We start from the raw sequence: 68,859 nt of genomic DNA, 5'->3' as shown, positions 1-68,859 counted from the left end.
TTATATATCGACAGCGTCTTTTCATTACGTGTGTATGTTTGACATGAAGCCAAAGAGAAGATCCATTATTCGTAGAAAGAATAAGAATAATAATAATAATAATAATAATAATAATAATAATAATAATAATAATAATATGAAATATTACTAGCTAACTCGTGTGTGTATTTACAATATAATTTTATATTATTATGTGGAAATAAGTAAGGCTGGCTGGCGCCCGTCCCCCTAATTTTTTCGATGCGCCTTATGGGTCCACGGTGTCCAACGTTGGTCCCATCTCACTATCACCTCCTGTTCTCTCGATATAAGTTATCGACATTTTGCCTAAAGAGGGCTCTGCCGTGGCTCCATGACTACCCATGACAATGACTCTTCGTTCATTTTTAATTGAAATCGCTTATTTTTCTGAGTACTATGAGTGCATACTGTCCAACGTTGCTCCCATCACTCAACAGTTTCCCGTTCTTTCGATATAAATTGCTAATATTTTGTTTGTAAGGGAGATATGGCGTTACAATCATTACGTTTGAAGAAGAATTGAGGAAGATATTGCCTTGCCACAAACAACACCTATTATTATTATTATTATTATTATTATTATTATTATTATTATTATTATTATTATTATTATTATTATTATTGTTTTACTTACCACTAATGTTGCCTACCTTTATTTGCAATGCAATGTGTTACTAAAAAGCAAATCAAATAACACTCCTCGCCATTCACGCTCTCTCTGTGTTAGAGGAAAGTACATTTATTATATTATTCTTTCAAATAACACGTTTCACAAGTTACTTCACTTTCAATGTGTAATTTCATATCATCACTAGCAATCATCTTATCATCACTACGAAAATAACCCCCTCCTGCAAAAAAAAAAAAAAAAAAAAAAAAAAAAAAACCTGACCGTAGCGAAAAGGGCGTGAACATTCTTTATGCGATTAATCGGGTCCAATAAGTCTCTGCACACAAATATTTCAGTAAAAGAGGAAAAGTTATTCAAAATTTCTGAATACCCATTTATGGGCGAAATTTGGTTCCCTTGGAAGTTTTTAAGAGTTTAAAGGGCCGCCATTTTGAACATTTTCGTCTGATTATTCTGGTTAACGAACTGAAGATATTTCAACAATTAATGTTTGTGCCAAATTTCTTCTCAATCCGCTGAAAATTAGGGTGGTTACGGCATTCACAAATAGCGTTATATATATATATACAGATAGATAGATAAATAGACACACAGAGGGAGAGAGAAAAAGTGTTTTGCTCCCTTCTCGCACCTGTGGTGCGTCAGAGCTAAACCGGGCCCCTTTGCAAAACGTATTGACCAGTCTAACGTAAACACAAACCTCTTACTTGCTAACGTAGAAACGTGGTCGGGAGGTGTAAGGCATGTAGAAATTGTATTTTTAATAACCATGAGTATGGTTTACTTCCATGTTTTTCTTTTTACTTTTATCAAGACAAAAAGACAAAAACAAAAACAAAAAGTATTATCAGTACTAAACCTTACCAATAATAATTGCTACGAAAGACTAAATACGATCTCTTTTACCATCTCTCATGAGCTGCATATATTATAAACAAAAATTTTTAAAAATGTCCTCACCGAAGATTCGAACTGGCGATCTTTGCATTTGTAAGCCAGCACCTTAACCACTACACCAAGATCATGGCATGGTGAATGTTTAGTTTTCGGCGTATTTGTTGTATTTGTGTTTTATGTTCCCACTTCAACAATTTTTACTCTTTTTTCTAAGTTCAGCAGCTGTGTCTGGCTTTCTCTTTCGGTGTCGTCCTTTATTTACATTATGCACTATTCGTATTCACAGCTTGTGTCCCTCTGCAATGTCTTATTCAGATTAAACTTTTCTTTTTGCCCCTCAGTAAACATTTGATTGATTTAATTCTCATACTCTCCACGGATGGAGAGCAGGAATGCCAGACTCGAAAAACAGGTGTACATTTACTTTCCTGACAGATAATACATCCACAGAGAACAGTGGATCAAATTTGATGTTAACTCTGAGTGGCAACTCTGTAAATCTGGCCTATTCGAGGTCTTCTAAATTTTTCTGAAGAATTACCTTACGTACTTCCCCCCCCCTTCTTTTGCAAAACCTCTAGGGAAAAACACAACTACTTCATCTGAAAATTCTGGAACAGAATCATTCTGGAAAATAACACACTCAGTCCACCCATTTCCAGCAAGTAATGAACATGGAAAATATGGAAGTATCAGGGCTGTGGTTTCTTTGTGAGCACAGATTCAGATTCAGAAGAATTTTCTTCGGGGTAGAGATGAACTAATTCGCAATATCGTATTTGTTACTAATGGACTCTCAAATCCTATGATGGGAATTTGACAAACATGTTAGATCCTTTAACTATAGGAACATAGAGTTTAGTTACTTTACTTCACAAGTCATATATGGAGTGCCCAGTCCGTAACCATCAAGACACTTTTACGAACTTAACTTTGCATTGTATTAGCATTAGTGGTCTCCAATTCATACGAGGATCGATTGTATAGTTCACGGCCTGATTAGGAAAGAAGCAATTATTTTATGTGTGTATGCATTAGCTGTGTAGCTATATCGATTGGTAGTAGCTGTGTAAAATTTTATTTCTCTATTGTTTCAATGAGTTTATAAGACGCTAAGTTGGCGGAAGTGACGGAAATATGTGACATGGTGAAAATTGATCAGGACAATGCTTGCGCTCACACGTCCCTTAGCTCCACGGCAAAAATTCATTCCTGTTGGTTCGAACTGTTGCCACACCCGCCCTATACCTCTGATCTGTCCCCTCGGAGTTTCAGTTGTTTAGAAACCTGAAAAAGTGTTTGAGGGGAGGGGTCAGCAGTTTTCTTCGGATGCGGAGTGAAAAGTGCCGTATTGGATATTTTGCAGGGCTCGGGGAATATTTTTTTAAATGTGATATGAAAGCATTAGCGGAGAAGTGGTGTAAATGTATCTCGGTCAATGGGGATTACGTGCAAAAATAAAACATATTTTATCCATATATTTTCTAATTTTGTAGGTCTGGCAACGAACTTTCCAATTCACCCTCGTATATCTTGCACAACATAGGATTCTTTTCCTCGCCTGTTTGGGTGGGAAGACAGCGAAACACTCAAAACATATATGTTTAATTTGTCTGTGGTTTCATCTAGTATGACTCCCACATCGGTGTTCAACATTTTTCGCATAATTCTTTGTTGAGTTTTGCGGTATAATACAGTGTTTTCTTAAAGTACTCTCATCGGTATTGACATTCGTGTGAATTTTTCGAGAAATTATCTGAAAGTTAGGTGGCTCACCTTATTCAGTGGATACAGAAATCAACATTACATTCTTGTAAATTTCATCTTCAAAAAACTAGCTATTTAAGGACATAATAGAGGTTTTCGGTTTTTTTTTTCCTCTTGAAGATTTTAGAATGTAGCAGCAGAAAGGGGAGAAAACAGGATTAAGGCAGATAAAGGAGAAAATAGTCCAAAGATAGGAAAAAAGGGGATAAAGGGTTCAAAAACGGGAAGAAAATATTGGAAAAATAACGCTATCCCCATCCTGAGTTAACATTTGGTACACTGAGCACTTTATGAGAACCCTTTCTTGCTCTAAAACAAAACAATGCACACCTAAAAATCCCAACTCTACTAATAACAAAGGTTTTAAGATGAAGTAGTACTTGATTTCATGATCTTTCACATAGTGGAAAAGCTTAAGTGCCCGGGAATTGCCACAAACTCAGTACTACATATCTACAGAAAAAGACCTTAGAATAAGAATAATATTTTGTTGAAAAAATATGGTTTATTTTCTATTTTTTTTTATATTCTTCGTTGCATTTCCATTTTGTATTTATTGCATGTATAAAAAAATCATTATTATTTTTTTTAAATAGAAGATATAGGCCACTACATTAAAACTTTCTGCATCGAATTCCTTACACAAAATCATGTTATGCTTATGATGTAATTATAAATGAAACATTTTATATGGAATACGAACACAATTATAAGGCGTTTCCGGAAAATTTCTCCCGAAGAAAACTCATCCCCTCAAAAAGTAAACTACACCTTGTACAATTTTTTATAAGAAAGACTTATGCTACATATTAAGATTATTAATAAAATATAAATAACATGTTCATCTTTTACTAACCGTAACACACATACTATATCTCAAAACAAAGCATTGTTATACTTTCGCTGTTAGGCACGCTATACACTATGAGATAAATCCTGGGAAATATCTTACGATTTATCTTAAGACAAATGTTGCAACATATCTCGTAGGAAATCCTACCCTTTTGTGCTATACACGTGAAGATTTTTCCTGTCTGCCCACATGACGTTCCACATCCTAAACCTTCTGTAGGAATGCGCACGAGACGAGTCGAGACAGGATTTTCCTGACAAAATTCGAGTCGAGACACGGCTCTTTCAATAGAGAAATATACATTTTTCGAGTCGAGACATCAGTTTTACAGCACATTTTCGAGACGAGACAGCCGCAAATCTTGTCTCGTGCGCATCCCTAACCTTCTGTTTCACATCCTTTGAAGAGATGCCAGATCTCACAACGCATACTCGGCCAGCAATGTTTTCCAAAATTTGTTTTCACTTTTTCTCCCTTGATGACGCTGAAATGGAAGTCTTACGAATTTTCTTTCCGAAATAGAGCGTGCTCTAATCAAGAAAACTCTCAGAATCGTTCTGAACATAGAAAATGACGCGATCTGATGACATACACGTTGAGATTTTGACTCTAGGAAAAATGGTAAGATATTTCCTAGGATTTACCTCATAGTGTATAGCAGGCCTTACTCTCGGCATAGCTCGACTCACTAATTTACCCTCGCTGACCTGGAAGCACGTGGAGTTAATGCCGTGTTGCAGTTTAGAGCTCATCTCTGAACTTTTACAAACAGTTACGACTGTATGCTTTTCGCTTATTTGCGTGATGTGGCAACAGCGAGTGCTTTCCAAAGACATTAAATCATCAGCAGCCAACGACAAGCGCGCTGTCTTCTGTTTTAGATGGCAGTGCTACGTGATTGGAGAACGGTTCATGCAGCAACACAAGTATGGCTACTTAAATCGTTGCTCAGAATGAATAAAAGAAAGTCAAAATTAAACGAGATAACCAGGCATGGAGAACCAAAAGCATCTGGACCTAGAATATATCAAGAAAGGATACGCATATCTTATTAAACAACTAAAATATTATATCATATTAAGGTGGATCACTAGGTGTTCTCGGTACTATGCTAAACGCTGCTTGAATAGTGCGGCATTGCCAGATAGTGTTGAGTGTTTACTGATACCAGATAATAAAGGGAGTAATAATGGAATTCTGTTTAGATACTTACTGGAGAAATTATTTGTTGACCCTTACCGCGATTCCTCTTCTCGAACTGTAACGCTAGAATCCAGGAATTTTCTTATTTTGACTACTACAGTAAACGTACAAATTTGGCAACAACGCATTGTGGCGTTCTGCGCAAGTTTCATCTCAAAATATATTTCCTTAAATGTAAATTAATATTTAAATAAAATATGAAACATAACACGAAAAACGGCTAAACAATAAATCTATTTCGTGATGAGATTGTTACTTTAAAATACTTTACACATACAAATAAACATTTCATAAAATTGATCACTTCTAGTAAGATCTAACAGCAATGGCCATCTTGTGTGCTCATTGTAAAACGAATCAAATATTTTATTTTATTTGTTACATTTTTCGATATCAGGAGACACAACAAAATGAATCGGTGTCTTGTGTTGTAGCTGAAACAATACTCTATCTTATAGTGCAATATTTATAATATATAACGTTTCATTGAGCAGTAGTTAAGGAAATGAGCTAACATATGTATTGAGTTCCGGGTGGTGATCCTCCTTAAACATGCCTCTCTCTAACCAAATGGCTAACGAGTATGGTTTATATATAAATGGTCCAGAACTTGATACCCGATTTTGGCCCCGCCTAGCGTAGACGCTAACGCTCTCGCCTTCGGTGCGAGCGGTCCCAGGTTCGATTCCCGGTGGGGGCACTCGGTCGGAAAGGTTTTGCTGGGTTTTCCTCATTCACACCAGGCAAATGCCGGGGTGGTACCTAACTTATAGGTCCCAGGCTGCTTCCTTCCTTCCCCAATCCTTTCTTCCTTCCCTTTCCCCGGATAGTGTGCTCGCCGAGGGACGTCATCCCTCAAAAAGTGACGGGCTAAATGGCTTTAAATTCCGAGAGCCCAGAAATCTAAAATCTTAATCCTAATCCTTGATGCCCGATGGTGAACTTACCTCTGATACGAACTAGAGATATAAAATTCCTATTAATCAATCAGTGAACTAGCGATTAAAAAAATAATTCATATGGTGAATCCTCCATATTACGCAGTAACGTTTAATTAAGACGAGAAATACAACGATACGGATTTTTGTAGAAATATCAATCACTATAGGCTAGTTCAAAGTAATTAATTGCTCGCAATAACCGATTGGTGAAATTTCCGCATAACAATTTTGGAAATCACACAAACAAGAGAAGAGAATACATTGCCATGCTTCAGTGGATAAGAAATCAACAATGAAACAGTAAGTATTGTGATCGCGTGGAAGTAAATGACAGTAATAATTTGTTTTTGATTATTTAATTTATTGTTTCTGCATCACGTTTCAGAGCCTCCCTCATGTTATTTATCATTGTAGATTGAATTTCAAGGTCTGATGGGTTTATGTCGAGCCAAAAATAGTTAATATAAAGTAGTTGGAAGGGAAACATATATTCTGGGAATTGGAAGAAAATTTATTCTCTCTGGTTCGTGGTATCCTGGTCGTGACGACCTCCCAACATCATAATTCGCCTCGGTTGTCTCTTTTCCTCTCTATCCACTTCTTTCTTTTATTTCCTTCTTATTTTTATGTTCCTTGTTTTTCTTTCTATTAAAAGGCAGAGATGAAAGAATTAGTGTCACTCGAAAATTCTGGACTCTCCATTCCATGGATTCTGAATAGGATGCTTTCAAATGAGGTGTCCCAAAATTCACGCAAGAAGTAATTTTGATAGAAAATACAGATTTATAACTAAACATTGTTAAATTTTTGTTGATTCATAAAGTATATAGTACAGGATTATATGGAATAGCATATCGGGTAAATGACCTCCAAGGCTTTTCTGGCACATATGCACTATTTTGTTTAAATTTCGCATGACCATTGTTCACAAATGTGGCTGAATTTCGTTGATACAGCGTTCAATTTCTTCCTTGCAGGCGTAGATGGTCTTAACCTTGTTGGGATAAACCTTAAACTTAAAAAAAAAAAAAAGTTTAAGATTACAAATTGGTCCAGTCTTCCTATTTTTTAAAAAATTAATCTCTTCACAGTTGATAAAGTTAAATCACTATTTTGTATATACAAAAATTGTGAACTGTAACTGCCAAAACTTCATTTTTCTTAAAACATTGCTCAACAATGAAACTGCATTGTTCTTTTGTGTAGCGCTTCATTTTTAATAACCCTGAACAGTCAGATGTCACAGTTGGCACAGTGGCGTATTTACGATTTTGTTTCGGGAGGGGCTTTGCTAACTTTCGGGGGGGGGGGCTTTGCCTGTAAATGTGAAAATTCTGCAATATATTTCATTTACTTTACTATACTAAGTAAGATTTCGGGGGGGGGGTTAAGCCCGGAAGCCACTCCCCTAAATACGCCACTGCGTTGGCAACACCTTACCGCAAAAATGGTGCGCAAAATTCAAATCTTGCGTGAATTTTGGGACACCCATTAATTCTAATATTATTATTTAACTTAAGCGTCAATGGATTATTTTTTTCAGATTATGATACGAGGGTAGATTAGTAATGGTCCTGGGCTCGAATTTGGTAGTCAGGTATTCTGACTGAAAATTTTTCACTGATTTTCTTGACCGTTTCTCGAGCTAATGCGGCCATAGAATTTTAAGCACAGGCCCTGAATGACTTTCTTCCTCTTCCTTTGTCCGTATTGTTGATTGTTGATGATTTCAGTGTAGATTGTCCTTGCAAAATGCAATCTCTATATATAAACTCTGCTAAAGACAGTAAAGAGGATCACGCGAACCAACCTTAAAGTCACCGTTATCCGTTAATATGTTAACGGATTGACTTCATTAACGAATTAGACCGAGGCAATTGCTCTAGTTCTCTAATGCAAGATACAGAATTCAAAAATATCGATTTTGTCGAAGGATTATCGTGTGAAGTAAAGGACATACGGAAGTTAGTATAAACATTACAACCTTATATAGACCACGAGTATGATCGTAATAAAATAAAAAAAATCTGACTGACTAACACCCAGGAAAAATTATTTACTCTTTTCAGGGCACCAAGTGATTTCAAGAAAACCTAGACCTTCACGTTGGCGGCCCTATAGTATCACCGGTAATTGTCAGAGGGGCATGAACTATATCTCGTTAGAAAGCTTATGAGACACAGATTCCGATGAGGTAACTTTTGTACTCCCTAACTTTTGTCGTGCCTAACCAGTAACAGAAGAAGAAGAAGAAAGTCAAAAAATTGAAAAAAAAAATCTTTGACCTTTGTGGGACTTTGGCAGCACTGTTATTTTCGCAGACTTTGGCAGGAAAAAAATAATCTCACGTAGAGGGATTAAATTAAAATTTGCACACTACATGGAATTTGTGACATAAAATCAGGGGCGTCATTTCTGACTTCGCTTGAGGGGGACAAGAGCACCACCGACATAAGACTTTCACGTTTTGTACTAGTATATTAGTAGACAATCGATTAAGTATATGTATTCCTCAAACGCTTGGGGAGCAATTGCCCTCTCCTACCCCCTAAATGACACTCCTGCATGAGATACTACAAAGTAAGGGTTTTTGGAAATTTAATGGTGAGAAAGAATTCCAATTAAGATGTCAATATCTCTGAAGAAAAGCTTGTATAGTGAGTTTATTGAAATAATTTTAAATTTTAAATAATTTATAAATTATAATAGGCCTTAATGCCTTTATAGTGTATCAACGAAAATAAAGATATAATTTTAATAATCGGTGTGTTACACACCATTTGTATGCGAGTCATAACAAATGTATGATCAACTTGGCAAGCTGGTGTTATTGGTTTTCTTTGGAATGTTTACCATTCTCGTTCAGTTGACTGTCTATCATTTTGTTTTCCATTAGTTTGTTTTGTTTATTATTTCCGTTTTTCGTTTATCTATTTTCCATTTTCCTTATTTTTAATGGTTTTTCATCAATGTATTATACATATGCGAGTCATAACAAGATATTCTTTCTTTTAGTATTATAATAAACGTATATTTCGTAAAAAGATTGTCTTTCTCTTCACAAATTCATTCCTTGGCCCGCATAGGGTTAACTATGCATATTAGTGCTGTCGAATCGGTTTTTGAAAAGACCGAAAACCAGTTTTTGAAAAAAGTGAAATTTCATAAAACCGAAATGTCGGTTTTGAAACCCGCATTTGCGGTTTCGGTTTTGAAAACCGCTTTTGCAAACCGCTTTTGTGGGTTCGGTTTTGAAAACCGCTTTTGCGGTTTCGATTTCCAAAACCACATTTGCGGTTTTCGGTTTTCAGAAAACCGGTTTTCTGAAAAACCGAAAATGTCACAAAAATTCGATAGCACTAATGCATATTGTCGTTAATAACGCGATGAACGAAAATAGATGAATTCCTCACGAACAATTGCTCCGGGAGTCTTACTCAAACGCACATACGCAAAAGTATTATGTCAATATTTGACATAAACACCTACAGCCTCGGTAGCGCAGTAGGTAGCGCGTGAGTCTCATAATCTCAAGGTCGTGAGTTCGATCCTCACCCGGGGCATCTTTTTTTCTTCTAGTAAAAAATATATTTTTAGTAGGTGCAAAAATTGTGAATTTGTGAATTTACTGCTCTATGAACAAGTAACTGAGTCATAAACTAGAATTGGTTAACTATTGGAGCAAGACAGATGGAAGGAGTTACAGATACTGGACAAGTAGTAAGAAATCAACCTCCTTCGAGTAATCACTTTAGGTCGATTTAATTGAAATAGGCGAGTATCTGAAACAGTGATGAACACCCAAATTCATGCTCTCATGAGAGCCGAGCTAGCCCCCATTTCGGAGTATGGTAGTGATGACATCAGTATTATTTGATATCGTGGAGGAGTGTGAGTGTGAGGGTTGAGACATAAATACAATTTGAAGGTGAATGGGAATACAAGAGTATCAATGTTATCATATTTGGAGGTGAGGGCGAGTGAGTGCGTGTGAGGAAATTGAGTGAATGAAAATTAGGAAGAATACCGATTTCTAACCTAACGAAAACGCACGAAAACGTTCAGGATTTTATGTAAAGTTGTGAGATAATTCGTTCGAATTATTATTATTTCCTTCATCTGCAGTACAATCAGCATTTCTACCGCATATTCTATAATTTCCTTTTCTATCAGAAACTCTCAACCAAACTATTTCATAATGCATTTTACCTACAGGTATCCCCATTATTGAAAATTTACCAGAAAAATCGGTAGAAAAATCTTCGGTTAACAACCATGATTCTTTCTCTCATTTTTCTAGCCTTTCGTTTCCCGTAGTTCCTTCAACCCGACCTTCTTTCTATTATATAATTCTCCTTGAAAAACTTCTCCAGTCTTTCTCCCCTCCTTTTCGGAAAACAAACGGTTCCATCATGCTCGGAGCCTTTATAAGTTCCTTTGTACACTTTGATTACCGATTAATCTAGAAGAATTTTCACATCTAGAAGAAATGAAAGAATGTAAAGATGAGAATTTTAAGGAAGTCCTACATTTTTCGTTGACATATAAGAACGTTTATACCTATCAATGTCGAAACTAACTGCAAATAATCAATCACATAACAAAAACTGTTGCCAAGGGGGCACCCGGGTTTGAACCGGGGACCTCTCGATCTGCAGTCGAATGCTCTACCACTGAGCTATACCCCCTTTACACGTATGTTCTTCTAAATTAGGATAATAAAGTTCTCCTATAGCATCAATTGTTTAGCTTTACAAAAGATTTTCTCGGTTTTCTTGAGAACAACTAATAAGGCTTAACACTCATCCAGTAGCGTCATTTCATATTTGGCTTGGGGGGAGGCAAGACTCCTTGATATAAGTAAAATTTCGCGTTTTTTAGTGACTTACTACTATTCTATTGATAAAATCTATATAAATCTCAAACTCAGGGGGGGGGGCAAATGCCCCTCCCTGCACCCCTAAATGACGCCCCTGCACTCATCAGTATCATCTTGTACTGTTCAAAGACATTTATTGGGTGGTGTATAGCTCATATTAGGATTATTTTCATTATGCGATTATAATATTATGATCAGTTGTACAGAGTTCACTTCTGGTGCAATGAGTCGTTGGTTTGATCTCCAACCACGGATTCATGGTGAACAACATCGTGGATAAGTTTGTTTATTTGTGGAACTCCATTGTTTCTCCTTAGCACTGAAGTTATGTGAAATATTGACCCACAGTAAGGTGGATCACTAGGTGTTCTTAATGCTATACTAAACGTTGCTTGAATAGTGCAGCGCTGCCAGATAGTGTCGAGTGTTATCTGATGCCAGATAATAAAGGAAGCAATGATGGAACTTTGCTTGGATAATTACTGAGGAAATTAGTTTTCGACCTTTGCCGCAATTCACAGCTAAGTTCCGCTTCTCAAACTGCAACGCTATAATCCAGGAATTTTCTTATTGTGACTACCACAGTAAACATTCAAATTTGGCAACAACGCATTATGGCGCTCTGCGCAATTTTCTTCTTAAAATCTATTTCCTTACATGTAAATGAATATTTCAATAAAATGTGAAACATAACAATAGAAACGGTCGAACAATATATCTATTTCGTAATAAGATCATTACTTTAAAATACTTTTAACATATAAATAAACATTTCATAAAACTGAGCACTTCTAGTAAGATCTAGCAGCAACTGCCATCTTGTGTGCTCATTGTAAAACCAATAAAATATTTTCTTTTATTTGTTATCTTTTTTCGATATTAGAAGACACAACCAAACGAATCAGTGCCTTGTGCTGTAGCTGAAACATAACTTTATGTTATAGTACAAAATTTATAGTATGTAACGTTTCATTGCGCAGTAATTAAGGTAATGAGCTAAAATATGTATTGACTTCCGGGTGGTGATCCACCTTAAGACACTGTTTCATTATAATCTCCTTTCAATACTTTCCTACTAAGATCTAACCCGGTATGTGCAACAAAGAAACGCGGCTATTTAGTAAACTAGATTAGAAGCCAGCGACTTTTCAATCATTTATTATTTTCGCTCCTCTTATGAGGCTTATCAAGGCATATACTACAGTTTGTATCGCCTATGTCAATAGTTCTCCACTTTTCGAGCCTAGCGCCCCTTTGGATGAATAGGATTGTTGTGAGCTCCTCTTGTAATCTTAATTCAAGCCCCAATGATGATTTCAAAGATGTATAATGGTTTTCGTCCAATAATAAGAAAAAAAGTCTAACAGGTTAGGCAGGGCCGTCGCGTGGGTTGTAAGCGCCCGTGGCGAGAATTACCAGACACCTCCCCCCCCCGCCGCACTGTGTTATGAAAAACAACCATTTATTCTGTACTCCTGTATTTAATAATAGCATAGAATATACAAATAACGATACAAATATTAAAGCCCAATGTGTAAGTGATAACAAAACTTTGTAGTTTTCTGACTTTCCCTAAAATCCAACAAAATAAACTTTTTTTTTTCCTTGCGATTAACACAATTTTTTCAGTAAACTTATCATAGCGTTGGATAACTAAAGTAACTTTTTCAGGTAACGTTTGTAAATTTGTGAATATTTGCTTCAATTCAATACTACATTTATAATTTATGTTCAAATTCAAAATGTGTGATTTGTTAATGTTTGTTCTGCAAGACGATGTTAACGATACATTGTTCCAAAACATGTAGCATAAAGATTATACAGGGTGTGCAATATACAATACAACCCGGAGTTTGGGATAGTATAACTTGCCTTGTTCATGAATATAGTTTTAAACTTGGAAGCAACGAGTGAAGTACACTAGGAACCAAACAGTGTTGTCACATGTAACCGAAGATGTTATTATTATTATTTTTTTTGCAAAACATGTAAATTGACTCATAACGCATACGTATGGATGTTCTGTCGTTAATTTTCAGTTTGTTTAGTTGGAGTAGCTTGGAAACTATGGAGCAGAAAAAATATTTTTTTTCATTTCCACCAATAACTAATCGGATGAGGCCTATGTAAGGGGGAACTAGGGAAATCGAAGTTTTCATAAATTAACACTCTGAATTGGCAACCCTGAGTGCATCAAAAGGTGTGTTAAGAATCTGTCTACATTATTCAATTCCTGAAAACAATGAAAAACAAACTTTGAAATTATCATGACAAAATTTTTACTTACATGCACCCATAAACAGTGCTGTTCATTTCAATGGGGCTATTTAAAGCAAGAGGTATACAAGAACAATTCTCGAACTATTCAAGACCTGGAAACGAACATTCGCAGTGCTATTGAGAACATTATAGTGCGCCACAGATGACAAGATCAACGGAAAATATGTGAACTAAAAACAGTGTTGCAAATTTATTAACTCTAGTAGTTACTGTTGTTATAAGAACTATAATTGTGCTATTAATGGAGAAAGAAAAAATGTTTCATTTTCTTGTGTTCATGTTATTCCCTTCCCCTTCATTGTCGAGATGTACTCGAGAAATATATCATTTTCTTTGTCGGCTGAACAATGAGGTCTATATATAATGAATATTATGATATGATTTTTCTTATTTGAGTTCAACTTTCGTTTCAGCAGCAAGAGTATGTGGGACGTGGACCTACAGCTTAGCTTAACTTGGTATCCAAACCACATGAGCTCCTGCCGGGATTCGAACCAGGTCTCCCGTGCCAAAAGAGCGTACTCTATCCACATAGACACGAGGGTATTCAACAGTGAGTTATGAATAAAACTGATTCCTAAACTTTTTAAACTCTCTTAACCCATTACTGCCCCTTGGCAACTTAAGTTGCCATGGCAATTTTTCGTCATAGCGCAAAAACTCATGGATTGGCATTGCTAGTTGTAACCGTAAAGTAACTTTGGGGTCTGTTTCGTTATAGAATTGTTGCATTTTCTTTGTATAATATATTGATGCGGGATTAGCACTGTTTTTTGGGTACAATGTGTTTAGAAGAGAAAGACGCAACTGGATTGATTTGAAAGACTCCAGAAGAAAGGATTGAGGGTCTGTAAAGGAAAGATTGATTTGATTTTGATAGTTATGATTTTCCAGTGTATTTTCTCCTTGAAAATTGTAACTTTTCAAAATGTTCCCTTTTTTTGAATATGTTGCCTGTTGGGAACTTAAGTTGCCGGGCTTAAAAAAAAAAAAAACAAGAAAAATACATAAATATTTTTCAAAAATATTCTAATATATATTTTAGAGTACTAGTAAGACCAAATAGGCGAAAAAACTTTTCAAAATACCAGTGGGAAATTCTGGGCACTAATGGGTTAATCTATAGGTAACTTTTTATTTTCTCTTCATATGCTTCAACAATATTTGTTTTCTAGCCAGAAAAGGAACTGAGCGAGCGTTATAACAAGGGAAGATAAGCGAGTATTATGATGCAGCTTACTCCCACAGGAAGTCAACCCGTTAAGTGGAAAAAGAACTTCAGTCACTTTTGGATATTGATATTTGTAATTGTAATAATACCAATAGGACTTACTACTTGGCTTTCGAGACACATACCACCTGTGCGTTTTTAGAGGAGCTAACTACTGCAAAATTATACAAGGCCTATATATTTTTGAATCACCTGTAATGTATGAATTATTATTTGCATGATTGTCACGGCCAAATTGGAAAGTCAAATGAAATGACTTTTGGTCTATAGTTAGGCCCCAATCCCAACTGCTATATCAGCGTTTCCCAACTGGTGTGCCGCGAGTGGGTCGCTGGTGTGCCGCGAGGAATTGAAACAAAATTATTAATTCTATAGCAATCAAATTGCAAGACATAGGGAAAATGTATATTTGTATTTCACATTACTATGAACCTCTACGATGAATCTACAATTTTAAGTTTCATACTGACTTACTTTTCTGTACATGTTTAATGTTGAAAAAAGTATTTATCATTGTTATGACCATTATTGCTTCTTTTGTTACAGACAATTTCGTAATTTGAAATTTTAAAATATCATTCAATCCTTTCGACAAAGCAAACGTGCATACAAATTACCTACATTTGTGTTCTAAAGGTAAGAGATTTGTTTGTTCGTTCATTATTTAGTGATCTTCCTTCTTTGTGAAAGGTTGGATACAGTTTTCGAAAAAGAAATTGTATTTTTAGAAACCTGAGTCCTATATTTCATTGCAATTGTTTTCTATTTTTAAATTAGAATGAAAAATAACATAATGATTTACCACGGGGGAAAACCAGTGATCGAGCTTTCTTCTCTGAGAGATCAGTAATCACATAGAAAAAATACCACTATATTTTATATTTACAAATAATAATAATAATAATAATAATAATAATAATAATAATCTATATGAGTGTGCCGCAAGAATTCAAGTTACACCTGTAGTGTGCCGCAAGTTGAAAAAGGTTGGGAAACGCTGTGTTATATTTTCATATCGTTTTCATTGTAATACATATGCTAAGGGGGGTCCGAATTTTTTTGCGAAAAATTCAGTATCTCACGAGCTGTTCAACTTAGGAAGCTGAAATTCAATATATTAATTCTTTATTAAAAATAAACAGAATGTGCCCTAGTATTTTTAAAATTCTTTTTTTCTTTTTTTTTTATGGAGGAGGCATTTTCTACATATGGGAAATTGGTAGTAGGTTGATTTGAAAAACTAATCGAAAACGATCAATATTAGTTGAGAAATAAATTGGGAAACACTTATTCATTCAGGAACAAAAACTACAGTCCTTCGCATTTTATATCCATTGCTTTCTATTATAATAATTGCTAAAGCTTCTGTTTATTGAATGAGGAGCGTTCAGAGCACAAGACAATCAACCCATAAAGTTGTGAGAAAACTAGACATAAAATTTGTACTGTAAGCTAAATTAGTGGAAATTTTAAGTTTGCTTAATTATATGGAAAATTTTGTGATGTTTTTTTTCTTTCTTTACGTTGGCCTACTTTAATTTGATTTGAGACTTTCAAATTTCATTCTATGTTTCACTGAAAAAGTCTGTAATTCAACAAAGAAATAATTATATATGATAATTAAATTGAAATTCATTGTAATTTGATTCATGACAATCACTTTACCATTTGATATCGTAAAGATCAGGTCCTTCGGTATTGTAAGAGAGCGGTAATTTGAGCGATTGTCCGTAGAAATTCAAACTCCGAATACTGATAATTTTACAGCCTTGTTTTATTACAGGTCGTCGACAGCGTCACAAACTATCGTACACTGAGAAAAAAAAATTGTAGGTGGCGTACTTAAAAAGATAGGTTACATGCGTAATTCCTGTAGTTTTTGGACTTAACGTACAACAGACGTATAACTGAAACCGCATGTTTTATAATACTTTCCGTATAAGTGTTCCATCTATATGTACTTTCCATATGAAACAATATAGGCGGTCAGGATCTCTCATACAAATGGACGTATATAAGATATAGCTGACGAAGGTAACATAAGTATAAGCATGTGATATACGGAAAACTGTTAGATGCCGTACATCCTGCAACGGCATGATATAACATCTAAGGGCAGTGCCTATATAGCATAGGGATAACGTATGCTCCGTACTGATTTCTATAGTAAGCAAGAGGATACCGTATGTTTGTACAATATACCGCTGTCCGGAGAACGGATTTTTCTCTGTGTATCTCAGTTTTCTAAACTTTTCAGGAGAGCGATGTTTAGGTTTTCACACAACTTTGAACAGCCATAACTCAAAATCTATTTTACCGAAAGGAGAGAAAATTTACCAAGTTCTAACTTAAATCATAAGAAATCAGTGTAGAAAGTTTTATGAAATTTTCCTGTAAAAGCTTGTGGAAAATTTGGCGGGAAAAAGATACGACGGTTTGTGACGATGGTAATCCTCTCTTGTATGAAAGATACGACGCATATTTTTTATACTGAGAACTACATTAATAGATGTACAATCGGAATATATTGCACTTTTATTGAAAAACTTCATGTTTATTACACAAAATAATTTAACAAATGCTTCCTGAGATTCTTGAGGGTTAAACGAAATTCCTGAGAACACACAAGAAACACAATATTAAGAGCATACTAACCATAATATAAAATAATGCTACCAAGTTGTCATTGCCAGAATATAAAATTTTGCAAAGTAATTTGCAAATTGCATGCTTTGATATTGCACTTGAGAAGGGTGGCTAATGCGGTAAGTTTCTGTAAAATTGAACATGTTCGGGGTTTCGAATGATTGGAGTTGGGCCCGGACACAATGATAATGAGTCCTCGTAGGCGTGGGAGACCCGGGTTCGATTCCCGGCGGGAGCTCATGTGGTTCGGATTCCACGATAATCAGTAGGTCCACGTCTCATATAGCCTCGCTGCTGAAAGGGACGTTCGAAATCAATCAATCAAAACGAGCCCTCGTACTTCTCTGGAGCAATAATTTTTGACAAGTCTGCAAAGCAGGAACTTCTATCTGGTGGATTCAATCTGCGTTCTTTTAGTTATGTAGTGTTATACATAACTAAATAGTTATGTAAGGGAAATAGTTATGTAAGTGTCCTCAAAATGACTTGTCTTAAACTGAATGCAGTTTGGATAGTCTTTGTTCACTTTCACTTCGCGCATTTCCGTCCAATTGATTGGATCTCCATTTTCGTCACGTCTAACTGACAGAATACGAAGACATTGGGACAGAGATCTAGTCTCATACATCGCTTCTGTCAACACGATGAACGGTATATGAGTTCTTTTTCCTTGCCAGTTTAACAAAGGTTCAAGTTGTGAGGGTAGCACTGTGTACTGAATCTCCCTCATTTTGTCCATGCCTAGATTCAAAGAATCGGAGAGAAATTTCTCTGATGTTCTTACGTGTTTGCATCGCAATCCCCCTTCATAGCAACAAACCTGAACTCCTACTAGGTCCATCCTGTATTTCTCTAACTCATTCATTACGGATTTTAACGCGCCTCCCTATAAAGAATTCTAATATTCCATGTTCCAAATCTCATGTCTATTTTCTTTTGCTGATGTCGTGCCAAGTTATTAGTCTTGGTCCGAGGCTTCTGTGATTGTTTCTGAAAAAGTGTCTTTTTTTTCTATTACAGGATGAGTTTGTTAGGCTCACCCAAACCCCCAAACTGGAGGGCCACTCCTTGTCTGCCCGCGACTGCTTATTCAGTATCTTCGCAGCTAACCTCTATATCAGCGTTTCCCAACCTTTTTCAACTTGCGGCACACTTCAGGGTAACTTGAATTTCGCGGCACACATATTATTATTATTATTATTATTATTATTTCAAAATATAAAATACTGTAGTATTTTTTTTCTGATTACTGACATCCTTCTCACAGAGAAGAAAGCTAGACCACTGTTTTTTCCCCGTGGTAAATCATTATGCTTATTTTTCATTTTAATTTAAAAATATAAAACAATTACAATCAGATATAGGGCTCAAGTTTTTAAAAATACACTTTTTTTTTTCGAAAACTGTATCCATCCTTTCATTAAGAAGGAGGATCACTAAATAACGAACAAACAAACGAATCTCTTTTACTTTTAAAACACAAATATAGGTAATTCGTATTCATGTTTACTTTGCCGGAAGGATTGAATAATATTTTAAAATTTCAAGTTACGAAATAGTCTGCAACAATAAAGAAGCAATAATGGTCATAACAATGATAACAAATACTTTTTTTTTTCAAAATTAGAAATGTACAGAAAAATGTTCTATAGAAAAGTAACACAGTATGAAACTTTAAATTTTATATTCATAGTAGTAATTTGAAATACAAATATACCTTTTTCTGTATGTCTTGCAATTGCTATAGAATTAATAATTTTGTTCCGATTTCCTCGCGGCACACCAGCGACCCATTCGCGGCACACCACTGTGCCGCGGCACACCGGTTGGGAAACGCTGCTCTATATCTAAAGGCCTTCTCCTCGATCCGCAACCTGGGGCCGCGGTGACTCAGTGGTAGAGCGTTCACCTCTGGTTCATGAGGTCGCGGGTTCCAATCCTGCTCCCGCCAAGTGAACTTTGTGGTAGACAAACAGCGTGGGTTTCCTCGGGGTTCTCCCGTTTCCTCCCACTTTCTTCATTCTATCATTTCATTCATTTCTCATAATCACCGTCTCCTTTAGCCTAAACGGCATAACCGTGGGACGTAAAACTCAAAAATGCCATGTCATGTCGATCCGCAACCTAAGGACGCCCCATGCCGTGTAAATATATATGTATACAGCCCCGCATTGATCAAGTATAACATTCTAGCTTATAAGTTTATTTGCTTCGGCTGTTCCGAGCTTAAGATATAAGTAAAAATACATTAGGAACAAATGATAAAGAAACTAAGTCTACCTGATAGATAACAATAAGAAATTATGTAAAAAAGCAATGAGTTTATCAGTACGGGCCACTTTTGGGCCACGGGCCTACTTTTGGCCACTTTGTATATATAAACAAATTTCTTTGAATATAGGCGTATCTGTCCAGTTGCGAAAGATCTGTTGCTCACAAACTGTTGTAACTCAAGATACGACTGTTTGTGAAAATGGTTTATATGCTTCATCTTAAGATACGACACAGTGACGTCATCACCACCGTCAAAACAACGCACATTACAGATGTGTCGTTTTGGGAAATTGTAGAAGTCAGTGTAAGCAACTACATAGTAAAATATCTCAATTTTCGATTTTTTTGAGATACGACACTTTGTGACGCTGTCGACGAGGTGTAAAGTCAGTGGAGGAGAGGGAGTGGATTATAGGTCAGAGTTGACGGCAATGCGTTTTGGTGGGTCAGAGTGGGTGGTGGGTCATAGAGGGTCACGGTGGATCATGGGTAACGATGGCTGGTGGGTCAAATTTTCATTGACCCACGCCAACGCCAATTCTGACCACAAGTTCATGATGGACAACATCGTGGTTAAATTTGTTTATTTGCCGAACTTTAGTGTTTCTCCTCAGCACTGAGGTTGTGAAATACTGACCCACGGTTTAAGACAATGTTTTTGTAACCTTCTTTCAATATCTTTCTACCAGGATCGAACCAGGCCCGTATCCACGGGGGGTCAAGGGGTTCGCCCCACCTAAATTTTTACTGCCCCCAAAAAAAATTTCACTATAGGCTTGCAAATGAACTATAATATGGTTGGTTTCGGCCCCTCTGACTTCTACCGCCCCCCTGCATTTTTGGCTACCGTACTGGATCGAACGCGGTATCTGGAACACAGTAGCGCGCGCTAATCGCAAAACTAGAACAGAAGGCAGTGACTTTTCAATCATTTATTGTTTTCGCTTCTCGTATGAGGCTTATCAATGCACATATGTCAGTATCGTCTATGTCAATAGTTCTCCACTTTACGAACGCCTAGCGCCCCTTTGGGTGAATGGGATTGTTGTGAGCGCCTCTTGTAATCTTAATCCAAGCCAAAATGATAATTTCAAAGATGTATAGGGGTCTATTGGCTTTCGTCCAATAATAGGAAAAAGTTTTAACAGGCTATGAAATCTCAAACGGTCCCTAAATAGTCTATTGCTCTCGATTGCACCTTTTTCATCCAGAGCTCCCTTTGGAAACGAGGACGCTCCTGGGAGGAGTTAACGCCTAAGTTGTGAACCATTGGCCTGTGTAATGATAAATTTGTTTTATAATCTATCATTCTATTTAGACAACTAGTGAATGAAGCAAATTAAATGTGGTGAAACAACCAGTACAACATTGAACTTTGGTAGAAATGAAATTACGAAAATAATCTTTCATTACAAACAAACGACAATCACCTTATTTCACAACCATCTCTACTTATAATAATCCATTTAGTAGAATTATTCCAATGTATCAGTAATACCACAGTAAATAATTATTCAAAGCAATTCGACATTTTGTTCGTGTAAATAAAATATATAATTACGTAAAAACAATTTATTACTTTAATTTTCAAGAATTAAAATATAACATTTTAATGCAAATGGCATTGGATTATATTGAGAGTCATTAGCATATAATGATACTAATATAAGTTGATTAAAGTTAAAGATCAATTTAAGTTTGTGGACAACTAAAAGAAAGTTCATTTCCGCTGCCATATTTTACAAACAGTATAATTACATGAATTCCTCAATATTGAGGCGAGATAAAGATATTTTGCAGGTAATAACTAATATGGATTTTATGTCCGTGACACCACATTAAATTCTTTTCAAGTACCGGTATATAAGAAAAAGACAATATGGTTGGCGTACAGATAGAACTTTACGCGTAATTACGAGTATTATTGTATTCGTTAATAAAAATAATGAAAGTAGATAATAGTGATGAGCAAATGCAAGACCAAGAGCAAGACCCGGGTGGTCTTGGTCTTGGTCTTGCACATGCGGTCTTGGTCTTGGTCTTGCACTGGAACCCTCGGTCTTGGTCTTGGTCTTGTTCTTGTTCTTGCACACCTAGTCTTGGTCTTGGTCTTGGTCTTGCACACCCAGTCTTGGTCTTGCTTGCAAGAGTCTCGCAAGTTTTGCTTTTAAGAAATCTATGATTTTCATAAGTAAATTTTACTCTGGATATAAGGGATAATAAATCCTACATTGCGTCAATAGTGAGGGAAATACAATGTATGTTTCTAAATGTAATATATTTTACCTTCGTGTAAGTGTGATGATACTGTACAACATGGGCGATGACCTTTACTTTTTTTCAATGGGTGATCACGCTTCACTACTTATAAGATAAATCACAACATTTCGTAATATTTTTATATGTTTTAACAGATCCAATACTCCACTGGTTCCCAAACTGGGGAGGCTACCCCTGACAGTGAGACGCATGAAAGAAAATCAAGACGGCACAGATTACTGAAATACCATAAATTGCAAAATTATTTTTACACTCTAAAGGGGTCAGATTTTTTTCTTTCCAACCACGATTAGCTCATCTTTGTATTGAACAAACTCCCAATTAAATATTGAAATTTTGTTTCACTGATTCTAATATGTACTGTATGGGGCAGAAACAAGGACATTACGCAAAAACGATGAAACAATTAGACTTTCGAAATGTGGACATGGAGAAAAAAGGAGACAATCAGCTGGGTTGAACGGAAAACGAATGCGAAGGTTTTAGAAATATTAGCAGTAGGGGAGAAAAGAAGAATTTTAGATGTAGTTAAGAGGAGGACATCGGCTGAGGAGGAACTGTATTATGAGGGACGTGCTAGAGGGAAGGGGCGAAGGAGATTGTAGTTGAAGAAATATATTAAGACAGAAAATTGCTACGTTAAAACGAAGGAACTTGCTGAGGACCACAGTCATCGAAGCTTCTCAGCTGCAGCAAGTGACCTGCCAATAATGGCAGAATAGCTATTATTATGACGATGATGATATGTTTTGCAATATTGACCAAAAAAGAGAGAAAAAATTAAAATAATAATAATTAAACCTCTTAATATTTTAGAATATGAAATAAAATTAAATTTGTGAGTTTTACGTCCCACGATTATGCCGGCTTGGCTAAAGGAGACGATGATGATGAAAATGAATGAAAATGATGGAAAGAAGAAAGTGGGAGGAAACGGGAGAATCCCGAGGAAACCCGCGCACACGGTGTTTGTCCACCACAAAGTTCACTTGGCGGGGGCTGGGATCGAACGCGGGACCCCAAACACCAGAGCTGAACGCTCTACCACTGAGCCACCGCGGCCCCAATATTTTAGAATAATTTGAGTGAAAACTGAAAACGACTCAATTGTCTATGTTTTTTGTGTAAACTCAATTTATATAAATACTTTTGACCTACATTAGAAATACATAATAACGACATCAAACTTCAAGTTATTTGAAATAAGTACGAAATCACTCTCAGTTGTGAATATCACGGGCGGCTCCAGGACCGACTTCTGGGTGAAGCGGTGGGTTGTCATACTGCTACTTTTAAGGGCTCCAAACTTTGGGATGAGTTTTATTTATATATATAAAATAAGAAAGTTTCCTCTTCTGGATCCACCCCTGGTGAATATAGATTATTTATTGTTGTATAATGTTATATCGTTGAATCCTAGATATGCCGTATACCTAAGGGGGCTATAAGTTATATTGATAAACAATTATTCAACGTATAAGCATCCACCTATGAAATCAAACTTGCGATCACATGCGCTAAGTTTTTGTCAATGTCATGAAAATGTCATTCATAAAATTCCTTGAATCTCAGAGCCAAGGCCATACCCATGTAGTCGGCACCTATGGTGTACGGAATTGCCGATGTTCAATACTACATTTCTTTAGTTTTGGAAGAAGAACACATCTACTTTAATGTCCCACGATTATTACACTGAGGCTAAGGGAAACAGTGATGATGAGAAATGGAGGAATGAAGAAAGTACGAGGAAACGGGAAAACCCACGCACAGGGTGTTTGTACACCAAAGAAACTCACATAGCGCAAGCTGCGATCGAACCAGGGCCCCATGTACCAGAGGTGAACGCTCTGCCACTGAGCTAACGAGTCCATAACATGCTCTAGTTTATTTTTGCTTATCCACTTCTTATGGACACAACTATTCTTCGTATGATTTCTCAAAATCCAATCATGAACCGTCGTGAATGATCAAATGATGACAAAAGTAAATCAGACACTGAAGTTATTATAGCTTGTAACAATTCATAGAATTATGCTGTCGGTCGTCTCGTGAACAACCGATTCAAAAAACGACATACTGTAGCTAAATGTTACAGGAGCAGATCGACTCACATGGATTGCATAAACTACTGGGAGCACATTCACTCCGGCGGTATTTTTACTGGAGTCAAGAAGTTCACGTGAAAGATGTAATGATTTTTCCCCTTCCTTTTTACATTCTATAAAAAATCAAGTAGTACCGTACTTGTGCAAGACTCTTGCGCAAGAGTCTTGGTCTTGGTCTTGCTCTTGCAGGTATGGTCTTGGTCTTGGTCTTGGTCTTGCACCTTGGTCTTGGTCTTGGTCTTGCATCGGGATTCCTGGTCTTGGTCTTGGTCTTGGTCTTGGTCTTGCATGCAAGACTCTTGCAAAAACTGCAAGACCAAGACTCTTGCGCTCATCACTAGTAGATAAAGTAGGTCTCGAAGTGAAGAATTATTGAAGACAAACTGTTTAAGTATTCATAATAAATCTGAATCACATCAATGGGGGAATTTCTAAACTTTCATCAGAAAAATTGCCAATGTTTTGTTGAGAGAGAGGGCAGTCTTTATTTGAATCAAAAATTGTTACAATTCCGCTAATTTCTGTTAATATTACATTAGGTTAGGTTCTAAATATTTCTCTACCTTCATCTAAACAAAAACCGAAGAAAGTTCAAAATGTATAGAAATGTTTGTATGCACGTGGAATACAATCTGGCATGAATCATTTCTTTATATGTGTTTTTGTCTATTGAAATAAGAATTACAAACACAACTTAAAACTGCAATAGGCATGTTACGAAAATGTTCACACCTTTTATTATTGCGTACCGAAATGAAGAAAAAATAAATTTGGATAAACATAGACGAAGGATATCCCCGAGAACATTTTCTGCGCTCTTATGTACTCAAAAAAAGTAAATAACATGAAGAACAAACCTAGATGAATGGTGATTCCTCGCGAATATTTTTTACTCGGAGATGTATGTATAAGATGATTACATCACTATTTGCAATCAGCACCCGTAGCCTCGGTAGCGCAGTAGGTAGCGCGTGAGTCTCATAATCTCAAGGTCGTGAGTTCGATCATCACCCGGGGCACTAACTCTTTTTACGCATTAAAAATTGCAGTCTCTAGTAGGTGCAGAAACTTAGAAAAAATTACCGCCTGTAGGAACGAGTGACTGTATCATAAATTGGTTGTTTGAATTTTAAAGCAAGAAAGATGGAAGAAGTGCATATACTGCACAAGTAGTATGAAACCGGCCACCTTCGACCAATCACTTTAGGTCAATTCTAACTTCAATAGGAAATAGACGAGTACCTGAAACAGTGACAAGAACCCAAACTCATTTTACCTTTATGAGGGCCACTCTAACCTCATTTCCGCACTTGATGGTGAAGGCATCAGCACTATTTGAGATCGTTGAGAAGTGTGAGTGTGACGGTTGAGACATAAATACAATTTGAAGGTGAGGTTGAATAGGAGAGTATGAATGTTATCATATTTAGAGGTAAGGGAGAGTGAATGTGCGTGAGGGAGTTGAGTGAATGAGAATGACAGTTCTGAAGGATACCATTCTCTAAGCTGAAGAAAACACAGGAAAATATTTGGGATTTTATGGAAGATAGTAAAACAATCCTTTCAAATTATTATTATTATTATTCCCTTCAACTGCAGCACTGTTAGTATTTCTATTGCTGATTCTAAGTTCATTCTACCACTGGTACCTCTTAAGTTCATTTCTTTTTCTATCAGAAACTCTCAGACAAACAATTCAAAATGCATTCCTATTATTGAGAATTTACCGGAAAAATCGGTACAAAAATCTTCAGTTAATAGCTGTGTTTGTTTCTCTCATTTCATTAGCCTTTCTTTTCTCGTTTCTCATTGTTCCTTCAACCTGACATTCCTTCTGTTTCACAATTCTCATTGAAAAACTTCTCCAGTCTTTTTTCCTCCTTTTTTCAGTAGGAAAACGGTTCCATCGGCCTCGGAGCTTTTGTAAGTTCCGTTGTACACTTTGATTGCTGATCAAAAGGAAATTTTCACATCTAGAAGAAATGAACGAATATAAAGATGAGAGTTTTAAGAAAGACCAAAAGTTTTCCATGACATGAGAACATTTCGTCGCATCAGAAGCAGAGAAACGTAACTCCAAAAATGCTGTTTTCGTTTTCTTCATGTTTAGACATAAGTTTGAAAGCCCCACTTGGTGTAAATGGAACGCAACTCCATCTGTTCTCCTTGTCGATCATCTGTTGTAATGTAGCTCAATTACCATCTTATTAAAAACACATCTTTCTAAGAAAATAATCTTTTTGGCCTCTCGCCTGTAAACCTACGAAAATGGAGTTACGTTCCTCTGGTTCTCATGCGACAATTTATACCTTTCAAGTGGAGACTAACTTTAAATAATCAATAAGTATAAAAATTGCTTTCAAGGGGGCACCCGGGTTTGAACCGGGGACCTCTCGATCTGCAGTCGAATGCTCTACCACTGAGCTATACCCCCTACGCACGAACGGTCTTCTAAATTACGATAATAAAGTCCTCCTATAGCATCTAGCTTTACAAAATATTTTCTCGGTTTATTTGAGAACAACTAATAAGGCTTAATTAACACTCATCAGTTTCATCTTGTACTGTTCAAAGACATTTATTGGGTGTTAGAGATGCAAGGGCTCGAAAAGAAAGTTAAAAAAAAAAATAAACAACTGGGTTTTTTCTGCTTCGCTTTTTTGCTTGGGAAATTTTGGGCTTTTTTTTTTTCTTTCTTTCTTCAAAATTTTGCTTTAAATTGATAAAGCAGACTTTGTTTCGCTTCTCTACAACACAAGAACTCATTTGATTAGTGGTTAATGTAGATAATAATATGGAACCTGTAAAATAAACCATGAATTAAGAAAAAAAAAATTTAAAAATTCTTAACATATTTACATTATGAATTCCAAAGGATTAACCAATATACATATAATAATTTTTTAACTTCTTATACACAAAAATAAGTACTTTAAAAAAAAGATACACAAATGTCTAGCAAAATTGTATGTTGTATTTTTACTTCTAAATATCACACACCATTTTTGAAACAAAAAATAAAACATGAGAGAAATGCATTTATATGATAATCTTAAAAGCTGCACATCAAGAGCTTGGTTTCGGGTGATTCTGTACATTCTTGAAATTTTTAAGTTTTAACTTTCATATACATTGTATGAATATTTCGAACAATTTTTTCATTCATTGATCACATAAGTAATAATGTTACCACCTATCAGGTGCTTGGAATCTGCAAAATCGGCAAAATTTCGAATTCTATAATGCACTGACTGTTCCTTAAGCTTGTTCAGAATCGAGAAAGTACTAAATTTTCTGTTAATGGATCATATGCGTCATAGACTGTTCATCTGATCGTGCGGTTTCCTAGACTTATAACCACCATCACGGTTTACCCAGTCCTGAAGGTTTCTTAATTTTTAACGACAGCAATTCAATATATCATTCCGAAACTTTTTTTTTTTTTTTAAAAGAAAAACTATGGAATACATTTAAGAAGAGTGGAAATAATCAATCATTGTTTCAATTCACAAGAAAGGCGACAAACTTATTGTAATAATTAGCGAGGCATTTCTCTTAACATTATATTAACAAGATTGATTCTATACGCAGATGAAATTATTGGAAACGATCAGTGGGGATTTAAGGAAATCGATCTACTATCGACCAGATATTTACTATTCGATAAATACTCGAAAAGAAATGGGAATATATTACCCAGTACATCAGCTGTTTAATTGTTTTAAAAAGGCTTACGACTCGGATAGGAGGAAAACATTGCATAACGTTCTTACAGAATTCGGAATACCGAAAAAGCTAGTTAGATTAATTAAAATGTGTTTAAATGAATCCCAAAGTAAAGTCCGAGCAGAAAAATTCTTGTCCATTAGCTTCCACGTCGAGAATGGCTTAAAACAAGGAGATACGTTATCGCCATTATTGTTCAGCTTTGTTCCTGAGTACGCTATAAGGAAAATTAAAGATATCAACCAGGCCCTAGAGCTGAATTGTGTTCACCAGGTTACGGCGTATGCTGAAGATGTAAATTTAATAAGGGATGATAAGAGTACAATAGAAAGAAATGCACAGTCCTTATTAAACGCTTGCAGCGAAATTGGTTTAGAAGTAAATGCAGGGAAAACTAAATACATGGTAGTTCACCGGGATCGTGCTAGTTCACCGTACTTTAATTCATAAAACATGTGTTCCATCCATCATGATGGTGAATTCCAGAGCGAAATATACGAGCATTTAGGTCATGAAATATTATTTAACTTTAGAGTGTACTATAAGAAACCTATTTAAATAGAAAAAATCATGAAAATGGAAAAAGCCAAAATTTCCAAAATTCTTGTTTTTTTCTCCAAAAGCCGGCTTTTTATGTGCAAAAAATCATCGATTCAAAAAAGCCGGCTTTTTTGCATCTCTATTGGGTGGTGTATAGCTCATATTAGGATTATTTTCGCTATGCGACTATAGTATTATGATCAGTTTTACAGAGTTCACTTCTGGCGCAATCAGTCCCTGGTTTGATCTCCGATCACGGATACATGGTGAACAACATCGTGGCTAAATTTGTTTATTTGTCGAATTTCATTGTTTCTCCTTAGCACTGAAGTTATGTGAAATATTGACCTACAGTTTAAGACAATGTTTCATATAACCCCCTTTAAATAATTTCCTACCGGAATCGAACCCGGTATGTGCAATGAAATAGCGCACGCTAATGTTAAAACTAGAGGAGAAAACAGCAACTTTTCAATCATTTATTGTTTTCACTCCTCTTATGAGGCTTACCAGGATATATACTAGGGTAATTCAGGAAGTAATGCATCAACCCACTACTTGACCAATAGTACTGCAAACATTGTAAACTGTTCATCATTAGTGTACTGCTGTTTAGACTATAGAATGTCACTTATTTCACCTTTCTATCTCTTCTCGTTCCAGAGTAATGGAGCAATCTGTGGCATCCAGTAGTGACTTCCGGTTGAAACAGTGGGCTGTCATTGAATTTCTAACTGCCGAACGTTGTGCGCCCAGAAACATTCATCGCCGGTGACGAGTCATGGATATACTATTACGACCCCAAAACGAAGCGTCAACCGATGGATTACCACCACCCTCCACCGCCCAAAAAATCAAAATTGTCCCATCTGCTGGCAAAATATTTGTTGACATTCTGCCTCATCCTGCCTATAAAAGGGCTCTTGCGCCTTGCGACATTAAATTCTTCCCCAAACTTAAGGATCACCTTCAGGGTCAACGCTACAGTTGTGATGCGGAGGTGGAAGCAGGAATTCGGCAATTTTGTCGCCAGCAATCATCCCAGTGCTTCACCGACGGCATGAGATACCTTGTTTCGCGTTGGCGTGTCTTGTTCATAATGGGGGCTATGCTAAAAAGTGATGCCATCGTTTGTAGCTGACATTGCAAGCTTTCCACTGATACCTGTATCGATGCTATCTGTCAAACACAAATGAAGGTATTTCGGCGGCAGCTCATATGGTTCGGATTTTACGTTAATCAGTAGGTCCACGTCTCATATAGCCTCACTGCTGAACGGGACGTTAAACTCAAAATCAACTCAACTCAACAAATAAAGGTATCACTTTGGAAGCATTACTTTCTGAATCACCCTCGTATTTCAGTTTGTATTGTCTATGTCAGTGGTTCTCAACATTTCGACCTTCCGCCGCTTCAGGTGAATGCGACTATTCTGAACTCCCCTTGAATTCTTACACTGTTCCCCCTCCCCCATGCACATGACCGACCATAAAACTTGAATGAAACAGTTTATGAACCAAAGAAAGGCTTCAATTCATGAAATCAGCCTTGATGAAGAATCTACATAAGTATTTATAAAAGAAGTCTAAACTTTCATAATTTATAAAAATGCATAATGACTTTCTTTCAATAATAAGAAAAATGTCTCATGGGTCATGAAATCTCAAACGGTCCCTAAAGTCGATCGCCTGAACCGCCCTTTTTTGTTGCAGCGCCTCGTTTGGAAGTAAAGACCCCTTTGGGGGTCGTTAACGCTCAAGTTGAAAACCACTAGCTTATGTAATGTTGAAATTATGAGTTTATTATTATTATTTTAAATAGAATTCTTTACATAATGAAGCTAAGATGGCTCCTTTCGAGTCACGATTTCATTGATTTAGTCATGGTATTCTCAGAAGAACAAACGCAGAAACTATGAAATAGGAGAGAAAAGCAGCGAACACTACAATTAAAAGGGGAGGGAAAGATAATATGGTTAGTGTGCTGACAAAACTTTACATCACTTAAAAATTTCTGGACTTTAACATAATAGAAAGCTCAAGGTATATTTAAATGTGCGAGGTTAACTCAAAAGTTATCCGCAATGAAGCTATAACTTTTTTGGCAATACAAAAAGAAAACTCAACTTAACATCATTTTTCAATATAGTCCCCTAGCTTTTCAATGCACTTGGAATATCGTTGCACAAGTTTCCTGATGTCCTCAGAAAAAGAAGGTTTTCGGTTGAGCAGCGAGTCTCGCATGGACCGCGTCTTTCTTGGTCCGAGGTGAATCCATCCTGCACAAACTTTATAAAACCCAAGTCTCTTATGGATGATTTCGTACGCATAACCATGACTAATATCCAGACGTTATGCCACTTCATCAATAGTCACTCGCCTGTTTAACAGAACCATGTCACGTGGACGCTCAATGTTGTCATCATTTGTGGTCGTAGATGGCAGGATCCTTCCTCATGCATAACACTTGAGCGACCATTTTCGAATTTTTCAATCCATTCGTAGACACCAAGGATGTTATAAAATAGAGGATCTGCCCTTCGAACAAAATCTTGAAGCCATACGTCACAGTTTCGCCACCCCTACTGTGCCCACTCAGCTCAATAAGATCGCAATATTTTGAGTCAATAATCATGGCGGGAACGAAAGTAGCCAATCAGGCGATGGTGGAAACGAGAGTAGCCAATTAGACGTGCCGGTGTTCGGTTCTTTTTTGGCTTCATTGATTTAATAGAGTGAAGATACACATTCGCAGATCCTTTATTTTATAACATCCTTGGTAGACACTCCGTTGCGGCAAGACACTGTTCCCATATTGTGCCTAAAGTCTTTGATGCATTGTAGCCTCTGATACACCTTTCGGCCACAAAAAACGGATCACTGCTCGTTGTTTCTCTTTGGTGCAAACCTTTAATGGAGCGGCCATGATCTATGCCCAACAAAAGGAAGACAAACGGAGAAATTAGAAAAAAAACTTTCATAGCATGACCAGAACAGCATAACAGTAAAATAAACGACGACAGAGGTTAGTGCGAACAAGGTAAGAGGAGTTATGTCAACATTGTGGATAATTTTTGACTTACCTTCGTATGTGTGTACGTGGAACAAAAACTGGTATATATCATTTCTATGTACGTTTTTACCTATAGTAATAAAAATTACAAAAGCAATGTAAGACTGCCGTAGGTATGTTACGAAAACTTTCACTTCTTAATATAGCACTCATTACATTCATAGCATTTCAATTCTTTCTTGAAATATTTCGTTTCAGTTCGTTTTACGAGTGTTCTAGGTTCAAGAATCATCTCTTCTTAGTTGAGCGAAGTCCGACTCTTCTTTTCTGAATATGAAATCTCGCCTGTTAATTTCTATATCTTTTCTATTTTGCCTTTCATATTGCTGCAAAAGCTTAAAAGGATGCTATTTTTGGAGACTAGATAGTTTATAGTTTAGCGAGTGGTTGCATTCTTCAACATTGCGTTTTCTAGTAGCTACCTGCTAGTAGTACTTTCTTACTTAAACTGCTAGGTAGATGAAACATCAATGTAGTTTCTGCTTGATACTTTAATTCAAATCCTTTAAGAAAACGTTGACTATTAAGCTGTATCTGTTAAGTGAATGTGATAGCACATAAATATCTCTCCCACTAACCTTTCTACGCATGAGCTGATGTCTTCCTTCTACTGGACAGAGGTTTGGATAGGTTTCTCCATAAGGTTGGATAAATTTGAAGTTTACTGGCCTAATTACTGCCAGTAAGACTTAGTGTAAGAATCAGCTTGTCTGTTATGGCTTCTTCCTGGTCACTCTCCAAAATCTCTCTTAAAACTCACACTGAGTTTCCAAGATCCTCAGTTTTTATATAGCAGAAGAATGGATATTCTTCCTGGTCGTCAACACATATTTATGGCTCTGATGCCCAAATCCAAAATCTTGGTATTAGCGATAAATAATCAGTTAGAATGAGAGAATTATGTGAATCAACGTTATGCAGTAGAAAACGTTAAACGTTGTATATAAATTCATACATATTCTACAATTTTCACATTTGTGATTTGACAAGCTGTATAATAAGCATACACAACGTGATTGACATTTTATTATTCTTCCATGTTGAATAAACCAAAACAACTTAAAATAAATCGTATGTGTGTGTTCATCGAAATTTTGCTTTACAATTTATACATTATAAATTATTGCTGTAAAGTTGATTCCACCATAATATCAAAATCCTCTACATTTAGTTTATGTTTGCTGAAAATTTAGAAGAGCGTGTTAATACCGTATATTACTCACTTTTAGTGAGTCACTTAGCTTATGAACGCGTCAACGCTGATCGTTCATGTAATTACAGCCTTAACAAATATTTTTTCCTTCTCTTTCTTACAGTGTGGAATGTTTTCAGATCTTGACTAGGATAGTATACCTATGTGGTTAAATGTAAAATTTTTTTGTTTACATATCGTAACCCAGCAGCCGGGGCTTGTTTGATACACTGAAAAGCAAGATGTTTACCGTATGTGAAACCTGAAGTTTAAACAGCTAAGATAACAGGACCTGTAGCAACATGAAAGGAACCTACATACTAAGTTTCAAGGAAATTGATCAATTTGGAAGGGCTCTAGTTGTGTTGAAATGCTGGAAGTGTTCCCATTATTACATTCTCAGTAGAGAAGCAAGAAATGACATTATCTTCTGCAAAGTTTATGTAGCACTAATTTGGTAGCGAGCATGCTAAGACATTAGCCGTGGGTCAGTCTTAATTGGATTCGGAGCTTTTCTTTCTTATTGTTTTTATGGCCTGTTAATGGATTACTAATCGTCTCGGTTGAATTGTCTAGGTAGTCGGTTAAATGAATGAAGGTTAACTAGCTAAGTGGTGTTTGGTTGCAGTAATTGAGAGTTTGGTGTGCCTTACATTAACAAAGCAACTCGGTTACTAGCAGTTGAATTTTGGCTACGTTAACCCTGCAAATTTTCTCAGTGTAATCAACCTTCATTAAGTAATTTTGTAAAAGGAAAATGCTAAAGTATAAACCATCATTTGCATTCTATTGTTAATGTCTTGGAAATTCAATAATTTATAAATCATGTGTTATCATGAAAAATTTAGATTACAACATTGCATCCAATATCTACAGATAAAAATAATAAAAAGAAATAACTTTGCACGCGTAAGTTTAATGTAAGGAATTTCCTGTTCTTAATTGGTGATTATTTAATGACATATATTGACTTAAATTACATTGGTAATTATTTGATGACATATAGATTCAATTATTTTGATATCGAGATAGGATTGGCTCAGTGTTGAATTCAGACATTTTCACCCGGGGGGGAATGTGAACTCCTTGGGGGAGAGGGTTGTTTTTCTGTATTTTTGCAAGAAAGCAGCATATTTAACAATTCCATTCACATGTACATCTTAGCTAATATTGAGACTAATTGCTGATAAATATTCAATGTGAGATTATAATAATAAAAAAAAAACAATCGTTTAATTTTATCTACAACATTAAATAAAGACTGGCAAACATATTTTAGACTAAATTTTAACTGCTATTTACAGTAGCTATTTTTGTTATTTTTTCCTATATTCAGTAGTTACTGTTTGTTACTAATGTAGAAGTTTTTAAAAAGATTTAAATTAACTCAAATATTTTTTGTCCTAAAACAAACATACATAGGAATATCTTAACAGAAAGTAATCATTCTTTCTCACACTTCTGATTCTAAATCAAGTAGGCTATATTAGCCTTGGTTTCTTCACTTCATACACATCAATAGTTTAGTTTACGAAATCTTCAGTAGGATTAGTGCCGTGTCGTGGAAAATCAGCGCTTGGGGCGAGAGTATACGACGGCACCCCCGAACATATGAGTGAGGTCGACAGACCAGCTGCGAAAGGTGAGAAAATTTTAAAAAGTAAACCCTGCTTTTCCTCGATTTTGAGCACTTTTTATTACTTTTTTCTTTCATTTTATATATTGCACATGCCCACATGTGCACATAGTTTCATTCCTCTCTTTTTCTTTCCTTCTTTTCTTTTCTTTTTCCCTCCCAATCATGTGCCCCTTACTTCAGTGTCCGGGGCCATCGCCCCGCTTGCTCCTCCTTCGTCACCTTCATTAGCAATCATTCACTTATATACTACTATTATATTGATAAATTCTGTATAAATCTCTAACCCAGGAGGGATAACTGTTCCACCCTGATCCCTCTAAATGACGCCCTCTGAATCTCACCCTTTAACTGACTTATTTTTAGTTAAAGAAAGGTGTGTTTACTTTAACAATCGTAAAGCACATTTACGTCTGCTACTTCCCATGCGAGAAATGAGATTTAGGCGCTCTATTTCAAATAATGCAAGAACTATACATTTTCAAGAACTGAAGTCTGCTGACAACAGAGATCATATGGAATGATCGAAAGATCTTCCCTATCTTTCCTTTCCTATCTCAATCTGTGCTAGTGCTACCTACTAATATACAGATGGTGATCAGAAAAATGGAAACACCTGTTGTCGGCAACACGTCAGATGTGTGGGTTGGCAGTGGTGTCGTGGCGCCCGAAGCGCCGGTCCGCTGGTGTTGGTGCGTTAGGTCGGTCTCAATACTACGTCAGGCGTAGTGGAACAGCAGTGTCCAGTGGCTGCAGCAGACGGAGGTAGTGCAAAATGGGAGACCTCTCAGGTTTTCAAAGAGGGCAAATTGTTGTGCTCGGTTATGTGGAGTGAGTGTGATGGCAGTGGCTACTGTGTTAGGTGTGTCGCGTGGGACAGTGTCGAAGGTGATGACGGCCTACACAACACATGGGAAAACCACATCGGGGAAGCAGAACAGTGGGCAGAAGAAAATCATGAGTGACAGGTCACGCCGGGTATTAAAGCGCATTGTCACGCAGAACCGTCGTGCCACTGCGGAGCAAGTAACGGAGAAACTCAATCAGCACCTCCCCCACCCTGTTTCGACAATCACAGTCCGCCGCGAATTACATGACATGAACTTACGGGGTCGTGTTGCACGGGCCAAACCGGTCATCAGGGACCATAACGCTTTCGCACGCCGCAAATGATGCCGCGACAATGCAACTTGGACCGTTGAGGACTGGAAACGTGTGATATAGTCGGATGAGTCACCCTTCACCCTATTCCCAACCACGGGTCGTGTTTGTGTGTGGAGAACGCCCAAAGAAGCTTATGATCTGCAGTGTCTCCGCCCAACTGTGAAACATGGCGGCGGCTCGGTGATACTGTGGGCCGCCATATCATGGTTTTCATTGGGTCTTGTGGTCACACTTAGCGGACGAATCACTGCCAACGATTATGTCGCAATTTTAGGAGACCACTTGCATCCTATGGTCCGGATGTTGTTCCCGAACAATGACGCCATCTTCCAGGATGATAATGCACCCATTCACACAGCTGGTGTTGTTGCAGCGTGGTTCGAAGAACATTGGGATGAAGTTCAACCTCCCCTGGCACGCTCAATCCCCAGATCTCAACATAATTGAACACCTGTGGTCCGTCTTAGAAACACGACTCCGGCGATGATTTCCACCTCCATCCTCTCTCACAGAACTGGCCGATGCCCTGCACGAGGAATGGTGTAAAATTCCACTTGCTACCATTCACGACCACTATGCCTCCATCTCACGTCGCATAAAGGTTGTTTGAAGGCGAAAGGTGGCCCGACACCATATTAATCTGGTAAGTTGCAATTTCGTTCAGGTGTTTTCACTTTTCCGATCACCATCTGTATAATATAGGGCGAGAGTATAATACCTACTAAAATACAAACCTTTCTTCAACAGTTGACAATTTCATGTTCTGCCAAACTCGGTCATAGCGTTAAGAAATACAGGTTTTATTGACTATTTTGGTATTCTATCTTAGATGTTACATTTTTCATATTTATATAGAATGGGTCTGCGTCATTTATATGTATATTGAGAGATCGGATTTCGGCTGCATGTGCACGGAAAGAAAAACAAATAATTGGGTGAAGTAATTTCTACATTTTGTGACTGAAGTTTGAGAGTTTCTCCGGGGGGAATGAATTTTCTTCGGGGGGGACATTCCCCCCCGGGCTACCCCCTGAATTCATCCCTGGATTGGCTTTAAATAATTGCGCATATAAAGAATAAAATATTGTGTCTACTTAATAAGTATAGTCTATATGGATATTGGTGTGTGATACTTATAATGTATACTAATTATCTATGGTTAATTTTTTTAAAGTTTGTCAGTCTTAAAGCTTTCCAATCAAAGAATTTACTTGTGTAAAGAATAACTCAATATTGTGCATGCTTGACGAGCTTGAAAGAACAGAATTTTGGACTCTCTTATCAACTACACGTCACTACAAATTATTGAAACTACGAGTGAAAAATTTATTGAAGGAAATAACTGAAGTAATAGCAAAAATTACATTTGTTAAAGGTTATCACTACTACATTTTTAACGTCTGTCACCATTGCATTTATTAACGGATGTCATCATTGTATTTGCTAAAAGTTGACACAACTGCATTTGTTAACGGATCTCACAATTTGATTTGTTTACGAGTGTCACGATTGCATTTGTTAACGTCTGTCATCAATATATTTGATAATTGATGTCATCATTGCATTTGTTCAAGAATGTACTGTACCATTGCATTTGATAAATGTTATCACCACTACATTTTTACCGGCTGTCACCATTGCATTTGTAAAAGACTGTCACCACTGTATTGTTTACGGATGTCATCATTGCATTTGTAAAAGGTAATCATCACTGGACTTCTTAACGAATGATATCATAACATTTGGCAACGGCTATCACCATTGCACTTGTTAACTGATGTCACCATTGCATTTGTTAACGGCTGTTACTATTTCTTCATGTATCTGTTCGTCAATACAATATTATTAACGCATAATGGACAAAAGTATCCAAAGATAAGAAATATATCAATTATTAGATGACGTCGAGCTGAATAAAATTACATGCTTGAGGTTAAAAGAATGTCACTATGTAGTTTGTGAGACAATCAAGACTGCAGCCTCGGTAGCGCAGTAGGTAGCGCGTGAGTCTCATAATCTCAAGGTCGTGAGTTCGATCCTCACCCGGGGCATTTACTTTACTTTTATTACATTAAAAAATCTACTCTTTAGTATGTGGAGAAACCGAGGAAAATTACCGCCTGTACGAACAAGCGACTGAATCACAAACCATAGTTGTTTGAATTTCGGAGCATGGAAAATGGAAGGACCTACAGATGTCCATATTATGATTATATACCGGAAAATTCAGTACAAAAACCTTACGCTACAAGCTGTGCTTTGTTCTCTCTTTTAATTAGCCTTTCCTTTGTTGTTACTCATAATTTATTCAACTTCACTTTCTTTCTATTTTACATGTCTCATTCAGAAACTTCATGTCATCATTTCTTTTTTCAGTAAGCAAACTGTCCATCATGTTTGGAACCTTTATATGTTGCCTTGTACTGTACACTTTGATTTACTGCCGAATTTACCCATCTTGAAAAAGCGAACGGAATGAAAGCGAACGGAATGAGTTATAGAAGGGCCAAAATTTTGATCTTTCGTTGACATGAAGTCATCTATAAATATCAATATGGACATTAACCAAATATAAATTCAATAAAAAGATGCTTTGAATGGGGCACCCGGGTTTGAACCGGGGACTTTTCGATCTGCAGTCGAATGCTCTACCACTGAGCTATACCCCCTCCGTATATGTCGTTTTAAACGATTCGAAGAATAAATAATCCCAGCTTCGGAAAGTCAAGTAAAATTGAACGCTTTATTTAAAGCTTTTAGATATTTCTAAAAGGATCGGAATTGTTTCTAAAGTTCTCCTACATACCAACAATTGACTTTTAAAAAAAATTAGTTTCTCTGGATTTTCTCGAAAAAACATAAGGATTTAGATTCACCAATATCATCTTGTTCTGCTCAAAGCGTTCGATTGGCTGGTGTGTGACTCATCCTTGCGTTTCTTTTATCCATTGTGCGGTTATAATACTGTGGCTCAGTGGTAGAGCGCTCACTTCTTGTGCGGTAAGTCTGGTTAATCTCCTTCCACACGTTTATGCTAGACAATATCATGGTTAGATCTGTTTACTTGCCGAGATTTAGTGTTTCTCCTTAGTACTGTGGCTATATGATACATTGACCCTTATTGTAATGTATAGCATTCAATACTTTCCTACCGGCATCGCAACGAAGGTGAGCGCGCTAATCATAAAACCAGAGGAAAGGGAAGCAACTTTTGCAAATCACAATCATTTATTCTTTTCATTCCTCTTATAAGAATTGTCAAAGGATATACTTCAGTTCGAATCGCCTATGTAATGTTGAAGTTATAAATTTATTGTTATTATTATTTTAAATCGGATTGATAATATGACAGAACTAAGATGACTCCTTTCGCGTCCCCATTTGAGTATATTTATTTTTCATTTCATGATGGATTACTGAGAAGAACGAAGGTATAACTGTGAATGAGTATGTAGGAAAGGAGCGGGTAAGATTATAATTAAGGAGTTTGATATAATAAGGGCGTAAGCGAGTTTACGTCCTTTTTGCATCAAACGCATTTGTGGGTTTTGCTATACTTGTTTAGCCTCCTGTTAACATTTCAATTCAATATTGGAATAAAATGCTTCATATTACACTGTTTTATGTAAGACAGAAACACTACTTAAATTTTCAATATCGTTTTTCTCCAACTGCATGTTTCAGAGTTACGCCCTTATTGTATCAAACTCCTTAATTATTATGAAGTGTCCATATTATAAAAGATGATCATATCTCGAAATCGCTTAACTTTAGAGACATGACATTTGGTGTGGCGTTGCAACTGTCATAATATATTCACATCTCAGAATTCTTTAATGTTAGACACAAAATTTATTATTGTAAACATAAGGCTAGTGTAAACATAAGAGATCTAATTTTCTCTGAAAACTAAACGAATAAAGTTCATCCCATCTAATTTAAATATGAATATATACTCAAAAATTTCCAAATTGGTGTAAAATTTCGGTAAAGTTAATCGCAGCAAATTTAACAGAAGCTCTTTCTACTCGTAGTTATTCTGCTATTCTTTACAGAGTTTAAAATGTAAATTAGTTTTAAAATACTAGTGGGAGTCTTTAAAATTGGTAAACTTTAAAATATTTAACAATAGATAATTACTGTATAAGTACCATACACATCCACATATAATATTTTTCTACACACAATACTTTATTTTTTATATGCGCAGTGGCTTAAAACCAATTTTATCTTAATAATATAAAAATAATTGAAGTTATGTGTTTTTAAGACATACCAACTCATTAAATTATCACCATTGTGTCTACGTACGTTTCCCTGACATTAAAATTGCACCAACTTATTTCTTTTTATTATTTATATAGGGTTGATATTGGATTCAATATTGTAATTTAAATTTTTTATGATAACACGTAATTTACAAATAGTTAAGTTATTAAGACATTAACAATAAAATACGTATATGGCTTTATCACTCAGTATTTTCCATTTACAGAATTAACTAGTATTAAAGGTTGATTAGTTAGGGAAAATCAAAGAATAAAATGTTTCCTGAATTATCATTACTTTCTGTCCATAAAAAATTACTTCAGCATCACTTTAATCATATTTTAAATACAATTGAAACAGATTTATTACTGTTATATATTTAAACAAATAACTACTGGGATATCGTAAAAATCTTAGCTGTTTAAATTCCATATATTATAGTGGTAGACATATTGCTTTTCAGAGTATCAAACTCAGGTTGTTAGGTTACGATATGTAAACAATACAATTTTATGCTTAAGCATATAGACAGATTATCCAAATCATGCTCTAAAGACTTGAACAAATTTAAAAGAAAAGGCGGAAGAAGGTTGTTTTAAAGTTGTGGCTTAGTAAACGGTCAGAGTACAAGTACCTGTAAGCTGATAGGCTGTAACGATATCATTAAAAATTACGTAATAATCCGTGATAACATGCTCTTCTAAATTTACATCAAACAGTAAACTGAGCGAGGAGGATTTTGACTTTGGCATGAAAGGCGAAATGAAACGATCTTCTGTATTTCCGGCAAACAATCAACTGAGCCTAGGAGAATTACATTTTGGCATGAAAGGCGAAGTGGAACACTCTTCTGAATTTGCAAAAAATAGTAAACTGAGCCTAGAGGATTTAATCATTAATATGAAAAGCTCCTTTCTATTTCAAGCAAACAGTAAATTAAGCATAGAGAACTTAGATTTTCATATCAAAGGCGAAGTGGTATGCTCTTCTCAATGTCCAGCAAACAGTAAATTGAGCCAATTCCACATACACACAAGCATTTCAATACATCATGAACTTTTCAATATATTTCATGACTAAGTTTAGACATTACCTTAATGCTGTAAATCATAGATTTATTCTAATATTTAAACACTTTACCTAGAATAATTCTACACATCCCGAACCACTCATTCTACTTACAGTACTCTTTTTACTAAATGCAAGAACAATTGTAATTACAAGTAGTTATGTCAGCACAGCACACTAACCATATTATCTTTCCCTCCCTCTTAATTACTATAGTGTTCCATTTTTTTAGTTTGTCTTTCATTCTTTCCTATTTCAGTTATACCTTCGTTCTTCTCAGTAAACCACCATGAAATGAAAAATAGATATACTCAAATGGGGACGCGAAAGGAGTCATCTTAGTTCTGTCATATTATCAATCCGATTTAAAATAATAATAACAATAAATTTATAACTTCAACATTACATAGACGATTCGAACTGAAGTATATCCTTTGACAATTCTTATAAGAGGAATGAAAAGAATAAATGATTGTGATTTGCAAAAGTTGCTTCCCTTTCCTCTGGTTTTATGATTAGCGCGCTCACCTTCGTTGCGATGCCGGTAGGAAAGTATTGAATGCTATACATTACAATAAGGGTCAATGTATCATATAGCCACAGTACTAAGGAGAAACACTAAATCTCGGCAAGTAAACAGATCTAACCATGATATTGTCTAGCATAAACGTGTGGAAGGAGATTAACCAGACTTACCGCACAAGAAGTGAGCGCTCTACCACTGAGCCACAGTATTATAACCGCACAATGGATAAAAGAAACGCTAGAATGAGTCACACACCAGCCTATCGATCGCTTTGAGCAGAACAAGATGATATTGGTGAATCTAAAGCCTTATAAGTTTTTTCGAGAAAATCAAGAGAAACTAATCTTTTTAAAAGTCAATTGTTGGTATGTAGTAGAACTATAGAAACAATTCCGATTCTTTTAGAAATATCTAAAATCTTTAAATAAAGCGTTCAATTTTACTTGACTTTCCGAAGCTGAGATTACTTATTGTTCCAATTGTTTAGAACGTCATACACGGAGGGGGTATAGCTCAGTGGTAGAGCATTCGACTGCAGATCGAGAGGTCCCCGGTTCAAACCCGGGTGCCCCCTTCAAAGCGTCTTTTTTATTGAATTTATATTTGATTAATGTTCATATTGATATTTATAGATGACTTCATGTCAACGAAAGATCAAAATTTTGGCCCTTCTATAACTCATTCCTTTCGCTTTCATTCCGTTCGCTTTTTCAAGATGGGTAAATTCGGCAGTAAATCAAAGTGTACAGTACAAGGCAACATATAAAGGTTCCAAATATGATGGACAGTTTGCTTACTGAAAAAAGAAATGATGACATGAAGTTTCTGAATGAGACATGTAAAATAGAAAGAAAGTGAAGTTGAATAAATTATGAGTAACAACAAAGGAAAGGCTAATTAAAAGAGAGAACAAAGCACAGCTTGTAGCGTAAGGTTTTTGTACTGAATTTTCCGGTATATAATCATAATATGGACATCTGTAGGTCCTTCCATTTTCCATGCTCCGAAATTCAAACAACTATGGTTTGTGATTCAGTCGCTTGTTCGTACAGGCGGTAATTTTCCTCGGTTTCTCCACATACTAAAGAGTAGATTGTTAATGTAAAAGAAAAATAAATGCCCCGGGTGAGGATCGAACTCACGACCTTGAGATTATGAGACTCACGCGCTACCTACTGCGCTACCGAGGCTGTAGTGTCTCTACTTAAATATTGACGTAACAATTTTATGCGTTTATCTCCGAGTAACAAGTGTACGCGAGGAATCACCATTCATTTACTTTTTTTTCGTGGTGGTATTTACTTTCTTTAACTACATAAGAAAGCGGAATGTATGTTCTCGGGGAATATCCGTCGTTTAAATTTATTCAAATTTATTTTTCTTTCTTTCAGTACGTGTGTACGAAAACAAAAATAGTATTCCATACTCTAGTTTTGATCAATTTGCGTTGTTTACTTTTTAAAATTAATTTTTTAATAGTTACACTGAAAATGTGTATTCTTAGCGACTTCAACTGAACTACACATATTCTTGTAATTAAATGTGGAGGACAAACACTGTGTGAGCGGGTTTCCTCGCGACTTCCCTATTTAATTGATTCTACCATTTCGATGATTGTTATCATCACGATCTTCTGTCGCTACACAGCATAACCGTGGAATATAAAACTGAAAGATTTCATTTCTAATGACTACGTAAGTTTGATTTTCCATTACATAACTTAACGTAAACCCTTCAATTAATTCATAGCTATGCAATGTTAGATTTTTTGGTAGATATACCCTCGAGCGTTTTCAAAAATATAGCCTATATCATCCTGCGTATACGCTCGTTCTTTTGTAAATTTAAGGTGAGAATACACTGGACCATAAATATATTAGTTGAGTGAGTATAAGTCTTATACTCTCGTACATGCCTCCCGAACCAATTCTTTAACACAACCCTTATTCACCAGCTATGTAGCTTGAAGCAATTATGGGGAAAGATTTGTTATGCCCCCTTCCTCCCCCCGCCCCCGCCCGAAGTGGAAGTGAGTAGTAATCGCGACACCTGAGGAAAGTTTGGACTTTGACCCCGACCTTTGTGACGTCATAGGTCAAAGGTCAATGACCTTGGCCCGGGGTCAATGACCTAGGGGTACATAGGACCACCCCTTCTAAATTTTGGCAGGGGTACCATGGCCCACCCCTAAATTTTGGCAGGGGTACATAGGACCACCCCCTTAAATGTTGGAAATTGCCAAATCTAAAAATTGGGTGTGGTAGCCTAGGACCATAATATGTACCTCTATCAGTATTGGGTGTCTATGTCGTTCCCTTTCATGGGTAAAAAAATTGCCAAATATTCACATTTCGGGGATTTTTGACCTTTTTTATCCCCTTTGATGAGATATTATTACCTTATATAATTATATGGGCGTATACAGGGGTCCATTACCTTTCATAACACATGGGTACATTAATGCACCCCTTGAAAAATTTGGGAGGGGTACCTTGGCCCACCCCTTAAATTTTGGAAATTGACCAATTTAAACATTGGGTATTATAGTATAGGACGCTAATATGTATTATGATAAATTTGGATGGTCCACCTCGTTCCCTTTTAGGGGTACAAAATTGCCAAAATATAAACGTAAGCAATACGTTTTACCACGTGTTTGGTTTTTGGTCGATTTTATCCCCTTTGATGAGGTGTTATTATCCTATATAGTTATATGGTCATGTATAGGGGTCCATTCCCTTTCATAAGATATGAGTATATTTGTGCACCCCTTTAAAAAATTGGGAGGGGTACCTTGGCCCACCCCTTAAATTTTAGAAATTGCCCAATTTAAACATTTGGTATTATAGTACTGGACCCTAACATGTATTATGATAAATTTGGGTGGTCCACCTCATTCCGTTTTAGGGGTACAAAATTGCCAAAATATAACCGTAAGCAATACGTTGTACAGCGGGGGACACTTCTAAATGGTACAGCCATATGGCGATTTACAGCTAAAGTGCTCCACCAGTTGAGTCCAAAGTATTTGCCGGGAAGTATTGCAACCGAATTAACTTTAAAAGAAGGCGGGTGGCATAATCGCCAGGCACTGAAAATTCCCGTACGCTTGGGCGAAATTCCCACTATCCTCTACAGCATCATTTCTCCAAATGAAATGGATCTACTCCTTATGGCAAACATATTACTTGATATTTGTTCTATTTCTGGAGATAAGTTCAAACAAAAAATTGAAGTTCAATCCTGTTGCTGTTGGAATGAACACTCTTTCTGTCGTTTGATCTGAAATGACTTTGCAGAGTCTGAATAAATATCCTGTCACTTCAGGAAGGTAGGAAGAGCGGATACTCCCCCCCCCCTCCATCAGTGTGAAAATACATACATTTAATCAAATGCTTAGTGAGAGTGAGCCCATTGGTATAGCACTTTTATGATTTCAATCTTTGCTCCCAAGCCATCTTATGTCATAGCTGATGACCTTGGAAAACGAGAGATGCAAATATGATGAAAGAGAGATACAGTCACATGCGCAAATTAGAATTTGAGGCAAAATGATCGGATAGCATCCATATTTTGTCGAAAATTTTGATTTTGTAAGTAGACATGTAAAAGCTCACCCGAACCTGAGAGCATCCCACTACCAATTGTTGAATTCAAGTGGAGAACTCAGTTGAGAGTATCAGATGATTACAGAGGGGGAGAAACATCATCAGATATGGGAAACAAACTATGAAAAAATTGAACTGCCCTGGCCTGAGCAGGACTTGAACCACCAACCTCATTATTACGAAGCAACGACTCTACTCACTCATCCACGGAGCCACACAGAAAGGCAGGCAGTCATAAGTCAGACATAGAATGTTTGTTACTTACGAAACGTTTATTTCTAAGGGGGAAAGCTAAGCAAATTTCTTTCCCTGACACTAACTTAATTACTGTTGTTCCAGCCTGGGAAGAATATTTTCAACCCCTCCATAAATTTTCCTAACAATTTTCATACATTTATATATAGCAGCACAAAACATTTATCTATGTCTGTTCTGCACAATTATACTTACACAAAACAATTACTTCCAATTCTATTAATTCCATTACCAAGTAAACAGAAATACTGGATATGAAATTCTATATCTCGACAATAGTCTTGCAGAAAATATCCAAATTCAATCTTTCTATTTGGAACAGGGCGAGAAGGTAATGCACATTTAAAGAGTTAATATTACAAACTGGGAGAGCGTAATGGGCAAAAATAAGGGAAAAAAAAGTCTTCGAAAGTTTTCTATTCGCCATATATACTGTTCGACGTGCAAGTATGTTAACGGACAGCGTGGCAGAGTGAGTGAAGTGTGCAACTTGTATGCAAAGCGACCCGGGTTCCATTCCCGTTGGAGTCAATCGTTCTTTGTTTTTTACTTCAACTAATAAAGTAACCGTTTGTAACTATAAATAAAATATTAAGCCACCATATGTTTATAATGAATAAAACAATAGAAATTTTAAAATCACTTGTAAAATCTTTCGATGTTCCATGTAAACTAGCAAGAAAATTTAATCTATTCCGTAAATATACCGATATCACGATTTTATTATGGTTACGACAGTCAACGGCGCCGATTTCTCTGTAAATTTGGGAGGGGGCATTTATAAAAAATACATACAACAATACATGTAACAATAAAAAATACATATAAAAATACGTATTCATAAAAATACATGGGGCCCACATGAGCTTGGGGGGACGCCCCCCATGATCTGCGCCCATGACGACAGTCGTTGCGTAATAAATGTTCTTGACGCTTCGTGTCTACATCTGTTGACAGTGTGCGATTTACAAAGAAGTTGAGGGGGAAATCCCCTTTGCTAATACTAGGTGTTGCTATAACCAACGCAGATTTCCCCCTCATTCCCCTTGTAATTTTCACACTGTTAAAGATGCACGCGAGACGCGAGAAGTCCCGTCTCGCCTCGCATTTGTGAGACGAGACACGAGACGAGAGTGGAAATTTTATGCGAGACGAGACTAAACCATGCGAGACGAGACTAAACCATGCGAGACGAGACGCTAGACGAGACTCGGTTAAGTCTCGCTCGAGAAGTCTCGCGAGACTTCTCGCAGTCTCGCAACATTTATGAATTACTTTTAATTGTATATTTAGTGATTTTACATTTATTGAGTTTTGCGCTAATGCCTCCAGGAAGAAAAAAGTGATTGGGGCATTAGACATTTTATGAGATCTATTATTATGCAAGGTTGATTTTCATAATTAAAGCCTTCTTTAGTTTCCAAACATCATAAAAAGCTTTGTAAATTGGAAATTTATTACAGCATCGATTTAGGACTTTATTTTGCGACATAAACACACACACGCGGGCGCGCACGAATACATGAACTTCTGTTTTTGGTCTGAAAATCGAACAAGACTCCCTATTGCTGCGAAATGTGATATTTCTGTTGTTTCTGTCTTTTTCACATTACTACTAGCGATTAATGTTGGGGGATGGCGGGGAAATCCCTTCTCGTCAAAGTTTATCCCCGGCCCGGCTCGCAGAAATAACATATTTTTAGTTAGATGCCTCCGGATAGAATGCCTCTCAGCAAGCGATAGAATGCGGTCTACAACTGAGGTGTTGAAGTAGGAAGTTAGACGAAACCGCGTTCTTGTAAGGTCAGCATTTTACTTAGCTCAAGATCAAAGGACACGTGGTCTGTGTCTGTGTGGCTTGACACCAGTGCTGTCGGGTTAATCAAAACTTCAGGTTTTGATATTCTGGCGACACTGCAGTTAGTTCAACTGTATGATCTGGAAATTGATCCAGAAAGCTTTTTTCGTATCAAGTATAGTTTGCTGGATATTTTGATTCTCGCAATTGTTAACATGTTGCGTTATCCACAAGTCCGTTGACACAAGTAATGTTATTCCTTGGTGGTTGGTGTAAAGGGAGATAGGCGACAATAGATGGCAGCACTGTTCTCCTCAGTAGCGTAGCCAGAATGTGTGTTTGGGGGGCAAGTGCTGTTATAGGTATATACATATAGAGAAATTACAAACAAAATAATATAAACATAAAAATATATAAAAAATTACAAACATCAAAGTACCAAAGAACATTGTCGATCCTCTTTGGGGGGCGGCCTCTTTGCCCCCCTTCCCTACGCCACTGGACACAAGTAACGTATTTTTATATTTTCTCTGCTACTTTCACAAATTTAATGCTAGAGAGTTTAAACTTTCCGAAAAGAAAGTTCAAACATATTCTAAGGAAACAATCCATGTCAATTTTGGATATTGTGACGTTAAAGAATTCCTCGGGCTAGAAGCAGGCAAAGACAAGGTTGAAATCCGGTTAAATAAAGACGAAGAAATTTACATATATATATAGTAAAAAGATCCGGGTTTGGTTCAATGAGTTCAGAAAAACATATACGGAAATGTTATATTCTTTCTATCCTAATTACATTGGTGACTTTTTTCGGGGCAAAAATGCGCCCGCATGACATACTGGAAAATATTGCTGGAGACCTCTAAGCTGGAAAACAATGTTGGATCCAGCAATAATTTATGCTGGTTTTGCTGTAAATTATGCTATTAATTTGACGAAAATTACTGGTCCAGCAATCAAATTCCAGCACAACTTTTCTTTTAATTTGGAGCGGAGGGGAACAAATTCGGATACCATGTTGAACTCTAGGTTCCGTCTCCTTAGGATGTTATGAACATTCATCCCATGGAAAGCAATGGCAAACCACCATGGATTCACCTTGCCAAGGGACTTTTAGGTCAAATACCTGCCTTCGGACAGAATATCACATCATCATTCATTAACTGCCATAGAATAACAGATTGCAAAATTTTGACCCAGAATATATGCAAGATTGCGAGACCATGCGAGAAAGTCTCGCGCGAGACGCGAGATGAAACACAAAATTTTATGCGAGACGCGCGACAAGACTTCACATTTGCGAGACGAGACGAGATGCGAGACAAGACCAACATTTGAGGCTGCGATACGAGACGAGACGAGACTTTTTCATGTCTCGTCTCGTCTCGCGTGCATCCCTACACACTGTCAACAGATGTAGACACGAAGCTTCAAGAACATTTTTACACAACGACTGCAGTAACAATAATGTTCACGGAAGAGATTAAATTTTGTTTCTAGTTAAAGTGGAACATCAAAAGAATTTACAAGTAATTGAAAATTTCTATTGATTTATGCATTATAAACATATGGTGAATTAATATTTCACTTATAGTTACAAATGCCTACTTTATTGGTTGAAGGAAAAAAAAAGCTTGACCCGAACGAGAATGGAACCCGTAACCCTTTGCACCTGAGTCGCTGATTTTTCTCACTCTGCCACGCCGTCGTTTGATAAGTTTGCGCGTCGTACGACGACTCGCTCGGGAGAGTAATACTCCCGGAAGTATTTTTCGCGCGCTGACTATAGCCAGCTGTTTTACGCGCTATACTAGCCAATTGTTTTAAGTTGGTCACAATATTTATATCAGGGAGTGCAAGGGACACAAAACGAGCCCTATATCATGGAGTACAAGGGGAACAAAACTAGCCCTGCGGGGCTTTAACCCGTTCCTATTACTACTATTATTTATCTGCACAAAAGTAAGTAAATCACTTTTTTGACTATTATTTGGATTGAGTATAGCCCGCTCCCCCCAGTGATTTTTAACGAATCATAGTGATTGTAACGATTCATGTAAGTTCATAATGAATCGGAGTCGCATATTATAAAGATCTAAGATGTAACTCTAGTGGTAAGGAAGCTTTAGTATAAGTAGTAGTAGTAGCAGCAGTAATAGTAGTAGTAGTAGCAGTAATAGTAGTAGTAGTAGCAGTAGTAGTAGTGGTAGTTAGTAGCAATAGTAGTAGTAGTAGTAGTAGTAGGAACGGGTTAGAAGCCCCGCAGGGGTTGGTTGGGTTCTGTTCTCGATATAAGTAGTAATAGTAGTAGTGACCCTTCCAGTTCCGGTGACAAAGAACTGGGGGGAGCGGGCTATACACAAGCCTATTATTTTTATATTATTTTAATTTAAAAAGTGTTATAAAAATGTAAAAAAATTTCTCCGGCCGGGTTTGAACTCACGCCAAAGATATTTTCATTACTAGCATATAGCGCCAGCCCACTCGGCCACGAAGACCGACAGCAACTATCGTTTGATTTCTGCTATTTGAATGTAATGTGGCAAGAAATGGATAACGCCAACCAATCAGAACTGCGTTTTTCGTTCCTACTTCCGGGAGCATTACTCTCCTGAGCTAGTCCTGTCGTACGATATATGCGTCGAGTAGAAAACTTTAAGACGGTTTTTCTACGTCATTTTTGCTCATTGCGCTCTGCCAGTTTGTAATATTAACTCTTTAAATGTGCACTACCGCCTTCCAAAAAATAGTTCTGAAGTTCACTTACCAAAATGTGCCTTTTCCTTGTGAGTGAGCTATTACTGGCCTCCTGTCCAGTTACCTCACCAATAAAGTGAAAATGGCATAAAATGAGCGAAGGCAAACAGTACTTTCACGTCATTTATTTGTCCATGTTTTCTTTGTAGAAAAGTTATTGGATAGTTGGCTGTAAACAATATTACCCACATAGTTTGAAATAATTTGATCAGTCCGTCATTGTAGTAAAGGGCCTAGCGGAATAAGCATGTGAAATCTGCATGAGGAATTTCTCATCTAGATTCTAAAACAAACCAAACAAAATCTGGATAAAACTTAACATTTTACATTCGAGACGGGACAAGGCTAACTCAAATTATCGTCTCGCTTTGGAGATGAGAATCGAGACGAGGCGAAAAGTATCGTAAATATTTCTCGTCTTATCTTGATTCTCGAAATAGTGTATGCCATTCTTTCAGTAACAATTGCTCTGTAGACTTAATCTTATACGTTATTTTGTTACTTTGTATTTCAGAGCTAACCGAATTACGGTCTATGTATATATTGTTGTAGCGAAGTTTTTATAATTATATCTGCATATTCTACAAGTTAGTTTATTATTAGTTTAAAACTTTTAATACCGTTATTAATATCAATAATAATAATAATAATAATAATAATAATAATAATAATTATTATTATTATTATTATTATTATTATTATTATTATTATTATTATTATTATTATTATTATTATTATTATTATTATTAGCTGCGGCCCTCCACTTTACTAGTAAAGACGGTTATGGCCCTCAGGCTCATTATAATTGGACACCAGTGGTCTAGATGGATGTAAGGCGGACATAACGAGGAGGTCGCATCCCCGCTGTAAGTCCTCAGTTTGAGGAGAAACATTACTGTAACACGTCTGAAATTATTGCATAAAAATCACTTCAAAACAACATTTTGAAATTGAAAGGACGAAGCAGTTTATAGATAGGGATGAACGCGAGACGAGACATGTGAAATGCTAAAGTCTCCTCTCTTGTTTCGCAAAAATATTTGAGTCTCATCTCTTGTCCATCTCCATCAATAAATCAAAGACTTTTACATTTTTCAATTTTCTGTGAAGAAATGCCCTCATTCAGCACTCAGGCGGGAATTCATTTTCCAGTAAAATAAAATAATAATAATAAAAAAAAACAGGTACCGTATATCTTCAGATTTCGGTTTGGAGGCGGTATTAACTGCAGCAAATGAAGTTTCGTCACTGCAATTCCATTATCCGACATTTTCTCCCTATGGATATGTGCCTGTCTTTACTGGTATTTCTTTACCTTATATCAGTAACGAATTTAGAAGAAACCCTTTTTTAATAATCTCGGAATTAGGGGAGAGGAGAGGAGTGGAGTTTTTAAACATAGATATAATTAACAGTATTTTTTTTCGGTAGAAATTCCACACTTTACGGACTTCAGCCCAGAAACCCCCTTCCTGTAACAGCCACTACTATATATAATAACAACCTACAGTATAATTCTCAAATAAATATGAATAACTTATCTCACAGTCACATTTCAGTTGCTATTTTCTTTCATTCTCTATTTAAAACGTGTCTATTATGATGTTGTTTGTGTTTCTTATACAATATTGCTGGATTCCTCACATGTTCTATTCATATGTCTTTCATAATCAAATTTAACAGTGCAGCAAGACCTCTCGAGTATAGACATACAGAATCCTCTGCAGACGAAATTTTCAACAAATGAAGATTTTATTCCGTGCAGCGCTTCAGGGAGAACCAAAGAGAACATGATGCACAGCGATGCTTCCCCTGAACATCGATGTAAAAACATACTCGGTTGTTTATCATCGTGACCACTAATTCACCTTCGCGGTCGACCTCTAGATCGCGATGTAGCGTACATCTTCGGCATGAGCATACCCATTTGAATCCATGTGTTTCAAATTCACATGGGTGTTTGTTCCAGTGAACAGTGCCAGTATCTAGGCACTGTGTTTGTGCCACTACCGAGGGTGCGACCGCGACCTATACCTCGACCTCGATCACGAGGTCTCTTCGGTAACATTTTACCGATATATAAACATTTTCATATAATGTAACAATGTTAAAATGCCATACTGTGTTGTTACTCGTAGGGATGGACACAAGTGAGTTCGAGCGAATTTTCTTTAAAACTCGACTCGAGACATCTTTGAGCTCGAACCGAGAACTAGGCTCGAAAAATTTCCTCCAATTCGATTCGAATTGGAGTCGAGTTTCGAGTCGAGTCGAGCCAAATCCGGTGTGTATTTTCGAGTACATTCTTCAAGTATATTACATACACAGTATAATTATTATCAATGACACTACTACTACTACAACTTACTATTATTATTATTATTATTATTATTATTATTATTATTATTATTATTATTATTATTATTATTATTGTTGTTGTTATTATTAATTATAACAACTCTGTATGTAAACATGAAAGATAGGCGGTTTGTATTTGAAAACTAAGAAACTAGTTAAATGAGAACCTCGGTAGTCGTGAAGTCTAGGAGTCAAGGACATTGTTCACTAGCTTCTGAATTTGGGTTGAGGGTCTAAGTTGAGTATTCGGCCTCGAGCCAAACACTGTTAAAAGTTATCGGGCAGTGTTGAATTCAGACATTTTCACCCGGGGGGGGGGGGGAATGTCAACTCCTCGGGGGGACGGTTGTTTTTCTGTATTTTTGCAAGAAAGCAGCAGCATATTTAACAATTCCATTCACATACACATCTTACCTAATATTGAGACTAATTGCTGATAAATATTCAATGTGAAATTATAATTAAAAAAAAACAATCGTTTGATTTCATCTAAAACATTAAATAAAGACTGGCAAAAATATTTTAGACTAAACTTTAACTGCTATTTACAGTAGCTATTTTTGTTATTATTTCCTATATTCAGTAGTTATTGTTTGTTACTAATGTAGAAGTTTTTAAAAAGATTTAAATTAACTCAAATATTTTTTGTCCTAAAACAAACACACACAGAAATATCTTAACAAAAAGTTATCATTCTTTCTCACACTTCTGATTCTAAATTAAGCATATTAGCCTTGGCTCGAGCTGGCTTGGTAGGGATGAGCCATCTGCTCGGTTCGGCTCAACTGAGCCGAGTCGTTGGGTGAGCTGTTGGCTCGGCTCCCTTCTCGGTTCGGGTCGATAGTGAATGAGCTGTGAGCCGAGCTGGTCGAATCGTTGACAATTCTAAACCCGGACCGAGCAGTTTTGAAGACATTTGGCCAGTGCCCTATAACAGGGTTGAATTCAGGGGGTAGCCCGGGGGGAATCTCCCCCCCGAAGAAAATTCATTCCCCCCCCGGAGAAACTCAAAGAATTTCAGTCACAAAATGTAGAAATTACTTCACATAATTATTTGCTTTCTTTCCGTGCACGTGCAGACGAAATCCAATCTCTCAATATACACATAAATGACGCAGACCCATTCTATATAAATATTAAACATGTAACATCTAAGATAGAATACCAAATAGCCAATAAAACTTGTATTTCTTAACGCTATGACCGAGTTTGGCAGAACATGAAATTGTCAACTGTTGAAGAAAGGTTTGTATCTTAGTAGGTACTATACTCTCGCCCTATATTGTATATTTGTAGGTAGCACTAGCACAGGTTGAGATAGGAAAGGAAAGATAGGAAGATCTTTCGATCATTCCATATGATCTCTGATGTCAACAGATTTCAGTTCTTGAAAATGTACAGTTCTTGCATTATTTGAAATAGGGCACCTAAATCCCATTTCTCGCATCGGAAGTAACAGACGTAAATGTGTTTTACGATTGTTAAAGTAAACACACCTTTCTTTAATTAAAAATAATTAAGTTAAAGGGAGAGATTCAGAGGACGTCATTTAGAGGGATCAGGGAGGAACAGTTATCCCTCCTGGATTAGAGACTTATATAGAATTTATCAATATGATAGTAGTATATAAGTGAAAGATCGCTATTGAAGGTGTTGAAGATCCTGCTCAGAGCCGTGCCATGGGGGAGGGGCAAGCGGGGCGACGGCCCCGGGCGCCGAAGTAAGGGGTGAAAAATTCGGGAGGGAAAAAGAAAAGAAAAGAGGGAAAGAAAAACAGAGGAATAAAACACATGTGCACATATTATATAAAATAAAAGAAAAAAAGTAATGAAAAGTGCTCAAAATCAAGGAAAAGCATGGTTTACTTTTTAAAATTGTCTCACCTTTGCGGCTGGTCTGTCGACCTCACTCATATATACAGGGGTGCCGTCGTACAGGGGTGCTTGTTATGAAAAATCTCTTGTGGTTTCGCTATCGAGACGAGACGAGATGCGAGCAGTGTCCCCTCTCGTGAGCTACACTAAAAGTATTCCATATTACTGTTTAGCTTTCATTTCTCATGGCTTTCGTTTTCCACTGTAATCAGGCCATGATTTCAAGACGAGTTAAAACGAACGAACCATTTATCAAACTCGACTGAACCCGAAACTCGACGCGAAAAACTGAATCGGTTCGGAACTCGACTCGAGGTTATTACCTTTGACTTGACTCGAAACTCAATTTGAATTCGAGTCGAGTAGAGTTTTAACTTGACTCGTGCTCATCCCTATGCGTTAGAAAAAATGGTTGCTTATTATTATTCTGCTAAACTAATTATATAATAATAACAATGTTGTTATGCAAAATTAAAAATACAGAATATAGAGAAACATTACACTACAACTAATAAAATGAGAACACATGAACTGGGAAGGAATCAAAACTTGCCAGTAACTCTAAAATCGATACATGCTTTTTAAAGCTAATTTCAAACTCTATAATCAACGGGACTCTAGGATAAGCAAACTGATCTGAAAGAACTCCAATATTACATACCATCAGCAAACTATTTTCTAGTAATAAAGTAGGCCTGCTCATCAGAACACAGTTTTTTCATATTAACCCCTTACTATAAATCGTTAATTATGGCACCCTAGTTGTTGATAAATATTTTCCGCCGGGGCAGTTCAGACTGGTTACTTTTAAATTCTGTCCATCATCATCCTCAGCTCTTAAGAAAAAAAAGTATTCTTTCAAATGTTCGAACGGTAAAATATTTTCGTTCTCCATCTTTATAAAAACAACACCAATCAAAGTAAAATAGACTACCAGTATCATTGCACTCCTAATTCACTCACTGAATGTATTGATTTGGAGCTGTCAAAATCTACGACAAAATCTTCCAGGTGTCTGCAATCAGTACATGTGATTTCCCTAAGGCTGTCCTCATCTTCCAAATACAGCAAGTGGCACTACGAACTTTATAACCAATGCCCTCAATTTCCTTCGTACAGTTGAAACCGATTTTCCTGCGACCTGTTACATAACGATAATTAGTCTAGTGGTCTACGTGTTGAACTGCTGAGCCAAAGGACGAGGGATCGAATCTCGAAGAAGGCCATGAAAATTTTATTACTTGCACAATTATACATTTCACCCATAATACAATGAGCATTCAAACAGTTTATGTTTCCGTGGAAAAGTAAGAATTTACTTCAAGTTAAACTTGTGAGCAGTGAAGCAAAACGAATTGGGCTCACGGTTGTCCAAATACCTGACTATTTGAATAAATCATACGATACGCCTTTAGTATGGAGTTAAAGAGCTTTCTGATACGTATAAAGAAATCTCACTGACCTAAAATCCTTACGAAATAGGACCTACCAGAAGCTTCAACACCACGTCTGCGTCACTTCGGTGAACGCTGTATCGAAACTTCCTATATAAATTTCACTCACGTGACGTCTAGTCAGTTGATCGTACTTGGTTTGTTAGCTAACTATATTGAAGGGGTATAGACGAAAAATATGCAAAATCCATTTTTCAATTTTGTCAGGAAACAAAGAAAATGTGACGCCTTTATGTTTCAGAATTGTTGCCCGTTTTTTTTTTTTTTTTTTTTTTTTTGAGGGGGGGGGTAGATTTCACTCATCTGCTGTAAATAGTAACTACTGCTGTTAACAATTGCTTTCTTTAATTTTTCATTTACACATCCTATCCTCTTTCAAGTTCAGTTCTACATGCCATTCCATTTAGTTTCATATATTCTGTTCGATTACATACACATTCCTCAATCCCTTATAATATGTCCAAATTAACAATACGGTTCTCTTACTTTCTTTCTAATAGTGATGATTTAGATTTCAAGAAAGTTAATTTTAAATAAACATGCAACCAATTTGTTAATTACTACGAGCATTGAGTTCTCCCTCATTGTGTGTTAATATATATTCCTCAGTGTTTACATTCTAATAATAATAAATATTTATGCCAAACTTAGATATAATTGCAGTATACGAAGGTTAAGTGGATAATAAAGCAGTTCAAGCCAATATCTTACTTCAATCTCTATCGTAGATTACAATTATCGTTAAAAGAAATTGAATATTCGTATCCAAAATTGATTTTATCTAGGTAGGATGGATAGGGATGCGCACGAGACAAGATTTGAGGCCGTCTCGTCTCGACAGTATAATGTAAAAGTGATGTCTCGACTCGAAAAATGTATATTTTTCTATTGGAAGAGCTGTGTCTCGACTCGAATTTTGTCAGGAAAATTCTGTCTCGACCCGACTCTGTGCATCCCTAAGGATGGACAGTTTGAAGAGCCCAGTATTCCAGAACTGGCGGGGTAACCAACTACACCATTACGCATCTATTTCAGATACAACCATTATTATACACTTCATTTTCACAAGCATCATCTTATAATAACTATATCGATTTCCTACTTAAATTCAATTATAGATAATTTTCTTATGTAGCAGCTAATGTTCATGCTATACAGTATAAAACAAGTACACATTCAATGTAAATAAATAAAAATGTAAGATATTACAGATTACTGGCATTGCGATTTAATCCGATTTTAAGCAGTACATATTTTCTAAATAATTGTTCAAATTGCTTTATAAGAATCCAGATTATGAGGTACCCTAAGTTTTTGTAATGCAAAAAATACAAGCTTATATATATAGGTGTATTTTAGGGGACTTCCGGGCTTGATCCCCCCACCGAATTTTTATGTTTATTCAAATAAAATATTGTAAAGTGAATGAAGTATCTTGTAGAATGTTCACATTTCCAAGAATGAAGTTAGCAAAGCCCCCCGAAATATATATATGAATAATTTTCATTTTGGACGTGTGGTATTAGGTATTCAACTGTGTTCATATTCTCATTTTAAGCGTTTTCGTATATTAATTATGGACATGGGGGGACTAGTAAATGGGACAGGGATTTGAAAAGTGACAGTTTGTCGGATAATGTGTTTCCAGTCACTTCACAGTAGAAATTTATATTTATAAGAAAGTTCTCATATATTTAAAAAATAGGAAGAGAAACTAACTTTCCTCACGGAGGCTCGAATCGTCACCCTTCGTTTCAGAAATGTTAGTAGCAATACTAGTGGCGTATTTACGATTTTGTTTCGGGAGGGGCTTTGCTAACTTTCTGGGGGGAGCTTTGCCTGGAAATGTGAAAATTCTGCAAGATATTTCATTTACTTTACTGTACTAAGTAAGATTTCGGGGGGGGCTTAAGCCTGGAAGCCACCCCCTAAATACGCCACTGAGCAGTACTAAACCCGCTTGACCACAGACACAACTTACAAGAGATTGTGTTATAATATTGATAATAGAATCACCACGTTAAATTTAAGTTACAAATATGCATAATTGCAATTTTTATGAATATTTATTCAAAGTAGTTTACCTAAAGCATAGAAGAGACTTCCTAAAAAATAGGTACAAAGTTGAATAACACAAATAAGCCATTAGTAACATACATTTTCCATAACTCGTAATTTTCCACCTTAAAACAAACCTGAAATCGGTTTTATTTCCTGTTGGTAACTTTTTCGTGGTAAATCATCCGCAGCGGAATGATGTCCATCCTTCAGCCAAGAAATAACTAGCTCGTGTACTTTGAGCTTGTCTAGCGGTGGGCCATTAACATTGATGAACAACAAGTTAGACAATGTTTGAGCACTTAGTCTATTTCTAATATCAGTCAACTGTAAATTCATAAGGGGAAATCCCCATTCGCACTCTGTCGTGGAAATTTATAATACTTCTACCCGATTTCTGCAACTCCTCATCGACAATCTGCTTCTTAGACTTAAGTATGATAACGATTTTTCTTGGTCAGTTTTTAAATATTCAGCAAGAAGTATAATCTCTCTATCACCATACAACATCTTTTCCATATCGACCATGTCAGTTGGCTATGTTGACTCATGGAGAACAGAAACTTCATCTACCACGCCTTCGATAGGGAATCTTGTAAATAAATTATCAATTAAAGCCTGATAAATTGATGATTTCTTACTTGTTTATAAATTTAATTTTTGCAATTACACATGAAGGTTTGATGCCATTACCAAGTTCCCTCCCCCGTCTAGAAAGCGAAAGGGAACGAGGTTCCTGGAGTGTTCAGAGGTGAATGGGAATTTCCCTCCTTCTTCCCCTTCAATTACTACACTGTTGTTTGCCATGTGCCAAATTACGATGAATTTAAATTAAATTATCATAGTATAATTATTTCCTTGTTGAATTATCAATACTTTTCAGTGGAAAAAAGGATGAAATTTGAAAGTTCGAAATCAAGGTAAGTAGACCAACGTAAAGGGAAAAAAGTGTAAAATTTTCCATATAATTATGCGTACAATCCAAACTTAAAATTTCCGTGTAATTAAGCTTACAGTACAAATTTTATGCCTATTTTAGTCACAAGTTTTTGGGTTGATTGCCCTGTGCTGTAAGCGCTCCATATAATAAACATAAACTTCAGCAATTATTATAGTAGAAAGCAACGGATATATGAAGCCAAGCACTGTATTTTTTGTTTCTGTTTTTTTTTCTTTTTTTTTACTTAAATAACATCGATCGTTTTCGATCATTTTTACAAACCAACCCACTAACAATTTTCCATATATAGAAAGTGCCCCCCCCCTCACATAAAGGAGAATTTTAAAAAATGCTATTACACATTCTGTTTATTTTCAGTAAACAATTAATACACTGAATCTCAGCTCCGTAACTTAACGGCGTACGAGATACTCAATTTTTTTCCGCAAAAATTCGGATCCTCACTACCTCCTTAGGATATCATGCATTATAATGAAAGCAATATAACATCCCAGTTTGGATTAAGGCCTAACTATATACCAAAAGTCATTTCATTTGACTTTGCAATTTGACCGTGATGATCAGGCAACATAGTTACATTCAATTTTTTTATATAATAATTTATATATTACAGTGATTCAAAAATTATTTTTTTCCAGTAGTTAGCTCCTCTAAAAACTCAGAGATCTCGAAAGCCAAGTAGTAGTATAAGTCCTATTGCTATTATTACAATTAAAAATATCAATATCCAAAAGTGCCTGAAGTTCTTTTTTCACTTAGATATACTCACCTCAGGTAAGTAGACAGAAACAAGTGGAAAAGGAAGGAATATGAAGGTCTTGAAAGTAAAACGAAGACAAATTTACCAGTCTTCAGAAGATACTGTCTACAATGCAATGAGCAGAGAGGGTCGGTAGATCATACTGAGTCGGTGGGTCGCAGTGGGTCATGGTGGGTGGTGGGTCGCAGTGGGTCACGTTGGGTAGTGGGTTGCAGTGGGTCACGGTGGGTGGTGGGTCAGAGTGGGTCATGGTGGGTGGTGGGTCACAGTGGGTCACACGTTGTTGACCCACGACCCACTGACCCACTCAGAAAACTTGACCCACCAACCCACTGACCCACTCCATTTCTGGCAAATAGTAATCAACAAATGCAATATATTATGGTAATTAATGTATTGTTAAGGCATAGTAAGAACATTTAGGATCCGACTCAAAGTGTGTATCTATATGGGATCGAAATCTATATGGGATCGAGTTATTTTGTTAAACATAAACAAGGCAAACCCGTAAGTGCAGAAGAAAAGCAAATAGTTTATCAAACGATATCAACGTTGTTCAATTCACTTGAAGAAAATTAAGACTTAAAGTAGCTAATTTTCATGTTCTCATAAAATAGTATATATACATTATTTATTTACTTTGTAGTACTGAAGTTACTATTTGTATGTTCGCATGCTATACAATGTAAGAAAGCACATCAAGAAAATGAACTTAAGTAGGAAAAGTACCATCTGTTTTCATGGATATGCGGCGTAATGATTTAGGTAATAGATGAAAAAGAAATAATCTCCCATGATGATAAATATGCTTGCTGTTACATACCAGAGCCATCTCTTTATCGTTGATAATTTGACACAATTCATTGTAGTTTTATCTGTAATCACAATTTGGACAAAAATAACAATATTCAGTTGTTCTTAAAGGAGGGAGGATTATATAGTATTGGGTATTTTGCCCAATATCGCTGCAATTGTGTGAGAGTGAGACGAGTAATGCACATCACAGTGGCAGAAATATATGCATGCACGTGCTGCAGCAGAAATATTGCGGGAAACAGAGTAAACAATTTCCTCTTCACCAACCAGCACATAGTCTTGCCCACAGTGATACAACGTCAAGTTACACGGTTTGTTTTTAAAGGGTGCAAAGGACTGTGAAAAACGCTTTAGACACGGGGAATTTGCTTAGCTTTCCCCCTTAGAAATAAACGTTTCGTAAGTAACAAACGTTCTATGTCTGACTTATGACTGCCTACCTTTCGGTGTGGCTCCGTGGATGAGTGAGTAGAGTCGTTGCTTCGTAATAATAAGTTTGGTGGTTCAAGTCCTGCTCAGGCCAGGGCAGTTCAATTTTTTCATTGTTTGTTTCCCATATCTGATGATGTTTCTCCCCCTCTGTAATCATCTGATACTCTCAACTGAGTTCTCCACTTGAATTCAACAATTGGTAGTGGGATGCTCTCAGGTTCGGGTGAGCTTTTACATGTCTACTTACAAAATCAAAATTTTCGACAAAATATGGATGCTATCCGATCATTTTGTCTCAAATTCTAATTTGCGCATGTGACTGTATCTCTCTTTCATCATATTTGCATCTCTCGTTTTCCAAGGTCATCAGCTATGACATAAGATGGCTTGGGAGCAAAAATTGGAATCAAAAAAGTGCTATACCAATGGGCTCACTCTCACTAAGCATTTGATTAAATGTATGTTTCCACACTGATGGAGGGGGAAGGTATTCGCTCTTCCTACCCTCCTGAAGTGACAGGATATTTATTCAGACTCTGCAAAGTCATTTCAGATCAAACGACAGAAAGAGTGTTCATTCCAACAGCAACAGGATTGGACTTCAATTTTTTGTTTGAACTTATCTCCAGAAATAGAACAAATATCAAGTAATATGTTTGCCATAAGGGGTAGATCCATTTCATTTGGAGAACTGATGCTGTAGACCATAGTGGGAATTTCGCCCAAGTGTACGGGAATTTTCATTGCCTGGCGATTATGCCACCCGCCTTCTTTTAAAGTTAATTCGGTTGCAATACTTCCAGCAAATACTTTGGGCTCAACTGGTGGAGCACTCTTGCCGTAAATCTCCATATGGCTGTACCATTTAGAAGTGTCCCCCGCTGTACCACGTGTTTGTTCTTTTGGCCCATTTTATCCCCTTTGATGAGGTCCTATTACCTTATATAGTTATATGGTTATGTATAGGGGTCTATTTCCTATCATAAGTCATAGGTACATTTGTGCACCCCTTTAAAAAATTTGGGAGGGGTATCTTGGCCCACCCCTTCATTTTTAGAAATTGCCCATTTTACACATTTGGTATAATAGTATAGGACCCTAATATATATTACTATAAATTTGGGTGGTCCACCTCGTTCCCTTTCATGGGTACGAAATTGCCAAATTTTTAGTACAACCACGTGTTTCGTTTTTGACCTAATTTATTCCTTTGGGTGAGGTCCTATTACCTTATATGGTTGTATGGTTATGTATAGGGGTCCATTACCTATCATAAGACATAGGTGCATTTGTGCACCCATTTAAATTTTTGGGAGGGGTACCTTGGCCCACCCCCTTTAATTTTGGAAATTACCCATTTTATATATTTGGTATTATAGTATAGGACCCTAATAGAGATTATTATAAATTTGGTTGGTTCACCTCGTTCCCTTTCATGGGTACGAAATTGCCAAATTTTAATACATTCACGTGTTTGTTTTTTGGCTCAGTTTATCCCCTTGGATGAGGTCCTATTACCTTATATGGTTATATGGTCATGTATATTGGTCCATTTTCCTATCATAAGACATAGGTACATTTGTGCACCCCGGGAGGGGTACCTTGGCCCATCCCTTTACTTCTGGAAATTGCCCAATATAAACATTTGGTATAATAGTATAGGACCTAATATATATATATATATATATTACTATAAATTTGGATGGTCCACCTCGTTCCGTTGTAGGGGTACGAAATTGCCAAATTTTAGTACAACCACGTGTTTCGTTTTTGACCTAATTTATTCCCTTGGATGAGGTCCTATTACCTTATATGATTATATGGTCATGTATAGGGGTCCATTTTCTATCATAAGACATAGGTACATTGATGCACCCCGGGATGGGTACCATAGCCAATCCCTTAAATTTTGGAAATTTTCCAATTTAAGCATTCGGTATTATAGTACATGACCTCAATATGTATCATGATAAATTTGGGTGGTCCACCTTATTCCCTTTCATGGGTAAAAAAATTGCCAAAATATGAAGATAAGCAATATGTTGTACCACGTGTTTGGTTTTTTGCCCAATTTTTCCCCTTTGATGAGGTTTTATTACCTTATATGGTTATATGGTCATGTATATAGGTTCATTTCCTATCATAAGACATGGGTACATTGATGCACCCTTTAAAAATTTGGGAGGGGTATCTTGGCTCATCCACTCAGTTTTAGAAATTGTTTAATATAAGCATTTGGTATCTTCGTACAGGTCTTCAATATGTACCACTATAAATTTGGATGGTCCACCTCGTTCCCTTTCATGGGTAAAGAACTACCAAAAATCAAATTTCGGAGGTTATTGACCCCTATTTAACACGTTATATGGTTTATTACCTTCATATGTTTATGTTCTCTTTTAAATTTGGGAATTATCAAATAACAAAATTCGGTAAACGTTTTCTAGGACCCATTGGTATTCCTCTTATGGCCAAATATTCAAAATTTAAAGGTTATTGACCGGCTTTATTATTGAATAAGTACAGGATTTATTACTTTTTTCATAAGACACAGGTGTGTTTGTGTACCAATCTTAAATTTTGGGAGGGGTACATTTCTTATTGTCATATCAATAATTGGTAATTGTTCTTAGAATTGGGTGGTATCTCTTTCTTTGGGTAAATCATTGTCAAATATGAGTATGATCACGTGATCAGTTATTGACCTATGATGGGATTAGGAGTCCAGGACATTGGTACATTTAAACTTTCCAGGATAATTTGAGAATGCGTCATTGGTTTTGATTATTACAGCCTATGGACCAAATATAAACGTAAGCAATACGATGTACCATGTGTTTGACCTTGATGAGGTAGTGTACAGGGATACATAGCTAACCTTATTGAATCTTATGACTCATAGTCTTAAGGAAATACATGCTACAACACTGGCAAAGTTATTGTTGATGCAATTTGATTGGTTAATCACAATCTTTCGTGCAATCTGATTGGCTGATCAGTATCTTTCGTGCAATCTGATTGGTTGCTGATTTTCAAATCTGCTGCATTTAGTTTTAAGTTTTGTTTAACATTTAAAAAAGTTTTTGAAATTTTTGTTTGAAACTTTGGTTTGACATTTTTTTCGTTTGATATTTTTAGTTTGAAAATTTTTGTTTGAAATTTTTGTTTCGAAATTTTTTGTTTGAAACTTTGGTTTGAAATTTGTTCGTTTGAAATTTTTAGTTTGAAAATTTGTTTCTAAAGTTTTGTTTAAAAAATTTTTGTTTGAAATTTTTGTTTCAAAATTTTTTGTTTGAAAATTTTTGTTTTGACATTTTTGTTTCAAAATTTTGTTTGAAATTTTTTTTCGTTTCCTAACTAAAAGGTTTTTTGTTTAAGAAATGTTCGAATTTTTTTTCTGTTTAAAATTTTTTGTTTGAACATTTTTATTTTGGAAAATTTTGGTTTCAAATTTTTAAGTTTGTGCACTCATTAGTGAAGAACCGGAACTGCTTAGAAGAAAATTCGGTTTGAAAATTTTTGTTTCGAAAGTTTAGTTTGAAATTTTTGTTTTCAAGTTTGGTTTGACATTTTAAAAGTTTGTGCACTCATTAGTAAAGAACCGGAACTGTTTAGAACTAAAACCTCTGGCAACATTGTGGTGCAATAGTACACGTCAGAACATGGGGTTGTACTTGAAATGAAAAAAAAAACACAATTCATTGAAATGGATCATTTTATTACACTCCACATACATCCATACCAGATAGTGGTTCTGGATATTGTCGATACAATGTATTTTGAACTTCTTGCACTAGTTTGTCTTTAGCATATAATTTTAATTCCAATTGAAGTCTTTTAAGGTCTATTGCAATATCAATTGGTGGAAACTCAATGTCCATTTGATCACAAATAAACTGTTTATCAATACAGGTATGCACCCACGAACGATGTTGACAACCATCACAATATCTAGATACATGTTGTACAATATGCATAACACATTTTTGAAAATAGTACTTTTTCAGGAATATACTTGTTTTGTTGCATATTTCCACTGCATGTTTAACACAATGAAATACGCTGATGAATTTGTTCCATTCCGTTTGCGTTAGATACACCATGTTGCGAGGGACATGGAATGTACTCTTTTTACGTAACTGCACCATCTTCTCTTCGAGGACTGTACGCATCACCACTTCATGATTTGAGCCTAATGATTTGACTATGGTCACATTTAGCTCATCATGAAAATAATCGTTCATTTGGTCGATTCGTGAACATAATATTTGCCATTCTTCACAGGTCAGTTGTACACCAAATTGTTCTGCTTTGCCCAATCGAATCACTGGTTCAAATGTTCTAGCACTGATACCAATCATCACATGTTTTGTTTGAAATATATTTATTGGATAATAGCTTACGAAGATGAACTCTTTATCGTTAGAAGTACACATTTTTCCTCCTGAAAAGCACTTGCTCAAATGATTTCGTGGGATGACAGTGTATTGGTTGATTTATAGAACTATGGCTGGCGTCATTGGAAAGGAATGTGCTGACGTTTGAATTCATGGTTTCATCAGAGTTGCTGACGTCATGCTGACCAACCAAATTCATACAACTATGTCTGACGTCAAAGGAATGTGCTGACGTTTGAATTCATGATTTCATCACAATTGCTGACGAATCTGGCTGTGTACTAAATTCAAATTGATGACTTCCACCCAAGAATCCTTTGTAACATAAAGATACAGATCCAGTATTTAAGAAACGCAGCAGTTCTTCTTGTTTTGATGCTTCCATGGATAAATATCTTGCTGGTAAAATTATATTCTTATCATTTTCAAGCTTCACTACGATTCTTAATCCAAACTTTGTAGGTATCATTTGGCTAGCTAAGATTCTATAAGGTACTTGCTGTTGTAAATCAGTAATCTTGGTAAATGATTTCATCACATCGCGTGTGTTTAGAAACTGCAGACAAGTAGCCATGATGATGTTATCATGAATACTAACTCGAACGATACTTATATATGATGCAAAACTGATGACGTTGCATTATCATGTTCTGACGTGTACTATTGCACCACAATGTTGCCAGAGGTTTTAGTTATAAACAGTTCCGGTTCTTTACTAATGAGTGCACAAACTTTTAAAATGTCAAACCAAACTTTGAAACAAAAATTTCAAACAAAACTTTCGAAACAAAAATTTTCAAACCGAATTTTCTTCTAAGCAGTTCCGGTTCTTCACTAATGAGTGCACAAACTTAAAAATTTGAAACCAAAATTTTCCAAAACAAAAATGTTCAAACAAAAAATTATAAACAGAAAAAAATTCGAACATTTCTTAAACAACAATTTTTTTTTAGTTAGGAAACGAAAAAAAAATTCAAACAAAATTTTGAAACAAAAATGTCAAAACAAAAATTCAAACAAAATTTTGAAACAAAAATTTCAAACAAAAATTTTTTAAACAAAACTTTAGAAATAAATTTTCAAACTAAAAATTTCAAACGAACAAATTTCAAACCAAAGTTTCAAACAAAAAATTTTGAAACAAATTTCAAACAAAAATTTCGAAACAAAAATTTTCAAACTAAAAATATCAAACGAAAAAATGTCAAACCAAAGTTTCAAACAAAAATTTCAAAAACTTTTTTAAATGTTAAACAAAACTTAAAACTAAATGCAGCAGATTTGAAAATCAGCAACCAATCAGATTGCACGAAAGATACTGATCAGCCAATCAGATTGCACGAAAGATTGTGATTAACCAATCAAATTGCATCAACAATAACTTTGCCAGTGTTGTAGCATGTATTTCCTTAAGACTATGAGTCATAAGATTCAATAAGGTTAGCTATGTATCCCTGTACACTACCTCATCAAGGTCAAACACATGGTACATCGTATTGCTTACGTTTATATTTGGTCCATAGGCTGTAATAATCAAAACCAATGACGCATTCTCAAATTATCCTGGAAAGTTTAAATGTACCAATGTCCTGGACTCCTAATCCCATCATAGGTCAATAACTGATCACGTGATCATACTCATATTTGACAATGATTTACCCAAAGAAAGAGATACCACCCAATTCTAAGAACAATTACCAATTATTGATATGACAATAAGAAATGTACCCCTCCCAAAATTTAAGATTGGTACACAAACACACCTGTGTCTTATGAAAAAAGTAATAAATCCTGTACTTATTCAATAATAAAGCCGGTCAATAACCTTTAAATTTTGAATATTTGGCCATAAGAGGAATACCAATGGGTCCTAGAAAACGTTTACCGAATTTTGTTATTTGATAATTCCCAAATTTAAAAGAGAACATAAACATATGAAGGTAATAAACCATATAACGTGTTAAATAGGGGTCAATAACCTCCGAAATTTGATTTTTGGTAGTTCTTTACCCATGAAAGGGAACGAGGAGGACCATCCAAATTTATAGTGGTACATATTGAAGACCTGTACGAAGATACCAAATGCTTATATTAAACAATTTCTAAAACTGAGTGGATGAGCCAAGATACCCCTCCCAAATTTTTAAAGGGTGCATCAATGTACCCATGTCTTATGATAGGAAATGAACCTATATACATGACCATATAACCATATAAGGTAATAAAACCTCATCAAAGGGGAAAAATTGGGCAAAAAACCAAACACGTGGTACAACATATTGCTTATCTTCATATTTTGGCAATTTTTTTACCCATGAAAGGGAATAAGGTGGACCACCCAAATTTATCATGATACATATTGAGGTCATGTACTATAATACCGAATGCTTAAATTGGAAAATTTCCAAAATTTAAGGGATTGGCTATGGTACCCTTCCCGGGGTGCATCAATGTACCTATGTCTTATGATAGAAAATGGACCCCTATACATGACCATATAATCATATAAGGTAATAGGACTTCATCCAAGGGAATATATTAGGTCAAAAACGAAACACGTGGTTGTACTAAAATTTGGCAATTTCGTACCCCTACAACGGAACGAGGTGGACCATCCAAATTTATAGTAATATATATATATATATATATATATATATATATATATATATATATATATATTAGGTCCTATACTATTATACCAAATGTTTAAATTGGGCAATTTCCAGAATTAAAGGAATGGGCCAAGGTACCCCTCCCGGGGTGCACAAATGTACCTATGTCTTATGATAGGAAAATGGACCAATATACATGACCATACAACCATATAAGGTAATAGGACCTCATCCAAGGGGATAAACTGAGCCAAAAAACAAACACGTGAATGTATTAAAATTTGGCAATTTCGTACCCATGAAAAGGAACGAGGTGAACCAACCAAATTTATAATAATCTCTATTAGGGTCCTATACTATAATACCAAATATATAAAATGGGTAATTTCCAAAATTAAAGGGGGTGGGCCAAGTACCCCTCCCAAAAATTTAAATGGGTGCACAAATGTACCTATGTCTTATGATAGGTAATGGACCCCTATACATAACCATACAACCATATAAGGTAATAGGACCTCACCCAAGGGAATAAATTAGGTCAAAAACGAAACACGTGGTTGTACTAAAAATTTGGCAATTTCGTACCCATGAAAGGGAGCGAGGTGAACCAACCAAATTTATAGTTATCTCTATTAGGGTCCTATACTATAATACCAAATATATAAAATGGGTAATTTCCAAAACTAAAGGGGTGGGCCAAGGTACCCCTCCCAAAAATTTAAATGGGTGCACAAATGTACCTATGTCTTATGATAGGTAATGGACCCCTATACATAACCATACAACCATATAAGGTAATAGGACCTCATCAAAGGGGATAAAATGGGCCAAAAGAACAAACACGTGGTACAACGTATTGCGTACGTTTATATTTTGGCAATTTTGTACCCCTAAAACGGAATGAGGTGGACCACCCAAATTTATCATAATACATGTTAAGGTCCAGTACTATAATACCAAATGTTTAAATTGGGCAATTTCTAAAATTTAAGGGGTGGGCCAAGGTACCCCTCCCAATTTTTTAAAGGGGTGCAAAAATATACCCATATCTTATGAAAGGGAATGGACCCCTATACATGACCATATAACTATATAGGATAATAACACCTCATCAAAGGGGATAAAATCGACCAAAAACCAAACACGTGGTATAAGGTATTGCTTACGTTTATATTTGGCAATTTTGTACCCCTAAAAGGGAACGAGGTGGACCATCCAAATTTATCATAATACATATTAGGTTCCTATACTATAATACCCAATGTTTAAATTGGTCAATTTCCAAAATTTAAGGGGTGGGCCAAGGTACCCCTCCCAAATTTTTCAAGGGGTGCATTAATGTACCCATGTGTTATGAAAGGTAATGGACCCCTGTATACGCCCATATAATTATATAAGGTAATAATACCTCATCAAAGGGGATAAAAAAGGTCAAAAATCCCCGAAATGTGAATTTTTGGCAATTTTTTTACCCATGAAAGGGAACGACATAGACACCCAATACTGATAGAGGTACTA

At 36.2% G+C, this 68,859-nt stretch overlaps 8 non-coding genes across 8 annotated transcripts; 4 read left to right on the top strand and 4 right to left on the bottom strand.

The window, feature by feature from the left end:
• The first annotated feature begins 9,803 nt into the window (after window positions 1-9,803).
• TRNAM-CAU (transfer RNA methionine (anticodon CAU)) lies at window positions 9,804-9,876 on the top strand. The gene has a single exon. It is a non-coding gene; the product is annotated as a tRNA-Met (tRNA).
• Window positions 9,877-10,929: 1,053 nt separating this feature from the next.
• On the bottom strand, window positions 10,930-11,001 carry TRNAC-GCA (transfer RNA cysteine (anticodon GCA)). Its single transcript has one exon. It is a non-coding gene; the product is annotated as a tRNA-Cys (tRNA).
• A 13,953-nt stretch (window positions 11,002-24,954) lies between these two features.
• TRNAM-CAU (transfer RNA methionine (anticodon CAU)) lies at window positions 24,955-25,027 on the top strand. Its single transcript has one exon. It is a non-coding gene; the product is annotated as a tRNA-Met (tRNA).
• Window positions 25,028-26,370: 1,343 nt separating this feature from the next.
• Window positions 26,371-26,442, bottom strand: TRNAC-GCA (transfer RNA cysteine (anticodon GCA)). Its single transcript has one exon. It is a non-coding gene; the product is annotated as a tRNA-Cys (tRNA).
• A 10,874-nt stretch (window positions 26,443-37,316) lies between these two features.
• Window positions 37,317-37,389, top strand: TRNAM-CAU (transfer RNA methionine (anticodon CAU)). The gene has a single exon. It is a non-coding gene; the product is annotated as a tRNA-Met (tRNA).
• A 543-nt stretch (window positions 37,390-37,932) lies between these two features.
• TRNAC-GCA (transfer RNA cysteine (anticodon GCA)) lies at window positions 37,933-38,007 on the bottom strand. Its single transcript has one exon. It is a non-coding gene; the product is annotated as a tRNA-Cys (tRNA).
• Window positions 38,008-41,703: 3,696 nt separating this feature from the next.
• On the top strand, window positions 41,704-41,775 carry TRNAC-GCA (transfer RNA cysteine (anticodon GCA)). Its single transcript has one exon. It is a non-coding gene; the product is annotated as a tRNA-Cys (tRNA).
• Window positions 41,776-42,318: 543 nt separating this feature from the next.
• On the bottom strand, window positions 42,319-42,391 carry TRNAM-CAU (transfer RNA methionine (anticodon CAU)). Its single transcript has one exon. It is a non-coding gene; the product is annotated as a tRNA-Met (tRNA).
• Between the last annotated feature and the right edge of the window lie 26,468 nt (window positions 42,392-68,859).

Source organism: Thermobia domestica, chromosome 8 (assembly GCF_964235325.1).
Source record: "Thermobia domestica chromosome 8, izTheDome1.hap1.1, whole genome shotgun sequence".
Lineage (NCBI taxonomy): Eukaryota > Metazoa > Arthropoda > Insecta > Zygentoma > Lepismatidae > Thermobia > Thermobia domestica.
Note: the sequence above shows the minus strand (reverse complement) of the source record. Positions and strands in the feature narration are given on the sequence as shown.